At 39.8% G+C, this 72,089-nt stretch overlaps 1 long non-coding RNA gene across 9 annotated transcripts; it reads right to left on the reverse strand.

Moving 5' to 3' along the window:
• Positions 1-5,269: 5,269 nt before the first annotated feature.
• On the reverse strand, positions 5,270-54,200 carry LOC140502050 (uncharacterized). 9 transcript variants are annotated; one of them, XR_011966502.1, is made up of 9 exons: positions 53,945-54,200; positions 48,500-48,598; positions 47,044-47,158; positions 36,511-36,591; positions 34,251-34,344; positions 34,079-34,162; positions 30,006-30,305; positions 28,903-29,053; positions 5,270-5,828 (listed from the first exon to the last, which is right to left on the reverse strand). It is a non-coding gene; the product is annotated as an uncharacterized lncRNA (long non-coding RNA). The 9 variants fall into 9 exon arrangements; XR_011966500.1 differs by lacking the exon at positions 36,511-36,591 and adding an exon at positions 47,548-47,685; XR_011966499.1 differs by having other exon boundaries at positions 48,267-48,598.
• Between the last annotated feature and the right edge of the window lie 17,889 nt (positions 54,201-72,089).

Raw genomic sequence — 72,089 nt, forward strand, 5'->3', positions numbered from 1 at the left:
GTGCTTCTCAGGGATCTGGCTGAAAACTGGAGCAGAGGCCAGGAAACACACACACACACACACACACACACACACACACGCATATCCCTTTTGATCCTGGTTGGGACAGAATGAGTTGTGCAGGAACAGCACATGTGGATGGATTGTGATCCTCATGGAAAATTTCATTGCATCATCTTTCCTCAGAATCCCTTCCTTATAATCTTTCCTGGTTCTATTAAGGGCAACACCATCCTTGCTGTCACCCAGGTTCACAATCTCAGTGTGGGTCACACATGGGGTGACAGAGAGTTGAATATGACTAAACAACATCTAAATAATTTATAAGTAAGGAAATAACAGAATGGGGAGTCAAACCCATTTTACTACTAGATGTGTGTGCGTGTGTTAAAAAAAAGTTTGGAGACCACCACTTAAAGCCAGATCTTGCCTCCTTTAGGTGCATTGGGATCACTTAGAAAAGGGAGCATTTGCTCCCAAGTCTCGCTGGAGGGCCCCTTCCCTTGTAGACTTTTATAAATTGTAAAACAGAAGCAGAGATCTTGGCTGGGATCATGTAGCCTGTCAGTAAGTAGAAATTGAACCTCAGCGCCCTCCCTGGTATCCCCTTTCCTCTTAGACTAAAGCCTCGTCTTTCCTAGCAGGACCTTGCAAGGCCAGTGGGTCTCCACCAGACAGAGATTACTGACACATGGAGATTCTTATCCTACAATTCCAAATGCTTTTCATAGACCTAGGGGAGAGTGGTGATCACATCCCGCTTCCTAGAGCAGCCAAATGGATGTTGAGGGAAGGAGCAGTGAAGAGGAAGACAGGGTTCTTAGAATGATATTTATTGATGGAAAAGGCATCACTCCTGTCAAGGCTGGGGGAAAAGTGGTTCAGATATAATCCAAGGTGAAATCTGACCCGAATGTTCCAATCGAATCATCAGCCTTCTGAGTGGATGTGGGGTTTTCTAACTTCAGTGCTTCCATTGATGATTTGTTTTCTTTCTTGGCATTCTAAACATCCCCTTACCCCCTCCCCACACACCTTTGAAATTAGATTTCAGCCTTGTCATTTTTGAAAGCCTTCCCTTCAGGTCCTGATGGGATATTGATGTTGTTAATTCAGTTCAATTCAACAAACACTTTGAAGTGTTTGCTGCGTACCAGGCTGTTGTTAAGTCATTTTTCAGTCATATCCGGCTTTCTGCGACCCCATTTGGGGTTTTCTTGGGAGAGATACTGGAGTGCTTTGCCATTTCCTTCTCCACCTCATTTTACAGATGAGGAAACTGAGGCAAACAAGATTAAATGACTTGCCCAGGGTCATACAACTAGGACGTGTCTGAGACCAGATCTGAACTCAGGAAGAGGAGTCTCTCTGACTCCAGGCCTGGCACTCTAGTCACTGTGCCACCTAGTTGCTGTAAGCCTGGGGAATACAACAGCAACTGCCTCACCCCAGATAAATAGTCCCTGACCTCAGTGAGTTTGTACTCCAGGCTTTACATCTTCAGGTTCCCTTTGCCTGCCACAAAAAGGTGAATGATGGGGTGAATTTAAAGCAGAGTGGCTGAGTATACAGAAGTCTGGACCTGGAATGGGAAAGGCTTGGGTTCAAATCTCACCTTAGACATTTATTAGCTTATGTGCCCTGGAACATGTTTGAGTCTCACTGTCCTCACCTATAAAAAGGATAAACAAAGCAGCATTCCACAGAGTTGTGAAGATCAAATTAGATAATGAATAGTAACTATGAACATATATATCACAATATTTTATGTATATATACATATAGCCTACTATTATTGTAACATGCTGTCTTTGTAACCCACAACAGGCTTATAATACAGCGTCAAGGTCACAGAAATAGCACATATCAGAGGTGAGATTTGAACTCACATCCTTTGACTCCAGTTTATTTTCCATCGTACTCTTCAGTTGTTTCAATTTGTTCTATGACTAGACAGGATAGCAAATTAATCAGAATCTGGTATATTCTTAGAGGGTGAGCCTAACCATGTAGTCAAAAACATTTTAACATTGCCCTATAAGTAACCCTGGGGCAGTTAGGTGATGCAGTGGATAGAATGCCAAGCCTAGCGTCAGGAAGACTTGAGTTCAAATCCAACCACAGACACTTCCTAGCTATGTGACCCTGGGCAAATCATTTCACTCTGTTTGCCTCAGTTTCCTCATCTGTAAAATGAGCTGGAGAAGGAAATGGCCAAGGATTTCCATATCTTTGCCAAGGAAACCCCAAATAGGGTCACAAAGAATTGGACACATGAGAAACAAATGAACAACAGGTATATAGCAGAGACCTGTGCTTACCGGTCCTTGCTTCTTACACTATCATAGAAATGTGATACGAAGGTTATGTGACTTTGAGCAAGTCACTTAACCTCTGAACCTCAGCTTCTTCCTCTGCAAAATTAGGGGGTTAAACTGGATGACCTCTAAGGGCTCTCCACTCCAAATCAGTAATTTTATGATCTGGCTGTTATTCAGTTGTAACCTTAAACCTTTACAAGGTGCCCATAATTATTTCTTGGTTGCCTTCCCAAAAGCCTTTGCAACAAAGGTACTATCTGACAAAGATTTTTATTGCAATCATTATTTTATCATAAATCTTTTGTGGATCTTTTCCTAGCTATTATGTAACCCAAGTCTGCTCAGATGGCAGGCTAAGTGTAGGCAGCGTAAGTATTTTGGCAAGGTAAGACATGCAATTTCCTGTTAGCAGGAGCAAAGACTCTTAGTATTTAGAGTCCATACACACAAGTACACATATATACAAGCCATGTAGACAACTATGTTTACACTGTAGGAAAACATCCCTTAACACTACAAACACGAGCCAGGTCTTTCCTATGCTTAAAAAATCTCTACTTAACCCTGTGTGAACATTTTTCAATCATATCCAATTCTTTGTGACCCCTTTCAGGGTTTTCTTAGCAGAGATATTGGAGTAGTTTGCCATTTCCTTTTTCAGCTCATTTTACAGTTGAGGAAACTGAGGAAAGCAGGGTGAACTGACTTGCCCAGGGTCACACAGCTAGTAAGTGTCTGAGGCTGAATTTGAACTCATGAAGATGAGTCTTCTTCACTCTATCCACTAAGGTGATGCCTCCTACTCCCCCTACACCCAGCACTTGACCCTATAGCCGCAGGCTATCATTTGACTATTCTTCCTTTCACTGTCAGACTCCTTGACACGGTTACCTGCAGGATCATGTACTTCCTCGCTACCCTGGCTTGAGGTGTTCTACCCAGGAAAAGGTGCAGTTCTATGGCCAAAAGCTGCCTTTTTTCCTTTGGGATTACTGGCTAGATTTCTTGCTCAAAGACCAAGTCTTAAACCCAATTCACTCTGGAGTTCATAGTTTGGACAACAGGTCCCCTCCAGCCTAGTGAATGTAAGTACTAACTAGTAACTGTTTCTCTTTTATCCAGGAATCCTGAGGATCTTCTCTCAGTTTGATCTTTTTTTTTTTTTTTTTTTTGATTAAAGGGGCCATCCCTTGAAAGCGAGGCTGGTGACCTTGCACAGCCCTCCCTTACTCAAATCAAAGTCAACTGCAAGTCATTGGTCCTCTTCAAGAAAGAAGGACAAACACAATTTCCTTCATCTCTTCCTCACTTCTCAGCTCCTTGGAATTTGTTATTTGATTCATTCTCTGTTGGATATCTCCCCTTGGATATCCCATAGCTACCTCAAACTCAATATGGTCAAAAGGAAACTTGCCCCCAAACCTGTTCCTCCTTCAAATTCCTCTGTTTCCACTGAGATTACTGTCATCTTTTCAGTTACCCAGCTTCGAACTTAGTAGTCAGAGGTGGCACTGATAGGTCCTTGCTTTTTATGCCACTATATGGTGTAGAAAGGAGAATCCCTACTCTCCCTCACCAGTCATGTGATTGATCAGATGCCAAATCTTGACAGTACTCCCCCTACAACATTTCCTATACCAATCTCCTTTTCCCTCTTCACAAAGTCTCTCCAAGGTGGAATAATAATGTTTATAATACCTACCTCCCAGGACTGTCGTGGGGAACATACTTTGCAATCATTAAAAAACTGCAAAAATCTGATTATTTCATTTTAATTCTAGTAATAATTCTGCGAGGCTTGAACCTCTGCCTTCTGAAGTTTTGGGGGGTGAGAGGGATTTCCTTCCATTCCAATTTGCCATCCTTGCATGAAAGTTCATGCAAGATCAAAGTCATGACCAGCAGCTAAGCCAGAGAAGAACCCGAGCCTTCTCACCTGAAGATACCTTATAAAAAAAGGTTTCAGGTTACTCTCAAAAGCACCACTATGGGCATTAAGCCAATCCAAAGTATCTGCTCCCAACTGGCAACATAAAAGGATTGGAAGTGCTGTGAGATCCTGCCCACTTTCTGCCCTGTCTTTTTCCCACACTGTTTTCTCCCAACCTTCTCTTAGATGTTTCATTTCCACTCCTACAGCACCTCCTGTTCAGAGTTACTCCTTTTAGGCAATGAGTCAGGTAGCCAAAAAAAAAAGCCCCTGAGTCATCGGTGCCTGTTTGCTAGGAAACCTGAAGCCACATGAAACTTGACAGGATTCAAGACTGGTTCCAACCCAGGCCTTGGCTCAGGAAGTACTGAGGGTTTCACTGAGATCTGGGAACCTTCCTCTTATACTTCATCTCCAGTATCCACTGAGGAGGGAGGGAGAGGGGGAGGGGGAAGGAAATCTCAGCCCATTAAGTTTGGACTCTCTTTTTCTCATGATCTTAGGCATCATCAAGAATTAGTTTCTAAGTCCACGAGTGGTTCACTGGATGTCACTCGCTATAGGCAAATCTTTGGGCATTTGGAAACATTGCAGTTGGATGCTGTACTCTTGTTTGAAAGGGATGCGGGTTAATGGAGGAGTTGGGGGGGAAGAATTTGTATAAGGAGAGACCAGTATGTTCTCCTTTAAAAGTATTGATTTTTCAGCATCAGAGAATACTATTCAACTTCACTCATACTTCTCCATTAAGATCTTGTCTGATCAAGGTCTCACTTGTAAACATCATAGGTATTATAAACACATCAACTTCAAGTGCAATGTGTAATAGTTTGTATTAATAGAACAATATAGGTGTAATACTTACGTCACAGGTTTCCTCTTGACAAAAAGGGTACAAATACACTGAGAAAGTCTCATTTCTCTGGCTCCTAGGTAGCTTGGCAATTTCATTATTGCACATTCTCCTGAAGGTAGCTACTACTCCTACAAACATGTTCAGGATCATAGGGCTCAAAATATGAGAGAGTTTTATTTATAAATTAATAGACACACATTGAACTCATATCTGTACTCTTGCAGATTCAAGCTTCATGGTGGTTGAGTCCTGTATGATTTCCACTACTGCCTTGGGTGGGGCTCAAGCAAGAGGGAAAGTTGGATGCTTCCCTCTTGGACCCAGTGATCTATGATTACTTTTCTCCCAGCACTTCTCTCTACTCACGATCATTTTCCACTCTCTTCTCCCTTCATTTGCTTTCACTCCCACAACATGGTGGTCATATCTGGCAGGGCCCACTTGCTGTCCTCCATAGCTCTTTCTCCTGTAGGTCAGCTTCCAGCTCTGCTGTATTTACATCTTCTCTAGTTTAGGTTCTTTGCCAGCTTCTGAAATTTTTCTACTCTCCAGTAGATGGCATTTGTCACCCTCCCCAGGGAATCAGCTCTCCAGCAGCTGTCTCCTGTGGAAAACATACTTTGGAGTCACTCTCTGTCTCAGCTGAACTTCTTATATGTCAGAAATCCACATGTGTTTGATGATGGACCCAGTATATGGAGAGAATATATTTGGGAGAGAGCTGTACTAGATCAAAACAAGGATAAGTGTCAGATAGCACCCTTAGCATATCCAATACTTTTGTTAGACTTCTTTTTTCTTTCCCTCTAAATTTCTACCACTAACCCTTTCTAGATATCTTTGAGAAGAAAAAGTTGAATTAATATAGTGTTTTATCTATATCGTATCATTTGGACCTCATCATATCCTTGTCAGCTAAATGGGATAGCCATTATTATCTCCATCATGTGATTTGACCACAGCCATTCCTGACTATAAGCCCAACATATTTTACCTTATACCATATTTTGAGATGATAGGCCCATTTTTGAAGCAATAGAGACAATGTATCTTCCCTTTGTTAAGATTTTTAACTTTTCCCTTCCCATGAGAAATGAACTTGAAAAAGATGGTCTCAATTTAAGAAATAATAGAATTATCACTGTGAAATAAGCTCACAAATGTTGAAGTATCAGTCTCAAAAAATAATAATCATTGGAACAAGGTCAATTCAAGGAAAAGTCCTAAGAGATGGATTTCACTTGTCCTTAATCAGAAATTAGGATATTAGAACTGAGGCTGTTTGAAAATGACATCAAAATTAGGTAGGTTGTCCAAAATCTATCAAATGGGGGAAATAACCAAAAAGAAACTGAATGTTATTTAAGAGGTACAAATGTATTACTGTACCCACTTCAATCTCTGTGCCTTCCCATAGGGTAGAAGGCTAGAATTGTTCCATGCCTAGAATGTTCTCTCTCCTCACCTTCATTTCTTTTTGGGGGCTAATGGGGAGAGAGGAATGTTTCCATTTTATATATTTCTCAATTACAAGTGAAAAACAATTTTTAACATTTCTTTTAGTGTTTGAATTTCAAATTCTTTTCCTTCCTCCTTGAGAAGGAAAGAACTTTGACATAGATTATACATGTACAATCATAGAAAATACATCTCCATATTAGCCATGTTGTCAAAGAGAACACAGACCAAAGAAAGAAAGAAAACAGAAAAACAAGAAAAATAAAAGGAAGTTTTAAAAAAAGGTATGCTTCAATCTGCTTTTAGACCCTATCAGTTCTTTCTCTGGAGGTAGATAGCATTGTTCATCATAACTCCTTTGGAATTGTCTTGGATCATTGTATTGATCAGAATAGCTAAGCTGATCATCATGCAATAAAGCTCTTAACTCTGTGTAGTGATCTCCTGGCTCTCCTCATTTGACTTTGCCTCAATTCATGAGTCTTCCCAGCTTCTTCTGAAACCACCCTGCTCATCATTTCTTACAGCACAATAGTATTCCTATTCCATCACAACCATATGCCATAACTTTTTCAGTCATTTACCCACTGATCAGCATCTCTTCAATTTCCAATTCTTTACCACCACAAAAAAAGCTGCTATAAATATTTTTGTACAAATAAGACCTTTTCTTTTTTCTCTAATCTCTTTGGGATACAGAATTGGTAATGGTCCATATCTTGGGTCAAAGGGCATGTACAATTTTATAGCCCTTTGGTCATAGTTCCAAATTGCTCTCCAAAATGGTTGAATCAGTTCACAACTCCATCAACAGAGTATTAGTGTCCCAATTTTTCCATATCCCCTCTAGCATTTGTTGTTTTCCTTTTCTGTCATGTTAGCCAATCTGATAGGTGTGAGATGGTGCCTCAGAGGTGTTTTAATTTACATTTCTCTAGTCAACAGTGATTTACAGCATTTTTTCATATGACTATTGGTAGCTTTGATTCTTCTGAAAACTGCCTCTTCATATCCTTTGACCATTTATCAATTGGAGAGTGACTTGTATTCTTACAAATTTGACTTATTTGTCTATATATCTAAGAAATTAGGCCTTTATCAGAGAAACTTGCTGTGAAGTCCCCTCCCCCCCGCCCAGTTTCCTGATTTCCTTCTAATTTTGACTACATTGGTTTTGTTTGTACAAAACCTTTTTAATATAATGCAATCAAAATTATTCATTTTCTATCCCATAATCTTCTCTGTTTCTTGTTTGGTTAAACACTCACCTTCATTTCCATGAGCCCCAAGTGGATGGGTCATGGGATCATAGGACTGGGGTAAAAGCTAGCTCAGGCTCAAAACAAGTACGACTTCTTACAAGAAGCCTTATTTGGGTCCCTTAGTTTTTAGGACTCTCCCCTCCTCAAAATCATTTTGTAGTTATTTTGCATACAGCATATTTTATATTTGCTTCCTGGTGTAAACTTCTCTTTAGTACCTTGTGAGTTCCTTGAGGACAGGGTCTTTTTTCCATCTTTGTTTTTGTAGCCCTAGCATCTTTTCTGGCACATGGGCTGACAGATTAAGGGCTAGAAGGAACTTACAACACCAACTCATCCAACTTCTCAGTTTTATAGATGCAGAAACTGAGACCTGGGGAGTTTAAGTGATTTTTTTAAAGTGCTCACATCTGCCAAGTGTTATAGACAGGATTCAAACCTGGATCTATCAGGATCCTAGCTCTATTGTTTATCCATTGGCCCATCCTACCTCATTCAGTAGACACCTCAAAAATCCTTGTTGATTGGGTTCAGCTTGAATCAGGAAAGAATAAACTGCCCCAAAGCAAGGTAAGGAGTGACAAGTTCTGTTCCAATAAGGACAAAAGTTATCTAGCATTCAGTGAGCCAGGACTGAACATAAATGAGTTAATTGCTATGTAGCACAATTAGCAATATAAGGAAATTGATATAACGTATGACCAGAGAAGACTGATTTCATAGGGAAACCCGATTTCCCCCCTTCTCTAAACAATCCTTAGCAAGCCCAGGCTCTAGACAGATTTGGATGGATCTTTTGATTTTTGCCTTTCAATTTTCCTTGTGTGTATCTCCATGTTTTCCATTATTCTTCTATGATGGACCTAGATTCAAGTGTTCTTTTCACCATTAAATATCTGGGTGACCTCTGAGACTCCATTTTCTCCCTTGTAAAATGAAGCAGTCATGCTAGATCATCTCTAAGGTCACTTCTAGACCTAATATTCTATGGTTTCATGACTCGGTGAGCACTCTCTTGTCCTTTCCCCCCATCTCCTGTAGGATATTTACTTTCCAGGTAATTAGCATAAGCTATGTCATAAACAATGACTTTTGTCACTTGACACAAACATATGTCTCTCATATCTCCTGCCACCCACATGTCCCTGTTGTTTCTCTTCTCACAGTTACCCACATGAAGAATGTCTTCCAGTCTGCAAAACTTTCAAAAACTTCTATGCAAGTACAAGGTTTGAATGAAGGTTCTAGCTTTCTTTTTGGTAGTCCTATGTTCCATGCTTGACCCTACACTTGGTCAGCGCCTTTCATTGTTCCTCTCTCTCTCCTCTCTCTCTCTCTCTCTCTCTCTCTCTCTCTCTCTCTCTCTCTCTCTCTCTCTCTCTCTCTCTCTCTCTCTCTCTCTCTCTCTCTCCCTCTCCCTCTCTCTTCATTCTTTCTTCCCCCTCCCTCCTCTCTCTTCTCTACTCTCTACTTCCTCTTCCCTGTCTCACTCATTCTCCTCTCTCTCTCTCTTTTCCCTCTGACTCTTTCTTTTCCCTTCTCTCTCTCCTCTTCTTTTTCTCTTTCCTCTTCTTCCTTCTTTGTCTCTCCTTCTTCCTTTCTATCTCTGTCTCTCTCTTTCTTATTCTATCTCTCATTTCATCACCCCCACAAACACCAATCACCATTGCATCTCCAAATGAGGAAGTCCTTCACATCCAGCCACTGGCCAGCTTCATTCCAACGTCTTACTCAGCAGATGCCTCTTATTGCGTAACTATCTCGACTGTGTATGGCAATTCCTAACTTCCCTCAATTGCACAGCTCACTCCTATATGAGGTATCTCTTCATGTCCCAACAAATCATACTCCTTTACTCTTGAAATTATTTGCTCCCCTTTCCACTTCTTTACTTGTATCATGCTCTTCACCTGCTAAGATGCCAGCTCCTTGTGGGTTGGTTCTGTCCTGGTTTGTCCCTGTATCCACAGAACCAGCACAGTGCCTTGGGTGCAGAACATCCTTAATATTTGTCTCATTGCATCGAGGCTGAATAGAAATCTCAGCCACAGAGAAGCCAGAACTGGATAATGGTAGGTCATAGGTAAAAGGGGATACCTGCATCCATAGACTCCTAACTACAGGTATCACAGATAGAAAGGCCTTTGGAGATGATTTAGACTAGCCCTCTCAGTTGTCTGATGATGTAACCGAGGCTCAGAATGATTAAGGGAACTGCTTAAGGCCGTATAATATTCAGGGACAGAGATGGCCTCAAAAATCCTCTAAGACGACTGCCTTGTTTTATTGCTCAGGAAACAGGCCCAGAGAGACGTGTCCCCACAATGACTAACATTTGTTTAGTAATTTAAGTTTTGCAAAGTGCTTTTTAAAAAAATCCCATTGAATCTTCATAATATCCCTTCACAACTGGGACTACAGGTAGTCTCGTCCCCAATTTATGGGTGAGGAACCTGGTGATGGGAGAGGCTGAACCAGAGGCAGGATTTGAACTCATCTTCCTGATTTCAAATCCAGGACTTTCTCCACAAAGAAACTATGTCCCTGAGGGCCACGCTGGCTGAAGGATGATAGAACCAGGGCGACAGCTCCTCAAAGCCTTATGTTCCCTTTGCTGTAGCCCCCGCATCCTCCTCCCCCATCATCTGGTTCTCCAGTCTCCGTGTAACCACGCTGATTCTTGGAGGGGGGAAGTGTGTTGCTGCCTGATATAGGACCCTGTCAGATACTTCAGCACCATCAACTTCAATCTCAAAGCATTGTTCTGTTATTTTACGTTCCCCACCCATATGTTTGGAGAGTGAATTAGCTGAAGATGTAGCGGAATCATAAAACTTTAGAAATCACTTTTTAGACCAAATCCTCTTATTTTTTTAGCTCAGGAAGTTAAGACCCCAAAAGGTTAGGTTGTTTGCCAAGGTCACATAGATAGGGGCAAAGCTGGGAATCTGAAGACAGTCTGGAACTATGAATCAAAAATACAAGATGGATCTTAAAAATCAAGTCTCATTTTTCCAATGAGTGAACTGAGGCCCAGTGAAGTGACTTGCCCTAGGTCATATAGGTTGTGTGTGTGTAGGAGGGAGGGAGAATTTGAACTCAGGTCCCCTTATTCCTGCTTCCTTTCCTGCTACCCTTCATCTTGCCACTCTAATATATTTTTAATATTGTCCAATCTAATTCAAACTGGCTATGTTTTTGTGATAGACCTCTCACTCAATTAAAAACATGAGAGAGAAGACAGTGGATCCTTGCCCATAGTGCTTCCCATCACTCTCTCAATTATGCTATCCCTGGTTTCTGATTCATCAACATTCAACTCAGAGTGGGAGGTTCATGGTTTAGAAAGCCCACATGCAGAAATATTCCAACTTGCAAACATCCAGAAACATCCACAAATAGCAAGGTAGATTCTACCCAAGTCCAAGGACTTATGTAAAATATGTTGAAAGTCAGCTAATGAGTGGGTGAGCTTTTATTGGGTAACTTTCAAGTTACACAATAAGAAAAGAAAAATAAAGCAAATGATGTTCATTAGACTCAAAGGTATCCTGGAGACCCTGAATCAGTCTCTGTAAGCTTGATTTTTATAGAGGGAGAAGAAGTAGTTTTCAATTGGGCTTCTGATTGTTAATTCTGTTTATCTCAAGTCACAGGTCCCTGTGATTTGGACTGATTTTCAATTGTCCCTCAGTTTTGGCCCTGCTGAGCCAGACACTTAAAACTTCACCTTTCTGACAACTCCATGTTCTGATTCTAAGGTTCTATGATTTTGTTACGTGAGCTCTTACTGCAAATATATGAGCCATGCAATTGTCATCTGCTTGCCAAATGTAAGCAAATGATCTCTCTCTGATAGCCCATAAAGGCTGCAATAAACCAAGGGGACTTTCATTCATGTAAACAAATGATCACAGTTGACAGCAAAGGTATAAAAATGTCCTGAATTAAGTAACTTTCCAATAGTTGATTCTTCCATGCAGATGTAAGTCCAAGATGTGGGCACTTAACATAAATTCAAAGGCATGCAGGGAGCATGGGACAGGTGTGCCAGCATACCCTGGAGAGAGAATGACTAATAGCTTTTCTGTACTCTATGTACTTGCACACATATATTACATAGTGCCAAAGAATAGTATAGTCAAAGTATATGTAACCCCTGGTCTACTTGTTCCATTTATATGCACTCTACTTGTGTGGGAAGGGAGGGATTAAGATTGCCCTTGGCATGGGTAGATCATGACTTGCACCATGAAAGGGAAATAGAGAGACTGAGTAACAGGCACACACATCAGGACAGAAATTATGCTCATCACAGCTCTTATCCTAGACTGGACATGGGTACAAAGTACAGTAAAAGAATAGCAGTAATTCTATGTTGTGCTAATGGGATAATCCTGCTGGGGCAGAAGAAATAGTTAAAAGACTCCATAAAGTTGCAGTCTCCAAAGTGAGGGGTATGTGATCCACCAATGGGAGGGTGGGTCACATTCTACACTCCCTACAACAAACAATCAAGGGCTTGTCTCCAAAATAATTTGCTATTGTACAGTCTTTGTGACCTCATTTTTTTTTTTGCCAAAGATACTAGAGCAATTGGCCATTTCTTTCTCCATCTCATTTTACAGATAAGGAAACTGAGGCAAACAGGATTAAGTAATTTGCCCACAGTCACACATCTAGGAAGTATCTGAGGCTGGATTTGAGCTCAGGTTTTCCTGACTCCAGGCTCAGTGCTCTATTCTGAACTGAGTCCATTGGCTATCTCTACAAAATAACTACACCATTATGACTCAAAACTCCTGCCTCTCTCCCCCTCCCCATTCCCTTCTACCACTGATCTCCCATGGATACCCTTAAATCAGTCCTTTAGCATAGATATAGTGACCTAGGTAACCCCAAGGGCTGCAGTAAATATGCTCTGCCTCTCCCAGTAACCCCACACCTTACACCCCACAAAGATTACCTGGTAGCTTCCACAGTCATTCCTCTGACAGGAGTTATGCTGAGCTCAGCACTGTGACCGTAAGTATGATCACCATCAGTCATGTAAAGGATGCTTAGGCATGACTGGGTTATGATCTGCATTGCCGATCCCATCACGGCATCTTCCCCCTAACCCACTTCTCTTCTGAAATTTACTAACTCTGTGGAAGAGCCCACCATCCTACCAGTCTTTCTCCCACCTTCTCAACCTTTTCCTTACCTTTGGCTCTTCATTCAGCCCTCTCTGGATTGCTGCAAAATATGCGTGTCACCAATAAACACTCTCCAAACACTTAAAAAAATGTTGAAGCAGAATTTTCCGATCTGTTTAAAAATCTTCCAAATGAAAAATTTCAATGGCTTTTGAACCCATTTGTTAAAAATATAATAAAATGCAACAGCTTTCAATTACTTTGCAAGAACAACGGATCGGCATCAGAAATGAAAGAAATGTACCAGCTAAATTTACATAATTGGTAGATGGGATTGAAAAATCAATCTCACGATTTAATAAGCACAGTCAACAATGTGCCTCTTTCGCTTATGACTGTATCTTTGAGAAGCATCTTTTTTCAACTACAAAAGCCACTAAAATCAAGTATTGAAACTATTGGAACTGGAACTACATTGGGCTGATATTGTAATTGGAACGAGACTTTTTCATCACTGTATCACAAAGTTTTTAATCAAGATTTGCAGAAATAATGAAGCATATTTAATTGCTTTTACTAAAAATCTTATTATTGTTAATATACTATATTATATTAGTATATTATATTTTATTACATAATATTTTAGTGTTATATTAACAATATATTATATTATATATCATATATATTGACAATATTTTAGTGAGAGTGAAAGGGGTATATGCTATTATCAAATAAAAAAGTTTTCAAAATATTTCATCTTTACCTGATCCTTTTAAATGTTTCATGTAAGTCTTATAATGTACATTATTATTAATGTAGTTATATGTATTGTGAATAAGTAAATAGCCACCTCTTGGGGATGCATGCTCAATTTTTCTTTTACTGCTAAGGGGTACCCAGTCAAAATTCCTTAGATACCATTGACCTAAAGTACAGCCTAAAACAATATAGTGTAACACAGCTCATTTTATCTCCTCCTCCTCTCTCCAGTTCTCTAAAGGGCAGCCATGTGAGGTAGGAGTTTTGTGAAACAAAAGATTTTGCTCTAACTTCAGTCTAAGAGGCAAGGATTCCATTACCAACCAATTCTTTGGATAGTAGCCACAGATGTGAACTAAAGGGCAAATTTCATGTGTGCATGATGGAGAGAAGGGTGCTGCTTTTCCATTGGCCTTTTCAGACATGTCAACACATGGCATGATCATTTCTATGTTGTGAACAGCACTGCTAATGCCATAGAGACCCAGGTTTTCAAACCACTGGTACACAGATCATAGCAAAATCTGATTGGCTTATAACATTTCTCCTACTGATGATTCCTACTGCTCAAAACTTAAGAAATAAAAGACTGAGTCTTATTATTCCTTCTTCCTCTATTTTCATCCTGCTCAGCCCAGAGTTCAGTTCCCAGCCCTCACCTGATGAGCTGGAAAGGGCCATCTTGAGGCTATGGATGATACTGGAGTTCACAGGAAAGATTTTGGATATTTTAGTCATCTAGTATACAATCTAGGTTGTGGAACACTAATAAAAAAATATATTGACTACAATTAGAAATCTGGTTTGGGAAATTATGCAGTGATATTCTCACAGACAGACCTGGGCAGATGTTACAAAATGGAAGCAAAAAAATCACATCTCCCCTCTCCTTGTCTGGAGATCAAAGTGCTGATCCAGGAGAATACACGTGAGAATTTAGGGCCAGATCAAGTCTACGTTCGTAGGGTCTTCTGCCCCTGCTTAAAGGCTCTCTTCTGAACCCTCCTGGCTTCAGAGTGATTATCAATAATAATTGTTGCTGTTTTCCTCCCAGCCTAATGTCTTTCTCTTCTTTGCCTTATTAAAGGGGCCATGCCCTGACTACTTCTTGTAAACAACCCTATTCAAGGGGTCTTCCAGTGCATCCAGTGCATCCAGTCATCTCTAGTCATCCTGAGGAATAGCAGGTCACTGGATTCAGATGGCTCTGGAGGAGAAGTGAGGCTGGTGACCTGCACAGCCCTCCCTCACTCAAAACAAAGTCAAGTGCAAGTCATGTCATCATTTCTCTGATGGCATGGTCATCTTCGGCAATGAAGGATGAACACAACAACACTTAATTATACTATCTTTGCTAGATATCATCCTATATCTTCCCATTTCCTTGCTGAATTCCTCAAGAAAACCAGCTAAAATCAGTGACCCCATTCCTTCCCTCTTCCTCTTTCCTTAACTTTCTGTAGTCTGACTTCCTTTATCATTCAGCTGAAACTATCTCCAACGTTACCAGCATCTCTTAAAGGCCATATCTAAGATTCTTTTCTCAATCTTCATCCTTCTTGACCTCTCTATAGACTTTGACAATGGACCAGTGCCTTTGGTGTGATGGCTACCGAGCCTTTCTCAGGGCTCTTTCCACCTTTGGTGTTCACCTGTTACACCCAACTCTCACCTGTGGCTCCAAGAAGCTGCAGCATGCACAGCAGCCACACCCAGGTAAATTGTTTGGGCAGACAGATCAAACCAGGTTGAGGGTAACCAAAGGTTCTCAAACCCATTGGTGAGTTAGACGGGTGTCTACCCCAAGCACGTAAAGACTTTACTCTGGTGGAATGGGCAGATAAGAACAATTTGTTCCAATGGCCATGAAGGCAGCTGAAGCAGGCAATGTGGAGCACTTAGAGTTTGGTTAGACACAGAAGACAACAAGGTCATTTACTGCATCCTGAGCCATCGCCTGTCTTCTTGACTCTGTCCCGCCACTGGACTATGATGGCTCTGGAGGAGAGAGTGAGACTGACAACTTCGTGCAACTCTGCCTCACTTAAATCCAATGTATGAATGAATCAAAAAACATCACCCATACCATTTTACTATTATCCTTCAAAGTACTGTGGCAACAGACAAGTGATGAACAGCAGGTGTGGATACACTGGGAGCTATAGTCACAACTCTTCACACAGGCAACCCAGGTCATAGGGTTGTTTCTCACTAGAAGCGGCAGTGGGACTCAGCAGCCCCCTGGGTGTCTGAGAGGCCTTTTAAGGATCATACTGCTCACTTCCTAGTGTGAGCAAGAGGGCTAGAAAAGGTGCCCTAAACATTGCCTGCTTACCCCCAAAAAATGTACAAAATGTACAAAAACATCTGCAAAGATGACTCCACTCACCATCAGCACATGGTAGGTGTGCACACTTATAGACAACCCAAAATCCAGCAGACCTGAAAGATGAACTCCTCTTGTTGCATGAGAATTCAACAGGGATTGCATCCAAATAGCAGCCTTGAGTGAAACAAGGCTGGCAAAATGAAAGTCAGTTTACTGAAGTTGGAACTGGATGCACATTTCTCTGGAGTGGCTGCAGTGAAGAGAATCGCCGTGAAACTGGCGTGGGTTTTGCAATCAAAACCAATCTAATCAGCAAGCTGGTATGCCTGCCAAAAGGAGTGAATGACAGGCTCATGACAATGCAACTGCCACTCACAGGAAAATGCCATGCCATCATCATCAGTGCCTATGCTCCCACCTTGACGAACCCTGATGAGGTCAAAGAAAAATTTTATGAAGACTTAGAGACCCTTATCGTCAATGTGCCAAAAGAGGACAAACTTATAATTCTGGTTGACTTTAATGCTAGAATAGATTCAGACTACTAGACTTGACAGGGAGTCCTAGGGAGGAATGGAGTTGGAAACAACAACAGCAATGGTCATTTACTGCTGAAGACTTGTGCATCACATGACTTTTACGTCACCAATACTGTTTTCCATTTACCTATGCGCAATAAAACTTAATGGATGCACCCTCGCAGCAGACAGTGGTATCTAATAGACTACGTGATTGTAAGGAGAAGAGGCAAACAAGATGTGAGAGTAACAAAGGCAATGTGTGGTGCAGAGTGCTGGACTGATCATAGATTTATCCTTTCCAAGCTAAATATTTGCATTCATCAAAAATGCCACCACCAAGGCAAAATTACTACCAGAAGAATTAATGTCAACAAATTTGAGCTCTTCTCTGAGCATGAATAGTTTGTTGCTGACTTGGAGGGAAAGTTGAGCCAGCACATGGCTGGCAACAGTGGAGCAGAAAAGGAGGGATAGCTTTCAGAGATTTGGTGTACAGCACTGCGTTTGTTCATCTGGGTCAGAACACTTGTTTGATGAAAATGATGGGGAAATCCAGAAGCTGCTAAATGAAAAACAAGAACTCCACAGGATTTACCAGCAGGATAGTTCATTCACCTCTAAGAAGGCAGCATTTAATTCCATCCAACATAAAGTACAAGCAAAGCTTAGAGAGATGCAGGATTCCTGGCTCAGTAAGAAGGCAGATGAAATTCAGTTTTATGCTGATAGTAACAATCCAAAGTTCTCTTCTGATTCCCTGAAAGCTATTTATGGCCCAAAAACCTATAGTGCATCACAACCACTCATTGCTGATGGAGCCACATTGATTAGTGACAAGGACATGATCCTAGAGAGATGGGCTGAATACTTAGTGTTCTCAACAGACCACCAGCAATCAATGCTGAAACCATTGACTGTTTACCTCAGGTTGAAGTCAATCCTTCCCTAGCTGAACTTCCAACAGAAGAAGGGGTTTTGAGGGTCATTAGTCTCCTTTCATGTGGCAAAGCACCTGGTGCTGATTTTATTCCAGCTGAGATTTACAAGGTAGGGGGACCATTGTTCGTATAAAAGCTGATTGAAATTTTCCAGTTTATATGACAAAAGGAGGCTATGCCTCCAGTGTCCATCTCTATAAAGGTAAAGGGAATAGATTGTCCTATGACAATTGTAGGAGGATCTCTCTCAGTCATTGCTGGCAAGATTCTGCCAGAGTCCTCTTTAATAGGTTGATCCTTCATCTGGAAGATGGTCAATTACCTGAGAGCCAGTGTGGCTTCAGAAAGGGCCAAGGAATAGTCAATATGGTTTTTGCGGCCCAACAACTCCAGGAGAAATGCCAGAAGCAGAACAGAGGTCTGTACATAACATTTGTAGATCGGACCAAGGCCTTTGACACTGTTGGTCGTGAGGGCTTATGGAAAATTATGTCAAAATTTGGTTTTCCAGAGAAGTTCATCAGCATTGTATGTCAATTTCATGATGACATGTTTGCCCGGGTTCTGGATAGTGGACAATGTTCTTGTGCCTTCCCAGTCACCAATGTAGTGAAACAGGGCTGTGTCCTTGCTCCCATGCTTTTTAGCATGATGTTTTCAGCCATGTTGATAAATGCTTTCAGTGAGGATGAACACAGCATAAAGGTCAATTACTGTACTGATGGTAAGTTCTTCAATTTGAAAAGGCTACAAGCCAAGACCAAGGTGGAGAGAGTGTTGGTGCATGATTTTCTGTTTTCAGATGATTGTACACTCAAGTCAGCCTCTGAAGTTGAGATGCAACAAAGTATGGATCAATTCTCTGCTGCCTGTGCTAATTTTGGCCTAATAATTAACACCAAGAAAACACATGTGCTCCATCAGCCACCACCATACCATTCATTCATGGAACCATTGGTTACAACAAATGGAGGAATTTTGAATGCTATGGATAAGTTCACTTACCTTGGCAGAGTATTTTCCAGGGATGTACACATTGATAATGAGGTTGATGCACACATTGCCAGAGATAGCTCAGTGTTGAGGGGTTCTGAAGGCAAGTAGGGAGGAAAGAAGTATTAGACTGACCAAACTGAAGGTACAGAGCCGTTGAGCTGACCTCATTGTTGTATGCCTGTGAAACCTGGACAGTCTACCAGCATCATGCCAGGAAACTGAATCATTTCCATTTGAACTGTCTTGGAAGATTCTGAGGATCATCTGGAAGGATAAGGTACCAGACACTGAAGTCCCTACTCAAACTAAACTGCCAAGCATTCAAACTATGCTTCAGATAGCAGAACTCTGATGGGCTAGCCCTGTTGTTCGAATTCAAAATGTATGCTTGCCAAAAAACTGTTTTATGGAGAACTCACACAGGGCAAATGTTCACATGGTAGTCAAAAGAATTGATACAAGGACAGTCTCAAGGTCTCTCTCAAGAACTTTGGATTTGACTGTGTGACATGGGAGACACTGGCACAGGAGCGCTTATAAGGACTGCCCACATCAGAAAGGGTGCTGTGCTCTATGAGCAAAGCAGAATTGAGACAGCACAAAGTAAACATGGGATGTGTAAATTTGGAGTAACCACCCCAAATGTTCACATGGGCTATCTGTGTCCAATCTGAGGTAGTGTTGATAGAGCTCATATTGGTCTGATCTGCCACAGTTGTATACATTGAAACTTCACTTTATCATGGTGATGTCATTTTTGTCCTCTAGAATGAAGGACAACAGCCACCACCACTGCTTCTCTAGGTTTTTAGGATGCTGCTCTTTCCTGGTTCTCTTCTTATCTCTCTGTCTTAGACATTCTTCAGTCTCCTTTACAGGATCTTTATCAATGTCACACCCATTAATGATGGGTGTTTCCCATGGCTCTGTCCAAGCCCTTTTCTCTCCCTCCATACTATTCAGCTTGGTGATCTCCACAGCTCCCAAGGATTCAATTGTCATCTCTTCGTAGATGTTTCTATTTGGCTTTTGACTCTCCTAACCTCCAATTTCATATCCCCAGGCATCTACTGGGCATCTCAAATTAGATGTCCTATAAACATCTCAAACCAACACATGCAAAACCAAGTTCATTATCTTTTCCCACCAAACCTACCCACCTTCCTAACTTCCCTCTTTACTCTCAATGGCACCAGCATCTTTCCAGTCACCCAGGCTCACAACCCAGAAGTCATCACTCTTTCTTACCCTTGATTTCCAATCTGTTGTGAAAGCCTGTCAATTCTATCATCACTACATCTCTCTTATATGCTCCCTTCTCTTATCTCACACTGCTACTACCATAATGCAGGCTCTCTTTATCTCATTCCTGAGCTATTGCAATAAACTTCTGGTTGTCACCCTGCCTCAAGCCTCTCCTCACTCCAATTCATCCTAAACTCAGCTATAAAAGCAATTTTTCCTAAAGTGTAAATCTGACCATGGCACCCTTGCCCAACCCTTCCTCCAGCACCACCACCACTGAATAAGCTGCAGCAGGTCCTTATTGCTGCCATGATCAAATATAAAATCCTCATGACTTTCATAAAATTTTTTTGACTTTTAAAGCTGTTTGCAATCTGGTTCCCTCCTACCTTTCCAATCTTTCCTCATCTTCTTTACACACTCTTTGATCCATTGATACAGACTTACTTGCTGTTCTCATACATAACTCTCACCTCTCAAATCCAAGCTTCTTCACTCTGTCTCCCATTTCCGGAATGTTCTCTTTTCTTGTCTCCTCATCCTGGATTCCTTAGCTTCCTCCAAGTTAATATCTGACTTTCTGAAAGAAGTCTTTCCCAGACCCTCTCCATGTTAGTGTCTTCCCTCTAAGATTACTGAACCATAGCTCCAGAGGAGAAAATGAGGCTGGTGACTTTGCACAGCATTCCCTCACTTAAATCCAATTCACTTGCATGTCATGACATCACCTCCCTGACATCATGGTCCTCTTTGAGAATGAAGAACAAACTACAGCCACCTCCAATTTATCTGTTACATGTCTTATTCATGTTCCTAGGGCTTAGCACGGTGCTTGGCACATAGTAAGAGCTTAGTAAAAACTTGTTGCATGCTTGCTTGCTTGTTTTTGGACTAGACCAGTGAACAATTGAGGTATGGAGCTCTCTGCACTAACACAAGTTGGAATCTGCTTTAGAAATTATTGGCTTAGTGAGCTGCCCAGGTCCTGAAAGCTTAAGTGCTTTGCCCAAGGCCATACAGAAATGTGTTAGAACCCAGGTCTTCCTGACCCCAAAGGTAGCTTTCTATCCACCTAGCCTTTGTGGGAGTGTTGCTGTGAATCAAATAGTACCAGAAACCTTTGGTTAATCAAAGAGCACTATGAATTAGTGAGACATAATAAGATTATAGTCTGTCAGTGGCACAGATTAGGTACGTACTTTCCTCCCCCTACAAAAAGAAAAAAACCCAAAGCAAAAAACTGAACTAGTATTCAGTTCAGTCCAGTTCAGTCTAGTGTTCAATAAATATAAAGATCCCAACTGATGGGTAAATGACCCAGTATTTGACAAACAGAGCTGAAAAAGCTGGAAAGCAATCTGGTAGAAAAGGGATGTAGAACAATATCTCATACCATAAATCAACATAAGCTCCAAATGGATATGTGACTTAAACATAAGGAGTAATATTACCAGAAGACAAAAAAAGTAGAAGAAAATGGAAGAAATTAGCATTCAGAATCACAGCTAGGGGACTAATTCATGACCACACAAAGAACAGAGAGAATCACAGAAGATAAAATGGGCAATTTGATTACATAAAAAGTTTTTGTTCTTATGAAACAAATGCAGCTAAAATTAAAAGGAAAGTCCCAAAATGACTTAAAAATAACTTTGCAGCAAATTTCTTTCCCAAAGGTCTTGGTTCCAAAATATATGAGGAACTGATTCAATTTTATAAGAATAAGAAACATTCCACAATTGATATATGATCAAAAGACATGAACATACAAGTCTCTTGGAAGGAAATTTAAGTTATCAATAGCCATAAGAAAAAAGGCAGCACAAAAATCATCAGATATTTAGGGAAATGCCAATTAAACTAATTTGGAGGTTCCACTTCACATCCATCAAATTGGCAAAGTTGTCAAAAAAGGGAAGTGATGAATGTTAGAGGGGTGGGGGTGGGGGTTAAAGGAATATTAATGTACTATTGCTGGAACAGTAAATTGTTGCAGCCATTATGAAAAGCAATTTAGAACTATAGACTCAAATTCATTAAATTGTATATAATCCCTGACCCAGAGATACTATTAGTAGACATATTCTCCAAAGACATCAAAGAAAGAGGAAAAGGAGTCATGTGTATGAAAGTGTTTATCACAGTTCTTTTTGTGGTGACGAATGACTAGAACATAAAGGAGTATTCATCAATTGGAGAATGACAAATTATATGAATGTATTGTACATCTCTTATGTCTGTCTCCCTCTCTTTCCCTCACACTGCCACCATTCTGGTAGAGGCCTTCTTCACTTCTTGCTAGATTACGGCAGCATTCCTTTACTTGATCTCCTTGCCTCAAGTGTCGGCCCACTCCAATCAGTCCTTCACATTTGCCACCAAAATTGTTTTTCTAAAGTTCACAGCTAACCATGTCACTCCACAATAATCTCCAGTAGCTCCCTATCAACTTTAGGATGAAGGATCATTTCATTTTTGTCTCAAACATTTTTAATTTCTATATTATAGATGTTTCTAATGTATGTAATGATTAGAGAAGTAAATTATATGAATTATAAATAAATTTAATAGACTAGAGAAATCTCTTTCCTCCTGAGCAGTTGCTCAAATATATATACACATAACTGTAAGTGCAAGTGACTTCTCCTTACTTCTGGAGCTATCATTCTCACCATTCAGTTCCCTCAAGATATCCTATGAAGTCTCTTCTCAATAATTCCTATTATTTTATTCACCAGATAAAGTTTAAAACTGTTCCATTAAGAAAGAAGTCCTCTCCATCCTTTTTCTCTTTATCCTTTCCAACTTCTTTCTAGCTATTATTTTCAAAAGACTGTAAAGGGATGGTGACAAACATTATTCCCCCAGTATTCCATTTGGCTTTAACTTACAGATAAAACTTCAGTATCAGTAGTCTCTCTGGAAAAGTCGTGAAAAAGTTATTATATAAATGAATATACTCTATGGTATTTACCACCTATGTGACCTTGAGCAAGTTACTTAAGCCATTAATTGGTCTTGGATCAGGAAAACCGGGGTCCAAATCCTGTTTCTGACTTATATTGACTACAACCCTGGGAAATTTGCTCCTCCTAAATAACTCAGACAACTCACGAGTGCTAGAAGTTGCTTCCAAAGTTGCTGATATGTATCAATGCAGGAGTTTCCATATGGGAACACCTACATGGATGAAATCACAGGTCTAGGTTTCCCACTCCCTAAAAATTACTAGTTCTGTTTCACAGATGGGGATACTAGGGCACAAGGAAATCCCAATAAATTATACAAATGAAGATAAATAAAGATCCCAATAAAGATTACAGTAAAAGAAGTATTCCGATCCCAGGCGTATCAACTGCTGCCAAAAATTTTATTATAATTTTGCTTTGAAAAGAAAATTTTCATTGTGTCTCTATTTTCTTTGCTTTATGGATAAAAAAAAAATTGACTCAGCTTGGTCATTCAAGGTATTTTTATCCGTCTTTTAAATTTCAAGCACAGTATTCCATTTGGTAGAATTAATTTGTTTATGCCTTCAGATATAAGAGTTGAGTCGACAATAGTTTTTGCATATTCAAAAGGACTATTCCCATAGCACCCAGCTCCAGGGCTACAGTGCAACAAGCTGTCAAAACTATCTCAAATTTCCTCCTTAAAGCACAGTTAATACCAATATAAATATTAATGAAATGTAAAATGTTTACTGGAAAGCAGTGATCAATAATGCAGCTTTTTATGAGTGAGTAGTCATAAATAATATTTTTACTAGTAGTAAAAGATGGTTGGGTTTGTTTTTTTTTTTTTTACTATTGAAATGTATTAAAAGCATGACTTGCACACTTTGGAATGCTATTAAAAAATATCTGCCTATTTTTACAATTTAGTAGAGTTGTTCTACACAACCCATGTGCACATGTTAGAACACACACATTGATTTTCTATGGCCAACCAGTCATAGGTATTTTTCTTTTTGTTTCTATCCAGTCTCTCACACACAGCAGATCTTTAATAAATGTTTGGCAACTGATTTCTCTAATGACATTGAAGATGCTATCCAACGTCCTCTCGTTTTTGTTATGAGTTACCTGTTCTACTTGCATCCCTCACCCAAGTCAACCATAGTACTGTCAACTGGTGTTGGCAAGTCTAGCCATGAAGATATACTGAGGTCATTAAAGGAAAGATGGTAACCACTTGTTGACACATTTTGCTAAGTGTTTCACATGCATCTTCTCTTTGGCTCTTCCCAATAGCACTGGGGGTAGGAAATCTGAGCATCCAGTTTGGAGGTGAGGGAGCTGAGGCCCAGAAAGAGAGAGAAAGGAACACGCCCAATGTCTCACAATGTGTTAGCCACTATAGCACCATGACAATATTCACTGCACAAATGGTGACCATGAATATGCTGGCATAAATCTGAATTGTGAAATACAACCTACTTTCCATATGGAAGACAGAACCAAAACATTTATTCAAACACCAGAAAGCTGAATCCATCATAGCAACAAAGATATCTATACACAGTAACAATGCAGGGGGCAACACCAGTCCCAAGCCTTCTCTCTCTGTTAGGTTTCCACAAACTAACTCAATTACACAAATCACAAACAAGCTCTCCCACTCACAGCCAGCTGCCTACTTCCTCTGTCCTTCCCAGCTCTGACTAGTCTGACCAACTCCTTTCAGCTCTGCTCCAGCTCTGCCTCTTCCTGCTCCACCCATTCAGCAAGTTCCTCTAACCACAGACTGATGAGGAGTTACATCAATGGGATGCAATTTCCCAAACTTGTAGGGACATACATATGCCTGATGACACAGTTGCTCTTTCTCTAGCACCAACTGCAACCGTTCAGACTGTGGTCACCTGATGCTAACACAACCACTGGAAAAATTTTAAAAGAATCAATCAACGAATTTTGTCCCTACACCACCCAAATATGGGTTTTATTAGTTTTTCTTGTGGTTTTATTCTTCACTGCTTTTTAGATCCCTTTTACATGTTGTCTTCTCCAATTAGTATAGAAGCTTCACGAGGGCAGGGACTGTCTTTCTTCTTGTATTTATATTCCCTGTGCCAGCATGAAGTTGACTTGACTTGATTATTGCACTGTGTAGTCACAATAAACCCATTCTCCTTTCAGGATGAAGCAGGGATAGCCAAACTATTGACTCAATTTCTCCATCAGGCAGGCAGATAAACCATTGTATTATGGGGTCTTTCCAGGGAATAGAATAATGTTCTAGGTGTTTGGGAAGACCTGGTTAAAAAGCAAATTGATCAATGCCTAAATAGAGCTACAACAAACTACGAGGAAGAATGCAAATGCCTCAGCTCATCATTAGATCTGGGAAGGTCTAAAGCTTTTAGACATGCATCTCTGATTACCAGTGATAGAAATGACCCCTGAAAAACTAGCCAAATAACTGCTTAGCTTCAAAAACTATGTTTTGGGAAATGGTTGTATTCAGAAACACAAACCGTATTCTCAAAGCTACATTGAGAAAGGAACCTTAATTCAAATCATTTCCAAATGTGGGATCTGTGAACCATGCATAGGAACAAAGTTTCTCTCATTTACCTTGAAGGCAGAGATGCATGAGACCTTTCAAGTTTCTTGACATCCTTCTTGCAGGGCAGCCATCTGACCACAGGCAAAGACTAAGGGCACTTCAAGCACCATGTTGGCTCTCTTTCTTCTCAGAGATTCTGCCTTCTATGGAGTTTGTTCTGAAACAAGAACATTCTTGAAAAATGGAGCCCTGGGCCGTTCTGAGACCCCATGAAATGGCTGGCTATGTTGGACCATCTCTCTTAAGCAATATTGTTAGTGGCATGGGATCGATCTTACAACATGCAGCCTTGTATCTTTCCTTCTTTGCATCTCCAGAATCATCTCCTACCACAAAGAATTTCTAGGTTTTTTGGAGAACACAAAGATTGAGACTATGAGTGAGAGCTGAAGATCGCGTGAGTGAAGAGCAAAGTTCTGTTCTAGCCTTAAGCAAAAAGGCGCAACTCTCCTTTCAGCAGAAGCTGATCATTTCTTCTTTCTTCTCCTTAAGTTGATACACTCTGTGCTGACAGTATTGGGATCAAGAACAGGAGCCCTTGTAGAAAGCTACACACATTTCCATAACTCTATCCGAAAGGCAGATTCTGTTGAACTGCCCTCTCATTTCATGCATAGCAAGTTATTCATGAGGCCACTTAGCCAAGGAGCAATTAGAGCAGGATAAATGGGGCTTTGCCCCCAGGATATCCCCAAATATTGCAAGCTTGAAGCCAGTGTTGTATGTAGCTGCTGCAATAGATCAACATTTATACCTACAAACAACATGTATGATTTCCTCATCATCTTATCCTCTCTGATGGAGGGGAGGGGGATGTTCTAATAGGACCACTAGCACTCTCTCTTACTCTACTGGCTCTTGATACCAGAGATGCTGATACAGGTTAGTTTCTGGGCATAAACATTAACCTGCCACCAATGGGGAGTCTGTATTTCCATCTACCAAGTATGACAGTCATTATTTTACTGGCTTCAAGGCTGAATCATTTGAAAAAAAAATCCTCTTCATGGGTGAAATTTTAACTCAAGGCAGTGGGTTTACATGAAGGGCAGGGTGGGTGCTAGAGCTTTGGAGAGGATAGATATCCATCTTCTTTCTTGCTTTAAGTGAGCATATACATGGTTCTAGATTCTCTTAAGGGGGAGACATATGGAGGGAAAAAAAGACTTTAGAGGACAGATGTATAGGATAAAACTGACTTCTCATACTGTCACCTGTCAATCTGTCCAGTTTGCCTCCCTAGAGACTTTGGGGGAATTTCCCCTTGAGTGAGATCAAGGCTGAGTACCCTCACATACGCTCGCGCATGCTCAGGTGTGTGTGTGTGTGTGTGTGTGTGTGTGTGTGTGTGTGTGTGTGTGTGTATTTGTCTATCTGTCTCTCTCTGTCCTTCTCTCTCTTTCTTTTTCTTTCTCTGTCTCTCTCTCTTTGTTTCTGTCTATTTGTCTCTCTCTGTCTCTCTTTTCTGGAAGTTTCTTATTCCCAGTAAAAGAGCTCATACACTCTGTATAATATATGGAATGTTCCCACCTATGTAACTCCTCTGATTTCTATTTGCTATCTGCTTGGATAAATTTGCTCTCTATTCACTATTTGTGAATACTGTGATGGTCTTTTATGTAATAAGAATTTTGTGGAAAGGGGTCAAGTGTTCAAATTTATGCTATACCTCTTCCTCTGTAACCAGGAAATGTAGCTTGAATCTAAGGGAAAAAAATCATTGCTCTAAAGTAGTATTAGTTAATGGGGCTGCCAGTCCAATGGCCCCTTCTCCTGTCCCCATCCAGGGAGAAATCAGTCTCTTTTGGAGAGAGGTAGGCAAGATTCCAGAGATATCTACTCACGCTTCCCTATGAACCATGGTTACACCACCCACATGGGTATATATAAAACATACACATGAGAAGCACATGCAATTACCAGACTGATAGGGAGAAATAAAGCCTCCACTTTGGTGCAAGTATGAGTGCTCATTCATCCACACAGGGGCCATTTCAGCAGCCTCCTTATTGGCCTCCTTGCCTCAAGTCTCTCCCTTCTCCAATCTATACTCTACTTAGCTATAAAAGTTATAACACACAGACCTGGCCAATGCACCCCTCTACTCAATCACCTTCAATGACTCCATGTTACCTGCAGTTCTCAGTTTGGCATTAAAGCCTCCACAATCCTATACCTTCCTCCCTTCCACATATTCTATGATCCAGGAACACTTGTCTCCCTACTATTGTTCTTCGCACATTACACTCTCTCCCCCAACTCGATGCATTTCCATGGTTTTTTGCCTTTCTTTATATTTCTAATGCTTGACACCTTGTCTGTCATATATTGTGTTTAATATATACTTCTTGATCGACTTACTTGACAATGAAGGTCTCTCTGATCCATCCAGGAGAGACCAAATAGACACACAAGAAACTGAAGAGGACCATTTTATCCAAGTTCATAGTAGTGAGAAAGAGCTGCAGACCCTCAGAGATTGAGAGAACTTCTAGTAAAACTCTTAACAGATGTTTAGGTTTGTTCTAAAACATCCTGTGTACTTCTGTGTGCCTCGAAGTAACAAGTACCTCGAAGGTACTATATAAAGAGCAGAGAAGAAACTATGTTGGGACCATCCACTAATAGAAGGACACTATGGTGCCTTCTATTTTCCAAATAGCCATGAAGGCTGTTGACATCAATAGCAGGCATGCTATTGTTCTTTTCCACATAGGTACCTTATAATGTGTTCCAAGTAAGAGTTACTCCAGAAAGACTGACCATCACACCCACCGTAAGACATAACAGAACTAGAAGTCCAGAGAAACATAATTAAAATGATTAAAGAGGTGATCAAACATTAGTGTGATGTGTAATCAGAGGCTAAACAAACTCCTCACTTCAATCTGGATGAAGGCCGGAAGAGGATGTGAAGAGTGTATATCACCATGCAGAATGTGGAAAGAGTGAGCACGGATTTATGGGATCTCTATCTTTCATGTCTTAGGCCAGGGGTGGGAACCCTGTTGCCTTGAGGCCAAATGTGATCCTCTAGGTACTCAAGTACAGCTCTTTGATTGAATCGAAACTTTACAGGACAAATCCCCTTAATAAAAGAATTTGTTAGGTAAAAATATGGACTCAGTCAAAAGGCCACACCCACAGACCTAGAAGGCAGCATATGGCCTAGAGGCTGCAGGTTCCCCATCCCTGTTTTAGTTTTTCTCAGTTTCCTCATTTGTAAAATGAGAGTGTTGGACTAGTTGGGCTCTGAGGGTCTTTTTGATTCTAAATCTGCTAGTACACCTAGGTCGTAAAACCCATGAAATAATCATAGTATTCTAATTTGTACTATTTCAAGCTGTGAAATATACATGTATATGCGTATACATATACAAATATGTACGTATTATATATAAAATGTGGTAAATGGTTCCAGCCCAATGGGAATAAGTAGTATGAATTAAAATAGTAAGATCACTTAATAGGTTTCGTTATTTTCATTAATTGGCATCTAACTATAATAGGAAGTATCTTATGGAGTTTAAAAGACATATATTTGGGTCAAATAAAATGTCTAGTGGTAATGAAGTTACCTCTTGGGAACTTGTTAGGCAAAAAGCAATGAGAACACCTGACTTCCATAAGGTTTCTTTTACAGTTGTCAAATGAGTTTCATGGACAGGACTTCACTTGGTTCTCATAACATAAACATGATGTAATTAGGGTTACTTTTCCCATCTTGACCTATATGTGATAAAACAGAAAGATACAGGAAATTCCCTCAGATCTTAAGTGTTGAAGGGAAAGGACCAAATTCCAAACCTTTCCCCATCCCTAGTGAAATTTTTTTTCTTGAAGATAAAAACTGCTTATTTTTGTCTTTTTAGCTATAGTTTCTACCACAATGACTTGCACAGAGTAAGTGCTCAATAAATCTTTGATGAATTGAGTTGCATTGCATTATCCCACTACAGTTCTCTATAAATAGATCCAGGATTGGTATAGATAAGCTGACACATAGAGAATCAGCTTGGATTTGGGAGAAGAGGGTGGAAGGTAGAATTCTAATCTTCTAGGTTAAGAGTCATAGAGCATAACCTAATGTGCCATGACACATGCTTGGATGTACCTGGGATCTGACCTAAGCCAGAATTTTTTCTCTTTTTATGTTGGGCTATAAGCACATATCACTGCTTCCAGAATCTACATTTTATTTACTCTGCATATTTCTCATACACAGATGCACATTCCTTGAAACTCCCCTGCACACATTAAAGGAGATGGCTCTAAGTCAGCTACCACATAACTGATTTAGGATGGTAATATATTCACTGTGATAGATTTTTTTAAAGTCACTTGAGAAAAGAAACAGGAGAGATAAGGAAGCTGGGTGGGATGATCTATAGTTCTCATATTTTATGCTTCCATGATATATGTATAATTTTTTATCAGTGAAAGTGGTTAGACAAAAACCTATTAAATGCTAGATTTTGGGTGTCTTGGCTACTAAAGTTCACTAGGACTCTAGATCATGCCCTGAAGCCTCTATGATTAATGTTGGGAGAAATGAGAATTCATTGTTCACCCAACTGTGCCCTCAAAACCAGAGTCACAGCAGAAATCTCAACCCAGAAATCAGGATGGCAGTCAACCTAGCAGCCAGTTCAGATTCAGCTCCAGAGATGTGAGGCCTGACCTGGTACACAGATTCTCCCAGCTGCTCTGTAGGTACATTGTTCACCTATATTTGTCCTACCACAAGTCAGTGCTGTATGAAGCCAGGGTGCAGGAGTTTGTCCAAATGGTTGGCTTTCATTGTATGCAAGAACCCTGGTATCCCATTTGGTGACATTGGATTAAAGAGGACAGCAGTGGAACCAAGTGATCACCACGGGCTCCTGCTCATCCTTGGAGAAGAATCAATGTTCCATCTTCTTGTTGAAAGCCAACAAGGCCAACAATTTCTTCAACATAGCTTTCACTCCCTAGATATCACCTGCAAGGAGAGGGAGAAAGAGGGGGAGGGGGGGGCAGAGAAGGAGGGGGAGAGAGAAGTGAGTTGTATCCTGTGCACTAAATGTGCTGTCCCTTTCAAATGGAATATTTAAACTCAGGTGGTCCAGATCAGAAGGAAGCAGTCACTGACACATGAGGCATCAAACAAATCCTTAGCCCATCTATTGTTGGTACAAAGATAGGAAGAAACTCAACTAGAGCAGGGACAATTCATGGTACACTTGGGATTAGCAAATCTAACTCCAGGCTGTAATAGGAAGGGGGAAATCAATCACTCTATAAGCATCTATTAGCCATCCACTATGTGCCAGGTGCTGTCCTAGGTACTGAGGTGACAAATGCAAAGAGTGAAACAATCTTTACTCTCAAAAAAATTTACAATCCAATTAAGAGAGATAACATGTACGTATAGATGACTATATGCAAAATCAATGCAGAATAAGATGCTGAAGAATATATCTGTGGGGCATAGAATGTGGAAGGATTAGGCAAAAGGAAAGCTAAATATGAAAAGTAGTATGTAGTCTTGCCATCTGGTATGTGAGCTCTCAAGGAAAGGTACTGTTTTCTCCCATCTCCCCTTGTCACTATTACCCCAGACATGTCTCCTGAGGCCTGCTTCCTGAGTCAGTCTCCACTCTGATGCCCAGAGTGTGTGGAGTAAGCCACTGGTTTTCAGTGTCCCAATCTGACTGATGCAGCTTTGAGGACGGTCAGGGTCCAGTCCCTACAATGTTAACCTTCTATTTCTCATAAGGTCAGGATGCCAGTACCTAGCAACCCAACTCACCCAAAGTGCTTTCCTGTGCTTGCAGTGGACAGACCTTCCATTCCGAGGAGCTGCCAGGGGATGGTGTCAGTTTGTATTTTGTATTTAAAAAAAAGACTGGAGAATTTCCCTTCCTCAGACTGTAGGATGCCTCAGTCCTTGACCCTGATCTAGTCCACAACAGTTTCCCAAATCTCTATAGGCCTCAACCTCCAATTAGCTGAGGAGGATCTGACCTGCTGGATGCTCCGATAGCCTGACCACAGAGGCTCCTATGGGCAACTTAAAGCCAGGACTAAGAACACAAGGCATTTCCAGAAGCATTCCCCTCCTTTGATCCTAGATTAGCTATGCAGATGAAAGACAAGGAAGGTTTAATGGAGTCAGCTAATGCATCAGACTGGAATCATAAGACTTAGATTCTCTCCCTGGCTCAAGTTGTGAGACTATGAGCAAGTCACATCTCATCTCAAGACTTTTCTCCCCTAATATCTTATCTAGCTCCGACATTCCTCAGAAGGTAAACTTCTTGAGGGTTGCTATTATTTTAATTTTGTCTTTGTATCCCCAGTGCTTATCACAGTGCCTGGTCCAAGGTAAGTGTTTAATAAATATTTTTTAACTCAGCTAAATTAAGAATGATTTTAAGAGCTCTCTCTCCCTCTTTTTCTTTTGTTTGTTTGTCTGTCTCTGTCTTTTTTTCTGACTCTCTCTTTCTCTGTTCCCCCCTCCCTCCCTCCCTCCGTCCCTCCGTCCCTCCCTCCCTTCTTCTCTCTCTCTCTCTCTCTCTCTCTCTCTCTCTCTCTCTCTCTCTCTCTCTCTCTCTTTCCCTCTCTTGTTCTCAGACACACACATTCTCCCTCCATCTCTCCTTCTGTCTCTATTTGTCTCACACACACTTTCTCTCCCTCCCTCTCTCCCTCCCTATGTCTCTCTCTCTGTCTCTCTGTCTGTCTCGCTGTCTCTCTGTCTCTGTCTCTGTCTCTCTCTCTCTCTCTCTCACACACACACATACACACACACACACACACGCACACACACATCTGGAATCAGAGGATCTGAACCAAGATATCTATGTGTGAAGTAAATGGTAGAGTTTGTAGAATTCCAATGAGATATGGCCATAGGTAACTTGGAAAGAGGCTGTTTTTGACAGAAGCCACCTCTATTTATCCTCTCTCCAAAAGAGACCCTCTGATCTCCCACACACAGTGTTTGTTCCTCTTGAGTATTGCTTCTCAAGAGAGCTTTTAACTAAGAGAATGATGTTCCAAGGATATAGAATTTATCTTTTCCCTGATACAGCAAAAGAAAAAAAAAAACAAGGCTTTAGTGAGGGAATGCAGATTTATGTGGTTAAAGAAGAGTTTTCAGGGAGAGAGATAGCCAGCTCTCTTTTATACTCTGCCAAGATGAACGAGAACATCTCTCTTACCCCTGCCAGAATCCGCTATGGGAAGACCCCCCTGTAAGTCACTAGTGGCTAGCATATGGATAGATGGCAGGAGCTGGCCTGTGATTTGATACAATATCCCGAAGCACATTTTCCATCTTACTTAGGGAGAGGGAAAGGAAGATGCACAAGAAGGAGAATTCAAATCCAAGTGTTTCTTAATTCTAGATTCAGCACCAAGTACTGCAGTGGGTAGAGCTGTCCCACCTAGAGTCAGAAAGACTTGAGTTTAAAAATAGCCTCAGACACTTACTAGCTATGTGACCATGGGTAAATCCCTTAAGCACCGCTTGCCTCAGCTTCTTCAGTTGTAAAATGAGGACAAAGATAGCACCTTCCTCCCAGGATAGTTGTGTGGTGCCAATAAGATAACATATGTGAAGTGCTGAACATAGTGCCTGGCACATAGTAGGCACTCAGTAAATACTTCCTCCTTTCCCTCTCTTACCCTTCTTTCCACCATACCACATTGTCTCCCATAAGAGGAAGTAACAGTTTGCTATCTGGCTCATGTCCCGTTCTTGCTACATTATAGACTAGAGAAGTTTGGTCTTCATTTTCCAGTGATTGTAACTTCAGAGACATTCTTCCTAGACTCTAGTCAGAAATACTGAAGAGAGAAGGGGAAAGGGAACAATTAACCATAATGGTCACATGGTGGAATGTACCCCAGATGAAACAGCTGAATCTTTCATCTGATGAACAATGGGACAATAGGTTTACACAGAGAATGGGAAACTTTATTCTACTTTTCAGAGCTTTAATTTATGGGTTAGTTATTACTTGGCCAAACTCAGGCTATTTCAAGAATCCCTTTGGTGAAGGATACTGCTGTTAATTATTTTGATTTTGGTTATTTGGGTTTCTGCTACTGTCACTCTCAGTTTCTTGGTTTCGCAGACATGAAAAGAGATGCCGCTTCTCTGGAAATCACTTCAGTATCCTGTCCTGGAAATCATTCTCTTTTTCTCCCTCTGAGACCAAATGAGATAATGTTTATAAATATACTTAACACAATGCCCAGCATATAGTACATTTAATAAAAGTTTAACAGATCCTTGTTCTCTTCCCTTTCCCTCTGCATCTTTCTCTCTTCCTTTATCGGAGCCAAATATTTGTAATAAGGTAAGGAGGTGATCCTATGGGCAGCTCAGTGGCTCATGGACATAAGGAATAAAGTGCTGGGCCTGGACTCAGGAAAACTCATTTTCCTGAGTTCAAATCTGGCCTCAGACACTTTCTAGCTATGTGACTTTGAGCAAATCACTTAATTTTGTTTGCCTCAGTTTCCTCATCTGCAGTATAAGCTAGAGAAGGAAATGGCAAGCTGCTGCAGCATTTTTTTCCAAGAAAACCTCAAATGGGATCACAAAGAATCTGACTGGACTGAAAAATGACTGAATAACAATGATGAAGGTGACCTAAGCTGTCTTTCCATTAAATTCAATAAACATTCATTAAGCATTTACTGTGTGTCAGGTCCTGTCCAAGGTGCTGCGGATGGAGAAGCAAATAATCAAATGGTCCTTACCCTTAGGGAGTTGCTCTTCTATTGGAGGGATGGCCACTCTGCCAAGAAAAGAAGTAAAGCTTCTAGCCTGTGCTTTGGTCATCTCTGGGGGAACAACATGGGCATAGGTAAATAAATGTAAAATATATAAAAGTAAATGAGCCAAATTATAGGAAGGAGAAAGCATTATCACCTGGGGAGATAAGAAAAGACTCTATGATGGAATCTGAGCTGAGCATCTAGGAATTCTATGAGGTAAAGGTGAGGAAGAAGGCATCGAGGATAGCCTGTGAAAAGTCATAAAGAAAGAAAAAAAAGGAAATTCTGAGCTCTTTTATCATATATGTATAGTCAAGCACTGGACAGAGGGCTGGGCCTGGAGTCAGGAAGACCAGAGTTCAAATACAGCCTCCAACACTTCCCAGTGCGATGTCACTTCGGTTGTTTACCTCATTTTCCTCATCTGTCAAGCAGGGATAATAACAGCACCCACTACCCAAAGTTTTTGTGAGAATCAGATGAGATAATAGTTGTAAAACTTAGCACAATGTCTAGTTCATAATAAGCTCTATATAAATGTCAGCTATATCTATTTTATAAAATAATGTATTTCTCATTCTGCATATGAATTCATCACCACTCCATTATGAGACTGGGGTGGGGGCACTCTCCATCATCAGTCCTCTGATATCATGGCTGACCATGGCACTGGTCATTATTGTTTATCACAGTTGTTTGTTTTTACATTGGATATTGTAGTATAAATAATTTTCCTGGTAAAAGCCAAATGCTTGAAAAATACATATATGTGTATATGGCTGTTGTTCGTCCTTCGCTGTCAAAGAAAACCAAGGTCTCAGGAGGGTTTGTCTTAACTTGTAAATGAATAGGATTTGAGTGAAGCAGGTTCTGCAAAGTGGTCAGGCTCACTCTGTCCTCCAGTGTCTAGTGACAGGACATAGGCCAGGAAGACTTGTGACAGCCTTGGATGCAGTAGGAGACCTTGGTCTTTTTAAGTTAGGTCTTTCCCAATTGTTTGTGCACATATATCTAAATGCACATATGTATTTACATGTCTATTTTTAATTGTCTGCCACTGTGATTTTCCCCTTCGTTTATTCTTTCTCCTTCTTTCTGTTCTTTATGACTAATGCTATTTTTAGTCATTACTTAATGATCCTGGTGACCTTTAAGGCTCTAATTCTCTATTTCTTTCAAACTTAATCCTCCTCTACCCATACCTACCCTGTTATGCATAACATCCAGGGACCTACATGCCCTCTGGAACAAATGATCAGGCCCCATTCGAAACAGACAATATTGATAGAATATAGCTGAATATAAGCTCCTCTTCACCTCTGCTATTTAGTTAATATATGATACATATGTATAAAAATAATGTTATCTATGTGTACATGTATTTATGTGTCTTGTACAAAAATATAGATCTATCTAGATAAATCTGGCTGCAAACCTATCTAGAGAGATCTCATTCCCATCTTTCTTTATCATCTCTATATCTATCTACCATTTCTATCTATCTATCTACCATTTCTATCTATCTATCTATCTATCTATCTATCTATCTATCTATCTATCTATCTATCTGTCTGTCTGTCTGTCTGTCTGTCTGTCTGTCTGTCTGTCTGTCTGTCTGTCTGTCTGCCTGCCTGTCTGTCTGTCTGTCTGTCTGTCTGTCTGTCTGTCTGTCTATCTGTCTGTCTGTCTGTCTGTCTATCTATCTGTCTATCTATCTGTCTGTCTGTCTGTCTGTTTATCTATCTTAGTATAGACACATAAAGTATGAAGAATAGTTTATTAGCCAGTGACTGAAACAGAGAGTGTATGAAGGAGATTAAAAAGAAAATAAGCCTGGAAAAATAACTGGGAAATAAATCATGGAAGGTTCGAAATTCCAGGCAGAGGAGCTTGTATTGTAACCTAGAGGCAAGAAGGAACCACTGAGGACTTCTGAGTAAGGGAATGACATAGGGCAATGTTGGGTTTTTGTTTTTTAGAACATTAATTTGGCAACTGTGTGGCAGATGGGTTGAGAAGCAAAGATAGCATTTTCCACTTGTCAGATTTTAAACACCATCTTCACATTTTCAACACAGAAAAACTAAATTCTTCAATTTTCAGTAAGCTTATGAAGACCTGTTTTGCACATATGCCTGCCTACAAAGTTGAGAATATGCAAACATGACACATGAATTTGCAAGCCCAACTACATGTAACAATGTATTTGCTGAACTACGTGGTATCTTGATGTCTTCTAGTTTAACCCGATGGCTAAGGCAGAAATTATCTCTATCACATCCCAGACAAATGATCATTCCACTTCAAATGGACATCCAGCCTCAATTTTTCCCATGATAGAGAGCTTTACATAATTATGTGTGAAGTTACTCACAGACAGGGGAATGTTATTACACATATCTATGCATACATACAGTTGTGCACTCTTAGCAGTCCTGGTAAGAGTATGTCTTTGTGTAAGGAGATGAGTAGATGTAAAAAAAAGTCTTCATATTCTGGTTCAAAACAGAGTGAAAAGAAAGTCTTTAGATACAAGGACCTTACAAAATAGACAACTGTAATCTTTGTTTCCTTTGTCTTTTTGAATATTTTATTGATGTATTTTGGTTTTGTATCACTTTATTTCTGAATATATTCCTCCTCCTCTCTTGCCCAGGGAATCATCCCTTGTAACAAAGACTGAAAAATTAGACAGAGGGGAAAGCATTTCTACAAACCAAATCAACACATCAATTGTCTGAGAGTATATATAATTTTTCATATCCATATTCCCCAGCCTCTGCCAAGAATGAAAGGAGGTCCATTGTCTCATCTCTTCTCTGAGACCAAGTGTGGTTATTTTAATTACAGAGGGTTCAATTTCATTTTATTGTTTTCTTCTATTTACATTGTTGCAGTCAATGCATTTGTTGTTTTCCTTGTTCTGCTTGCTTCCTTCTGCACCAACTCATAAAGTTTTCTCCTTTTCTCATTTTTCATATTCATCACTTTTACAGCACAGTATATTCATGTACATTTATAGTACATTCATTCATCACAACCTGTTTAGCCACTCCCCGATACATAGACATCTCCTTAGTTTTCTGTTCTTTGCTACCACAATAATACATTGTTATAAATATTTTGGTAAATATCTCCCTATATCCTTTCTATTAATTATTTTACATTTTGGAACTTTCTACAAATCACTTTTTAGTTCTTTTATAAATATGAATTTGGGAAGTTACCAGGTGAATAAGTTTAGAAACCTTAAGAATATTAAAAGAAGAAAAAACTTTGAAAGGAAGAGATAATGTTGCCTTCTTGTACTTTCCCCTCTTTCCATTCAACAACTCATCATCTGGAGACAGTCGACCCTGCCTAGGGTTGTTCCATATTAAAGAAGAGTTGAGTATAGAGAGACATCTTTCATCCTTCCTGACCTACTGCACCCTCCCTGCTCATACATATGGATGCCAGTCCACACAGCAGATCAGATAGGACTGGCAAACAGGAACACATGCAAATGAACACTCGCGATCCCTGATCTGAACAAAACCTATTACCAATAAAAGAATAGGATTCTGAGGAAGGAAAGAAAACCTCTGTCTTGGAAGGATAATGATAATCATTGCTTTTACAAGTCAATCTCCCAGTCTTGACATATCTTGATGCATCTTAATAACAAAATCGCCAAACAGAAGAAAAGATCGATGCCTGTGAGAGGTAGTTCCCAAATGCTAGTTACTTATGGGTTTCGGGTTGGTTACAGCATAGTCTGAGGTCATGAAGCCTTACTCAGCATGAGCAGAATACCAAGTCTGAAGTAGTGGAGAGGAGAAAAAACATGTCCTAGGGTTTATGCATTCTTCATCCAGAGAAAGAACTGGTAAACTGAAGTATGAACAGAATAATTTTACACACACACACACACACACACACACACACACACACACACACACACACACACAGAGTTGTTGTTGTGTTCATCCTTCATTGCCAAAGAAGACCATGCCATCAGAGAAATGTTGACATGATTTGCACTTGACTTTGTTTTGGGTGAGGGAGGGCTAAATATATACATAAATACATGCATACATATATATATGTGTGTGTGTGTATGTGTGTGTGTGTATACATATATGTGTGTGTGAGTCTAATGGGGGCAATCTCTACAGTAGGGTGGAGGTAGGGGAGGGAAAAGGAAAAAAAGAAATTTCCGTGATAACTGTTGTATTTTTAAAGGATTAACAAGTTGTACATAGTAGACTTGCAGTTTCATGTGCAATCATCTTTTTTATTATAGCATGTTATGAAAATGTTTGTTTTACTTCACAAATTACAAATAAAATAACGTTTATGCATTGAGGGAAAGTGTCTGTCTATTTGACAAGAGCTCATGTGCACACAGGATTTTATTCTGTCTTCACAGTGACCCTGGGTTCTAGGTAGCACCTGACTCCAGAAAGGAGGATCAGTTTTCCAATTTCACTCTCCAGCTCATTATCATTGCCCTATAGTAACTGCAAGGAGGTAGTTAGAACAAAGCTCAGGAAGCACTCATGCCTAGGGGCTCCCACAAATGTGGGCAATAGGGTCCCTTCTAGAAAAGAGACTCAGTATGGATATCAGGCATAGGATTGTTGCTTATATCTTCCTCCACAGAAAATATTCAAGATTCAAAAGACTAGTGGGGAATCCATTAACGCAGACAGAAAACATTCTGAGGAGCTCATTCCACTTGTTATACTCACTCTAAAGAGGAGAGGCTCTTTGTGGGACTTCTGAATACATATTGCTCTTTCACCTCAGACCTGAGCTAACTTTCCCAGGAGGAGTTCCACAATGCAGGCAATAAACAATGTCAGTCAATAGACATTTCTTAACTGTCTACTATGTGCAAGATCAAGTGCTGACCCTGGAGTCAGTAGGACTGAGTTCAAATGTGGCCTCAAACACTGACTAGCTGTATGACCCTAGGCAAGTCACTTCACCCCATTTGTCTCAGTTCTTTACCTGTAAAATGAGCTGGAAAAGTGGCAAACCATTCCAGTATCTCTGCTAAGAAAACCCCAAATGGAACCATGAAGAGTTGGACATGATTGAAATGACTCAACAACAACTATACGTAAAGGCACAGTGCTAAACTCTAAAGATACAAATATGAAAGAGAGAGACAGCGCCCCCCCCCCAAGAATCTTATAATCTTTAGAGGTGAGATCTCTCTCTCTCTCTCTCTCTCTCTGTCTCTCTGTCTCTCTGTCTCTCTCTCTCTCTCTCTCTCTCTCTCTCTGTCACGCACACATACACACACACACACACACACATGCACACACACACAATGCTGCAAAGGGAAGGGCAGACGGTACCCAGGTCAGAGATGTAATAGAGAAATCCAAAGGAGAGCAGTTAGGTAGGAAATGGAGAGATCACTGGCCTAAAGCCCCTTCTTAAATGAAAGTTTTAGAGAGGAGCTCTTTCTTCCACCCTCCAATCACAGGGCAGAGGGTACTGATGAGGTATGACTAACAAGGCTGACAAGATCTTGGATGATGAGCTTCCTAATGATGAGGCTCCTGGGGACATGATGGAGAAAGCCAAAGGACTCAGACTTCCAAGGTCCATCTCTCCTAGTCAGCCAGGCTGTGATTCAGGCTTTCTTTTAGTCAATCAACTACTAGATGATTTGGGAGCAGTCATCTCTCTTCTCCTTTTGATCAGATAGCACCCAACTCTAGAAGTCTTGACCCTGATTACTGCCAAGGTCAAAGAGGTTCATTTCAAAAGATTATTAGTCTCAGACCTGGGTTTAGGAAATAAAATAGCAAAGGAAAAGAAAGTCCCCAGGGACTCAACCTCACCTAGGCAAGCATGTTTTTACTAAACACATGCTTTTAACCACCAGTACTGAAAAGAGAAATTCCCCCTTTCCTCCTTACCAGTAATCCAAGGGAGAGAAAGTGCTAACAATGAAACCCAACTGAGAAGGACCCCGGAAGAGCAGCTGATAGTAAACCCTCTATTTATAGACCACCACAGTTCCTGAATAATAGTTTGTCCCGCAGACAATCAGTCGGTGAATATTCACTATGTGCCAGATACTCTGCTACATGCTGGGGATACAATTCATAAAAGGAAAGACAGTCCCTGTCCCCAAGGAATTTATGATCTAATGGAAGAAGACAATACATAAAGGGAACTGAAAAAGGAGGATGTAGTAGCAGAGGGGGAAGCATGATGGAGTCCAGTTCAAGGAATACAAGCTGGTACGAAATAAAGTGAAAGTTGGCCTGAAGGTCCTCTCTAAATAGAGGCTTTGGAAAGAGTTCTTTACTTTTACATGGATGAGGTGTGAGCACCAAAGCTGGGCAAACTCCCAGCATGATGAGCTTCCTGGTAATGAGGCTTCCACCTCATCATTATGACTCCATATCATGATAGAGCCCAGTCCAAGAAGAGGCACTAGGGAGAAATGAATTCAGTAGCCAATTACTTTTAGATCTAAACAAGAATTGCTGTGCACCCCGATGAGGGGCTAAATGCTCATGTCCCACTCCATGGTAGCTTAACAAATGAGAGATCCCTCTGATTAACAGATCAAAGGTATGGTCAGAGATGGGAAGTGATTTGTCCGGGGCCACACAGGGTGCAAAGGACAGCCAGGGATTTGGACTTTGGGTATAACTTCCAGCTCATGTATCAGTTTCCTCATTTTTAAATTGAGACTGGGGTAGATAACCTCTGGTCATGTCAAGCTCCAATTCTATGTATGATCCTCTGAGTCTGCATGTTGTGAGATGAAGATGGAGGCTTATGCTTTACAGTCAGCCGGATCACAACTGAGAAGGGGAAGGAAACCAAGATGTTGCTCACCAAGAATATTGTCTTGTAGTTAGAGGGAAAGTTGATTTCAACCTACATATATTCTACAAGCCTATTACCGGTGGCTTTTTTCTATTTAAAAGAAGTTTTATTAAAACATTTTTCTTCTAACATGATTGTTATTGCCCAGTACCACCATACCCAAGAAAAGTAACAAAGTTGGTGGTTGTCCTTCATGATCAAAGAACACCAAAATGACATCACCATATTATAGTCAAGTATCTGACTGGACTAATACAAGCTTGGAATTCTCTACCACAGATCAGGCACAAATAGTTCATGTTAACATTTTTTGAAAAAATATTCCCTTTCTGGGAATTGAACCCAGTAGTGAAAGCACTGGATTCTAACCACTAGATCACCAGGAGTATAGGGTGTGTCCAAGAAAGACTAGTACCTCTGGGGTGAGCACTGCTTTCCATTTTTGGTGTATACCTGTTCCACCTAACTCTCACCTGCAACTCCAAGAAGGAACAACGTACAATTAAGCCAAACAAACCAACAAACAGGCCATGTTTGATAGTATAAGTCTCATCACACACCTGTAGCGCACTACCTCCTTATGAAGAATTGAGGAGTAGATTTCTCCCACAGATTTTTAGCTGATGCTATGTGGACCCCCAAAAGTTCTTACATAAATTCAGATATCCTCTGCTATTCCCAACCCTATGACTGAAGAGTGGATGGAGAAGCAACATCTCTTGGTATTAATCAGTGGTTCATCTTCCTCCTGATACTCCCCAACTGGGAGTACCAGAACTATCTCCTCAATACTCTCATCTTTTTTTCTGTACTCTTTCCCTTGTCCATATCTCCCACTCTTGCAGCTTCTTATGATAATAAAATACCTCTGTACAAATGATTTCCATATCCCTATATCCAGCCCAAATCTTTCTCTTGAGTTCAACTCTCACACCCCCAACTATTTGCTGGATATTTCCACCTAGATACTTAGATAATATATTATTATGTTTTATATTATATAATTTATTGCATTATATTATTATACCTATGATAATAAACTACCTCTATGCAAATGATTTCCATATTCCTATGTCTAGCCCCAGTCTCTCTCCTGAGCTCAACTCTCACATCTCTAGCTTTTTGTTGGATAGTTCCACCATTAAAGTCAAACTGATGTCTGAAACTAAATTCATCTTACCTACTTCCCTCCAAATCTTTTGTTGTTGCTATTTGGTCATGTTTTTCAGTTGTGTCTGATTTTTCATGACCCCATCTGGGGTTTTCTTGGCAAAGATACTGGAGTGATTTGCCATTTCTTTCTCTAGCTCATTTTACAGATGAGAAAACTGAGGCAAACAAGGTGAAGTGACTTGCCCATGGTCACACAGTCTGAGGTCAGATTTGAATTTATGAAAATGAGTTTACCTGACTCCAGGCCCAACCTCCGTTGACCGTGCCACCTAGTTACCCTACACCTTACCCTCCTCTCAACTATCCTGTTTATTGATGTCACTACCATTGTCCGAGTAAGGTTCAAAACGTCATGTTCATCTTTGACTCTTTCTTCTTCCTCACTTCCCAATGCTGCCAAAGTCCATCAAGCACCCCTGCAAAACTGATCTCCTATGCATCCTTTCATCTCCACATACATTATCAGCACCCAAGTTCCTTTCCTCATCTTGTCTTGGCTTGATGAGTATAATAGGTTGGTCATCTTGCTTTTATATTCTCCTGTAGTCAATTGTAATCAAAGTAAAGCATAGTATATACAAGAATGCAGGGCTACCTGTTTATAAGAATCAACTAATGAATTTTTTTTTCTCAGATTTTATCACTGTTGGGAGCTTCTAGCAAGGAAATCATTTTACCTGGGCAGATTGGTATTTGCTCTGACAATTATACTCTTAGAGGTAGCTGCATGGCACAGCAGTTAGAGCTTTGGGCATGGAGTCAGAAATACCTGAGTTTAAATACAGTCTCAGACACTTACTACTTGTGTGTCTCTGGGCAAGTTACCCAACATCTGCCTGCCTCAGTTTCCTCAACTGTAAAATGGGGATAATGATCACCCCTAACTCTCAGATTATTGTAAGGATCAAATTATATAATATTTATAAAGTATTTAGTATAGTGCCTAGTACACAGTAGGTGCTTAATAAATGCTTGTTTCCTTCCTTAGAAAGCTGGCTGGGTCACTGGAAGACTGAGTGATTTGCTCAGGCTCAGAGTAGGCAATTAATGAATCATGCCAGTGTGTGCCAGAAGTGCTATATGAACATATATCTTCCTTACTCTTAAGGTCAGTTCTCTACCCACTATGTCATATAATCTCATTTTTATCGGTACTTCTCTTATTACTCTTTGCCTCATCATTTGTACTAGAAAATAATATCTAAATTTGACATTCAGAAATATTAATTAAATAAAAATTCATTCCAGCAAAAATTACAAGAAAAGGAGAGAAGATACCTTTCATAGGAGTTATTAGGGTTTATAGGAGTAGCTAGGGGAGAAATCTTAACCAAACAAAGGATGGAAGCATAACATATAATGTGTGTGAGTGTGTGTGTATGTGTGTGTGTGTGTGCGTGTGTGTGTGTATGTGTGTGTGTGTGTAATTTTAAATTCATGAAACTGCAAAGCTTTTGCAAGGACAAAACCAGTAGCAAAGAAAAGAAAGGAAAGAGCCAAATAGGGAGACATTTGCATCAAATATCTCTCATAATGATTTAATATTCAGGTTAGTTAGGGAATTAACACAAATATATAAGATCAAAAGCTTTTCCCAAATGGATGAGTAGTCAAAGGACATGAAAAATTATAAAAAGAATAGAAAACTATTAACAGCCATAGAAAATTGCTTCAAATCACTAATAGTAAGAGAGAGAGAAGCAAAACAATTCCAAGGTTTTCCTCATACACAAAGAGCACAAAAGATAGAAGTAGTTGGTGTTAGGAGAACTGCAACATGTAGGTGCTTGAAACTAATAATGGGGGAAAGAATCTGGAAAGCAATTTGGAATTATGTTTTAAAAGTGTCTAAAATATCTGTACCCTTTGACCTAGAGATCCCACAGAGAAATCCTATAAACACCAAAATATTCATAACAATACTTTTTTTTTTAGTATCTAAGAACTGGAAACAAAGGGGAATTGATCATTGGGAATGGTTAAACAAATTGTGGTACATGAATGGAATGGAATGTTACTGTGCTATAAAAAATGATAAATAGGAAGAATTCAGGAAATCATAGGGAAATTCATGAGGCTGAAGTAAGTCGAACCAGGAAAGCAACAAATACAATGGCTGCAACAATGTAGGTAGTGCAGTGGATAGTGCAGAGTCAGGAAGACTCATCTTCATGAGTTCAAATCTAGTCCCGGACACTTACTACCTGGGGAATATTTCATGTTGTTTGCCTCAGTTTCTTCATCTGCAAAATGAGCTAGAGAAGGAAATAGCCAACCACTCCAATATCTTTGCCAAGAAAACCCCAAAGAGGACCACAAAGAATCAGGTGTGACTAAAATGACTCAGTGATAACAACACAAACCAATATACGTAGAAAAAAAAATTTTTTTAAGTTGAATGCTGCATAATCACATTGATAATACTCAACTTCAGAAAGAATTAACACAATGATTTTATTCTCCCTTCTCTGCGGAGGAGGAGAAGCATGGGGGTGGAAAATTACATAAACTCTCATGCTCTGTGGATCTGCTGGTGGGTTTTTGTAACTATTTTTTACCACCTTTCTTTTGTATTCACTATTACAGTGGGGTGTCTAACTAAATAGAAAACAGAAAAGAGATACCATTAGAAATGAGAGTCATATATTAAAAATGTCAATAAAAACAGGTTTTGGTTTTTTTTAATAGTCCAGCACGAAAATTCAGGAGACATCATAGGAAAAAATTTGTACTGATGAGAAGACGAAATTTTGTTGTGAAGGAAAAGTTTCAGTGCTTTATTTTGTCTACCCCTTTTTCTTGTGTTTTTTCAAGGTTTAATCCATTCACATTTGCAGTTATAAGAGGACGGTTTATATTTTTCTCCATCTGCCTCTAAAAATTCTTTAAGTTATCATTCCCCTCTCCTCTTCTGCTGTAAACACATTATTGTATTTCTTCCGTAACTGTAATCTTTTTTTTCGGGTGGTCCTATTCCTACTGCCTCTCCTCCCTTTACTCATGATCCTCTTTTCTTTTTTGCCATCCCTTTCTTTCCTTTTAGAGTATTTTTTATTAGTTTATCTCTCCTGCTTTTATCTGGTTATCTATTTCATCCCCTTCCTTTTCCTTTATCCTCTGTTAGTCAAGTAGATTGTCCCTTCCTCTCCTCTCAGCTAATCCTAATTAGTTTAAATTTCATTTTTTTTTGTTCCTCTTTGCAAAAAGGATTTCTCTCAATCTCTTCATTATCTATCTTCTCCTTGTGCTTACTCAAGATCCTTGTTTTGTGATTCATGACTCCCGTAATCATCTGGTCTCTCGCTGCTATGTTCTTCATACCATCAAAGCTTCCGAGGCATTCTTTCTAGACTTTGCCCTCCAGGAGCTTTCTGCCTCTCCTTTGTAAAGTTTACCCCATCAATTCGCCTTTTCCATTGTGCCTCACTTCCAGAACAATATCAGCTATTACAAGTGTCAGAAAGGACACTGTCCCATGGTAGAGACTTTCTTCCACTCACCACCACCCCCTCACTGATCATTTACTCCCTAAATTTGCCTAGGAATCTCCCTCCTATGTTCACACTCTTTCACTCTGTCAGGTGCCAGTTGTACCCAGGCCTTAACCTTTTTAAGGTCATCGTCTCCCTTCACCCACAGAAATAGTCATCGATAGAACTCCCCCCCATTCCCAAAACATTTCCAAACTAAAGTCTCCTTCCTTCCTTCCCCCTCCATTTTCAATCTGTCTCCTTCCTCTGTAGGTTCTTCTCTTTCTGAGACCACAGAGATCACTTTCCTTTCATTGTCGGCCCTTGATTTGACCCTGGTGCATCACACACTCCTTTCTATCCCCCTGCTCCCCTCTTCTGTTTCATGTCCTCTCTCATGTTGTAGTGAAGTCCTACAAAACAAGCATTCACACATACGCAGGGTGTAGCCTTGTCTCCTCTCTGCTTCTCCACTGCTACCTCTAACAGATTTCCACTTTTATCCCTGTCTCCTTGTGAACATTTAGAAAGAAGGTTGTGGAAGGCAGAGTTTTTATCATTTGTTTATGTTTACATTTCCAGTTCCTAGCACAATGCTTCGTACATAGTATGTACTCATTAAATAGTTGTAGTACAGAATTAAATTAATGTACATTCTTTGAGGGGGAAAAGGGATAAAGTCCTCCCATATTACTTTCCCATATTACTATCCAAATAATTTCTTGGGAAGTGGAGATGGGAAAGGGCCCAAAGGGATATATAATCCCAGCTAAGTGTTGGAGGACAACAGTTAGGTCATTTATTTTAGCAGTAGTCTGTGATTTTATCATTATGAGTATTCCTTCCTCTGCCTGATACAACTTCCTCTAATGGCAGCTTTCTTTCCAGCCTGGGAGAGGGGCTTCAGGGATAGACATGGCCAATAATTTATTCATCAGCTTAGTGGCCAAACTTTACTTGGCTGGTCATGGGACAACAGACCCAATCTGTCACCAAGCCAATATTGGAAGCCTTTCTAGACTGGTAATATGAACCACACTTTGGGTTTCACTAGCATAGCCTGTGAGAACCCAGAGGCACTGCCTCATGTCACGATGATGAATCAGAGTCAAACTTGAGTGGAGGATCAGGTAGAAAGTTAAGAATAATGGTCCGTGAATTAAGCTGTTGAGAAATATGCTTGTGTACTACTTACGATTGGAATCGTCTTTCTTCCAGGCGTATGTTCGGCCAAACATGATGTATCTGCTGATTGATTGGCTGAACTCCATGAACCCTAATTTCTGATTTCTGCCCCCCCACCCAAGATAGAAAGGATCCCTTCTTTTCTAATGCCTTATGTTTCTCTGTTTGACTTCATCCACATAATTACAGCACTCTAACTTGGACTGGAACTGCATACATCCCTCCCTCACCCCTTTTAATTAAATTGTAAACTCTTCACCTTTGTATTCCTAGTACCTGAGAGGACTGGTCTTGGAGGAAGGAAGGCTTGCATTCAAATCGTGCTTCCAACGTATAGTGGCTGAGTGACCCAGAGCAAGTCACTTCAGTGCCCAGCATCCTGTCTTTAAGACTAAAAGTTGCATGTGAGTTTTATTGGTAGAGTTTCTATAGCAGAATTGCGATCATAGGTCCAAACCCCTTCCACCCCACGTCCCACCCTGCTCAAGCACCCAACAAGCAAGATGCCTTATACATATCAGGCAATAAGTGTTTGTTGAGCTGAATTAAATTGAGTTGTTTAATTGAACCATTTCGACCCATGCCTAGAAAGACTTCATCTCCTGTATGATATTTCTCATCAAGAGGTCAGAGTATTTGGAAAGGAAAGAGAGAGAGAGAGGAGGTGCTAAATAGAAGGGAAAGAAGAGAGTCCTACCTAGCCAGTAAAAGCAGAGACAAGACAAGCAGGCAGTACGAGCCACTATATAATATAATAAGTACTTAGAAAATGTTACGCACTCAAAATGATCTCTGGGTCCAGATGGAAAATTGTCAATGATTTATACCCCAGGGCTATAATGACTCTAAATCTTTGGAAATGAACATGAGGCTGTGCTGAAACTCTATCTACAGCTTGGGGTGATTTTGGAAATTGGGCTGCCAAGTGAAATTAGGAGGACATTACTTGTTCGTCTTTCACATTAGTTGACACCTTGCCCTGACTGTATTTATGCCGAATTTTCCTAATACTCTTCCATTTTCTGCAGAAATCTTGCCTTACTGACAGAGTAGATGAGGTCTTTACATTCCCCTGAATATGAATTTGCTTCCTACATACCTACAGGAAGGACTGGGCCTCAGCCCAGACTAAGAAGGCAAAGGCTGGCTTGGGCATCTTCCTGCCTCAGATTGCTGCCCTTGACTGCACCCACCTGCTCCTCCCACCCCTGATCTTCAACCTGGGTGCTAGACCCCCACCCTGGCTGGAGACCTGCCTTAAATATCTTCTGCCCCATTACTTCCAGGCCTCATTTAAGGGCTAGAGGCAATCTGATAAGTTAATTCATGCTATGGTGTTGATGATGGAGAGTGCCTTCATGTGTTACCTCTCCAGGGATATTTGCATTTTAAGGAGGAAATGTAATACTGACTCAACCCCAAGGAATGAATCTTTAATTTCACTCAGTGGCAGTTAGAAAAGCAGAAAAATTCATGAAGACAATGGGGCCTCCTAGTACCTCTCAAGTCACATCACATGGTACCATCTGAGACATTAACATCAACCCTGTGAAGAGGGAAGATCCTCACACCACAGTAGGCAGCACTGGAATCTGGGCTCTGCTGTATATTACTGGGAGGCCTTTGAGCAACAGCCTTAACATAGAGCCTTAGCTTCCTCATCTGTAAAAGGAGGAACTCTATAATCCCTTCCAACTCTAGATCTATGAACCAGAACTAGAAGGCAATTGACAATTTATCTCATTTGATGAGCTCCTGCTGGTTCCAAAGATGATGTCATCTAGTCCAACGATCCTCCAACATGGAAATCTCGTCTATAGCGGTGATCTGCCTAGGATTGCAAGAAATGTTCTATTGAGGAGCAAGAAGAAAATATTAAAACTGTGGATAAGAAATGCTATTTCTTCTCTACAAAAGTAAAGAAATTAAACTTTCCTAATATATAGTACAGGGATTGATACTGGCAGTCTCATTGGTTCCATAGGTCTCAGTGAAATGCCATGTATAGAGAGTGTGGTACCTGAGATACCTCAAAGGAAGAGTGCACAGGTGTTGATGCTGGACCTCCCACTCATTCTTTTGCTTTAAGTATATTGCAAAAAAAATTTGCATTATAGGCATGACGAAGTGGATTTATAGATTCTATTATTTCATTTTAACCAAACTCACCCTCAGAAAATGGAAGTGTGGCTTCCTGAAAAGGAACTGAGACCTGAAGATAATGCTAATGATTTGAGCCTAAGTGAACAGCAAGAAAATGGCTGATTCTTCTCCTATTTCTTATTTGAACTCTGGATATTCTAAGGTAAAAACTGTCAATCAGATGCCATAAGACGTTGGCCAAAGAAATTCAAATTTTTCAAGAAGAACATTTGAAATATGGGCTTACATCCAATAACATTAATAATAAACCTCATCTTAAGTGGACATTGTGCCTGCTAAACATTGTGAATGTTATTAGTGTGAGGTCAATAATTAGCATGACATTTAAAAACTAGGCTTTTGTTGCTGCAGACAGTGGAGGTTACCCATAAAACTCTCATGTCTGCATATCCATAAAATTTGGGGACAATTTTCTAACTCCTCTAAAAATCTTGTGAACAAAAAGTTTCAGTAGATCTTGAATTCATTAGTCAAACATATTGAAATGCTAACTTCTTCTCATTAGTTTTCAAGAGCAACATTAGGGAAGTTGGGAATTGCTAGTTGAATCTCAACCCAAAAAATGCTTGTATAATTGCTGTATGGGATTGAAATATGAGTATCATGTTATAGTAAGCACTGCCAGTGATAGATTTCTTTAATTTGGACCTATGTATGTTTGTGGGGTGTCCTTTTTAGCAATGACAACCACTGAAATCAAAAAATGGAATAAATCAAACTAGGAACCAAACCTGCAGATCTGTTGTAGCTCAAGTGCTAATACATAATTTTCACAATTAATGAAGCACATTCAATCCCATTGCTCTCATTAAAATATTGTGATTAGTGGATTTAGTGAGAGCAAAAAAAAGTTTTGTACTCTTAAAGAAATAAAATAAAAATCATTATAAAAATATTTAGTTTATATTTTTGATCTTTTAGTTTCTATTTTTGTATACACCTTATACTGTACAGATGTAGTAGTATTGGCATATCATTACATGATGGAAGCTATCATAATCTCCTGATACATGAACATACACACACACACACACACACACACACACACACACACACACACTGATACACACCAATGCTCTTGCTAGGGTACTTTCTGTAGAACTGAGTATGTGCCCTGACCATTTCCACTTAGACATGTGCTCTAGCTGGGGCATTTCCTATGGAGTTGAGCATGCATTCCTCTTGGTCACATCATTATTGGTTATTTCCAGTGACATATGTTCCCAGGCCCCTTGCTGAAAAACATGCACAAAGGCTTCAGATTGGTCCTTAAGGTCAGGCAAAGGGTAGAGAATGTGCCAGAAGATTGGTAACTGGTAACTGAGAAGAAAAAGGTCTGCACTCAGTAGACTTTCAAAGAATATACAACTGCCTCTATCACTCTCATCCTATCTGCCAAATATGTATATATGTATATATAGAGAGAGAAATGGAGATTTATATCTATAGATATAAAACATATCTATAAATATATCTCTAATAAAATAGTAAATAATATTAGTATCAAAGAAAGAATATTGATAGATATATAAATTATACAAATAACTATGTATAGCGATATCTACCTATATCTCTATATAAAATGTATGTGTCCCAATGTTTTTTAAACTGATATGGGTGTACCATTTTAAAAATCTGGAAATCCCTGCTCTACAACAAAGAACTTATATGTGTGTGTGTGTGTGTGTATGTGTGTGTGTGCGTGTGTGTGTGTGTGTGTGTGTATGCTCAGTGAATTGAGATTCAGGGTGCTATTGCTTAAAACTAGGGGTTCTCAAGCTTTTTCATCTTAGGACCCCTTTACACTCTCAAAAATATTAAGAACCTCAAAGGCCTTTTGTTCATGTGGATTCTAGCTATCAATATTTTCCATATTAGACTTTACAACTGATAAAATTTTAATAGCTTATTAGTTAATTTTAAAATAACAATAATAAATTCATTACATGTTAGCATAAATGAAATTTTTGTGAAAGAAATGACTATATCTTCCAAAAAATTAATGAGAAGAATGGTACTATTTGTGAGCTTATAAAATTACCCAACCTAAGTAAAACAAATTGAGGCAGAGTTCTGAGCCAACAACTTATTAGCAAAGGATCTATGGTTCTCTCTAATGAAGTGGATTTCAGATCCTTGTCATGATCTGAGATGACCCCTTCCTCCAGGGCCTTAGTTACTCAGGTGCTTGATACCCAGACAATACAGATAGAACAAACCAAATATAGAATCTTATTGGTTCATAGATCTTGCCCTTGACCCTACACAAAACACAGAATCCCATTGATTGACAAATGGTCTAATTAGCAGACCTTGAGGAATTCATGTTGACCTTCCAGGAAATCCTACCAAGACAATGAACACACCCATGAGTTCAGCTGATAAATAGATGTCAAAACATCTACCTGAGCTGATGGACTGGTAGAAAAGCAGGCCTCAGACCTGCAACCAGAATCAGTCATTGGCCAAGGGCTTGTGGTCATCTCCCTATGTTGGGCAATAGAGGGATGATAAGGGACAGAAGAGAAACAAAAATAACCAGACTTGATCACCATAACAAGGAAAAACAAGGGTGGAGGTCCTTTAGTTAACTTCCTATGATTAAGCCAATGTGCTTATAATCTGCAGTTCACTGCTCTGAGGTCTTCTATCAGAACTTATCCACCAATGTGGAATCCTATCAAACTGATTAATACTGATTGGAATAAAACAGGGGTGTAATTAATCATCTATCACAATTTTACATATTATTTTTTCAAATTTCTTTAATGCATGGCTTAAAAGAAGATAGCTGGATTCTCAAAGCTGCTTTTGCATTCAATTTTATTTCAACATTCTATTTTGGTGAAACTATAGGAAGAAAACCCAGTCTCATGGCGGTATTTTGTTAGAGAAAAAGGGAGTATTTTAATAGGCAAATAACATCTTAGCATTATTATGAACATAATTTTGACCTTGAGGACCCCAAGGATCCTCAGACCACAACCTGAGAATCACTTCTCTAGGCAGTAAGAGAGACAAAAAATAAATAAGAAACTACTTCTGCCATCACAGATCTCAAGGTCTAGTCAGTCAGTCCGTCAATAAGCATTTATTAAGCTCTTACTATGTGCTAGGGCTAGGTAAGCAGAAAGGCCATTTCTGCCCCCAAAGAGCTTATATTCTCATAGTGAAAGACATCACAGTATGGTACCATGGTACTTAAATAACCATAGTATGAAATTTAAATATGTGAGGATCAAAGAGCTTTGTGAAGCTTACTCCTTCTGAGGAAGGATCCTCTCAGCCCGGCGTGGTTAGGAAAAGCTTCTTAGTAAAGTTAATATTCAAACTAGGCCTTCAAGGATTGATGCAGTTATTATTTCTACTTTAATACCAGACTCTTGCAATACAAAGACAAAAGTGAAGCAGTCCCTTTCCTAAAAGAGCTAGGGGTAAATGATGTACTGGGGAACAGTGACCAGGGAAGGGAACCTTGGTTTCAGCAGTTACAAGGATTTGGAGCAGAGCCAATGGGCATCCAATCAGTATACCAAGGATAGTAATGATTTGATGACTGTTCTTTGAGCAAACTATGGAAAGGAGATGGGGTGGATGGGGGGAAGAGAGAGGTCTCATGTGTGATGAATCCCTCCTGACCATGCCCTGGTGGCCTGGTGGATGGCTGGCTAGGACGAAACATGATCTGGGACCAGTTACAGAACAGCAAGGGACTTAACTAAGTAGCTCCTAAAGGAGGAAATAAGTTAGGAAAAGGAGCACAAAAACTGGAGATTCTGAAAAGGAGGATTTATGGGTCAATTATCCTCCCTTGCTATGGCTTATCCGGTCAATTGCCTGGGGAATGCAACCTCCTCCTGTGACATGGTTCAGCTTTCTGAAACCACCTCCCCTACACAAAGTCCCAGAAACACATTCAATCAACACACACTTTGACATTCGCCGCTCAACACCCTACCATAAAATATTTCTGAAGACTGAGAAGTTCTCTCCCTTGCCATTTGTCAATAAAAGTGTCTGTGCTTTCAAACATTTAGTTCAGAATGGCTCCAGGACAGTCTCACTTGGCATGAAAGAGAATGTAGGACCTAAGAGGGATGGGGATATCTGACACTTAGTAGTAATAAAAAATAACACCTTTGAATTTGCCAAGTTCTATATCTACCTTATCTTCTTTGATCCTGACTTTGATCCTATGAAGTCAGCACTATTATTATTCCCATTTTACAGATGAAGAAACTGAGACTCAGAGATGATTAAGTAATTTGTCAAAGATCACACAGGTCAGATGTATCTAAGGCAGGATTGAAGCCTAGATCTTCCTAACTCTTGAGAAGGAAATAACAAAACACTCCAGTATTTTTGCCAAGAAAACCCCATGGACATTATGGTTTATGGGGTCACAAAGAGTCAGACATGACTAAATGACTGAACAATACCTTCCTGACTCTAAGTTCAGCCTTGCCTCTCTGGCAGAATAAAATGGAGTAAATATCCACGTTCTTCACATCTCTAGTTTAGACCAAAATTTGGGGATATTAGATTGAGGGGCAGGAATTTATGACATTCAGACTTAAAGTAGCCCTTCTAGGTACTATTTGATGCCAAGTTATACCTAGTTAAAATGTCCCTAAGAAGACTGAGTCACTTTAACTGAGGATTGTTCAGGGATACTCCTAATAAGCTTGATGATTCCCACCAATCAACTTGGTAAGAGTATAGGCTGTGAACCTTTGTGAAGAGAGATGACCTGTCACAGGGCTACACATGAGGCCTCATCCCTTGATGAAAGGATACCAGGAAGTCCTCTGATTGATCCATTGGTCCTCAGCAAATAGGATTGTTTCTTGATGATCAATTGACTGAGGTACAAGAGAACAGATTCTTCTTGGAGGAGCCATCCCTTCTGCTCTAAGAATGACCCACTCCTTTTAACCTTCTGTTTTCCTGCTATTCTTTTCCTTGAATTGACATTCCAAACTATAACAAAGTAGGAGAGTGGAGTATTTCTTACCTTAAGGTTACCTTGTAGGTAATTCTGAATTTGAAAGTTCTTGAGTATGAATGCCAGACATTATCTTCCCAAATGGAGGTTTCCTTTACATGTGCTTCCTGGAGAAGCTTATCACAGATAGGATAGCTCTGTAGCCATGGAATGAAGGACCAGGAGACTTAGACTTTACTTAACCTCCATTATACTGCTAGGATTTGTTCAGATGGTGTCAGTCAGAGGTGAATGGAGAATATTTGTTTTGTTATCTCTCAAAGTTTCTTAATTTGGGGGGAGGGGCCAGGGTGATGACAGGAAGAATTTTGTCATTGTTCAGTCATTTCAGTCATATCTGACTCTTTGTGACCCCATTTAGGGTTTTCTTGGCACAGATACTGGAAGTTTGCCATTTTCTTCTCCAGTTCATTTTAAAGATGAGGAAACTAAGATAAACAGGGTTAAGTGGCTTGCTCAGAGTCACACAGCTAGCAAGTAAGTGTCTGAGGCTGGATTTGAAATCCGGAAGATAAGTCCTCCTGACTTCAGACCTGGCTCCCTTAAATGGGCTATTTGAATATTTTAGGATTCCGGTATTTGTTCCTGCTTGCTTGAGGCTTTTGTATATTAAGCAGCTATAGGCCTCTCCTCTCATCCTTACCTTTAAAAAATCCTAACTCTTATACCTTCATTCCTGACTTTTGACTCTGGGGGAATTAATCCAGTTGTACTTGACCTTGGTGTTTACTTAGTTTTGAGACAGATCCTGGCAGAGGATTGCCCTGACTTTGAAGGTTCATGAACTTTTCATCATTCACATTGCCAATAAAAGTTGTTTTATCTCTGAATCTCATATTGTGTATTGAGTACCTTTGAAGGAAGGAATTCTATTATCCATGTTTGGAAAGACTATACTTAAGCTGTAGTTTAAATATTGTCAGGAGGAGACAAAAAAAGAGCCTGATCTCTTAGGGTCAAAGCCCTAGGATTCATCTTGTTCTGTATAAACTCAGAGTCTCTGGTGGGGGAAGGGGAGGGAACAGGTTCCAGAGTCACGGGAGTACATAAGTAACACCTGGAGGCTGGAATTGTGTGTTGTTGCTTAGTCATTCAGTCATGTCCAACTCTTTGTGGCCCCATTTCAGGTTTTCTTGGCAAAATTATTGGAATAATTTCCTTTTCCAGCTCATTTTGCAGATGAGGACACTGAGGCAAACAGGGTTAAATGACTCAACCAGGGTTCCATGGCTAGTAAGTGTCTGAGGTTGAATTTAAACTCCGGTCTTCTTGACTCCAGGCCCAGCACTTTATCCAGCATACTACCTACCTGCCCTACCTCTGTGTACCAAAACCAATAACAAGGTACTACAAATTTAAAAAAAAAAATGAGTAGGCAAATGAGAAAGAGCCAAACCATAGAAAATTATGGGAGTAGAGAGACAGTATCAGAAGAGGATACTGAAGAAAAAAAACTCTCCTACTCCAAAGAGTAACATCAAATGGTCACCTGCCTAAAAAAGAATTGATAGAAGAACTTTTAAAAAGACTTTAAAAATCAAATGAGAGAGACTGAGGAATTTTTTTAAATTACAACCAATCCAAGAAAAGCAAGAAGGTTTTAAAATGAAAGTTAACCAACTGGGAAAGGATATCCAGAATCATAAGAAAGAAAATGACTCCTTAAAAATTATTTTTGGGCAAAAGGAAACCAGCAAAGTTAAAAGAGACCAAGAAATAATAAAACTAAATATAAAGAACAAAAAATTAGAAGAGAATGGAAACATCTTATAAGAAAAACAACTGGAGAACATAGCAAAAAGAGAAAAATATAAAAATAATCAGACTACTTGAAAGTCTCAATCAAAAAAAGAATCTTGATACAATAATAAAAGAAATAACTAAAGAAAGTCTACCAGGAGTATTAGGACAAGAGGAGAAAGTACAAAAAGGAAAAAAATACACTGATTACCACTTGAAAAAGATCCTACAAGGAAACCCTACAGGAATATCAGAGTCAAATTCTGAAACCCCCAGCCCAAGAAGAAAATATTATGAGAAACAAGAAAAAAAAATTGAAACATAGTACAGCCACAACTAGAATCACACAACAACTAGCCCTAGCTACACTCAAAGATCACAGATCTTTGAACACTATATATATCGAAGAGCAAAAGAACTGGGGTTCAGGGTAGAGCCAAAATGACAGAATAGAAGTATGGACCTGCTCTAGCTCTCCCTCTGTACCCCATAAAATAACTGCAAAAAATGACTCTAAACAAATTCTAGAGCAGCAGAAGCTACAAAATGATAGAGTGAAAGAAATTTCTAGTCCAAGAAAGCCTGGAAGACCAACAGGAAAGGTCTATCACACCTGGAGAGCAGCCCAGCCTTGGTTGCACTGCCCAGCTTGGACAGGACTGGAACAGGCTTAAGGGCAAGGAATCATGGGCAGCAGCTGCAGTTCCTATATTTCTCAACCCACAAACACCAAAGACAGCTTCAAAGGTCAGTGAGAAAGTTCTTTCACCTGGGTGAGAAGGGAGCAGGGTCTGACCCTATCCCTAGGCCCAGGGCAGCAGCAGCCACTGCAGCACAGTGGCACAGCATCCATTTTTTGAATCCTTGACCTAAAGACCCTGGAGGAATTGAGCAGCTGATCTGGATCTCAGTCCTGAGTGGTGGGGGGGGCAAAAGGAGAAGACTGGTGTGGTGGAGCTGGTGGAGGCTTTGAAGAGGGAAACCTACTCACAGATCCTGGGCAGAAAAGTTTGTGATTGCTTCCAGACCAGAGCATAGGCCAGGAGAGGAAGAACTCCTCTCCCTTGATTGTGCCACCTTGGAGGCACTGAGAACTTACAGGTGCCTAAAGTATACCTTCCACCTGACAAAAGACTCAAAAGTCAAGTAACAGGCTGGGAAAATGCACAAAAAAGGGAAAAAAATAAAACTATGGAACTTGTGAACAGGTATTTTCTTCCATCCTTTCAGATGAGGAAGAACAACGCTTACCATCAGAGGAAGACATAAAAGTCAAGGCTTCTACATCCAAAACCTCCAAAAATATATGCAATGGTCTCAGGCCATGGAATGGCTCAAAAAGGATTTTGAAAATCAAGTAAGAGAGGTGGTGGAAAATTTGGGAAGAGAAATGAGAGCAATGCAAGAAAATCATGAAAAGTGAGTCAACAGCTTGCTAAAGGAGACCCAAAAAAATGCTGAAGAAAATAACAGCTTTAAAAATAGACTAAGCCAAATGGCAAAAGAGACCAAAAAAGCCAACAGAAGAATACTTTAAAAAGCAAAATTAACCAAATTAAAAAGGAGGTCCAAAAGGTCACTGAGGAAAATAGTTCTTTAAAGATTAGCATGGAGCAGATAGAAGCTAATGATTTTATGAGAAACCAAGAAATTACAAAACAAGACTGAAAGAATGAAAACATAGAAGACAATGTGAAATATCTCATTGGAAAAACAACTGACTTGGAAAAAAGATCCAGAAGAGACAATTTTAAAATGATGGGATTACCTGAAAGCCATGGTCAAAAAAAGAGCCTCCACATCATCTTTCATGAAATCATCAAGGAAAATTGCCCTGATATTCTAGAACCAGAGGGCAAAATAAATATTGAAAGAATCTATCGATCACCTCCTGAAAGAGATCCAAAAAGAAAAACTCCTAGGAATATTGTAGTCAAATTCCAGAGTTCCCAGGTTAAGGAGAAAATATTGCAAGCAGTCAGAAAGAAACAATTAGAGTATTGTGGAAATACAATCAGGATAATACAAGACCTAGCAACTTCTAAATTAAGGGATCAATGGGCTTGGAATGTGATATTCCAGAAGTCAAAGGAACTAGGATTAAAACCAAGAATCACCTACCCGCCAAAACTGAGTATAATATTTCAAGGAAAAAAAAAAGTCATTCAATGAAATAGAATACTTTTGAGCATTCCTGATGCAAAGACCAGAGCTGAATAGAAAATTTGACTTTCAAACACAAGAATCAAGAGAAGCATGAAAAGGTAAACAAGAAAGAGAAATCATGAGGGACTTACTAAAGTTGAGCTGTTTATATTCCCACGTGAAAAGATAACATTTGTAACTCTTGAAACTTTTCTCAGTATTTGGTTAGTTGGAAGGATTACATACTTACATATATATATGTATATATATATATATATTTAAAGAGGGCACAGGGTGAGATGAATAGGAAGGGATGATATCTAAAAAAAATAACATTAAGGGGTGAGAGAAAAATATATTGGGAGGAGAAAGGTAGAAATGGAATGGGACAAATTATCTTTCATAAAAGAGGCAAGAAATACCTTTTTCAATTGAGGGGAAAAGGGGGGAGGTGAGAGGGAAAAAGTAAAGCTTACTCTCTTCACATTTGGCTTAAGGAGGGAATAACATGCACACTCAATTTGGTATGAAAATCTATCTTACACTACAGGAAAGTAGGGGAGAAGGGGATAAGTGAGGTGGGGGGAGATGATAGAAGGGAGAGTAAATGGTAGGAGGGAATAATTAGAAGTCAACATTTTGGGGGAGAGACAAGGTCAAAAAAGAGAATAGAATAAATTGGGGGCAGGATAGGATGGAGGGAAATATAGTTAGTCTTTTACAACATGACTATTATGGAAGTCTTTTGCATAACTACACATGGATAGCCTATATTGAATTGCTTGCCTTCTCAGTGGGGATGGGTGGGGAGGGAGGAAGGGAGAGAAGTTGGAACTCAAAGTTTTAGGAACGAATGTTGAGAATTGTTTTTGCATGCAACTGAGAAATAAGAAATAAAGGTAATGGGGTATAGAACTCTATCTTTCTCTACAAGAAAAGAGAGAAGATAGTGATAAAGGAAGAGAGGCATCGGATAGGAGGGAGGGTAGACTGGAGGAAAGGGTAATCAGAATGCACAGTGTCTTAGGGTGGGGGGAAAAGAGATGGGGAGAAAATTTATAACTCAAAATCTTGTGGAAATGAATGTTGAAAACTAAAAATAAATTAATTAATTAAAAAATTTTTAAAAAGAACTGGAGTTGTGGCTGAAAAAATCATGCCCAGCAAAGTTAAGTATAATCTTGAATGAAAAAAATGGACATTCAATGAATTGCCAGACTTTCAGGATTTTGTTACAAAAAGAAGTGAACTTCATAGAAAATTTGACATACAAGATCCAGGAGAAATGTAAGGTAAACATTAGAGGCTAATTACAAGGGACTCAATAAGGACAGACTGTTTACTCCTTAAACAAGGAAATGTAAACTGTATGTCTAAGACTATAATTAATAATTGGGTAGTTTCAAAGAAAGATTGAGGTAGAGCTAGTATGGTGTGATTCCAGAAAGTAATGCCATCTAGAAAAAAGGTGAAAAGAGTAATTATCTTATACAAATGAGGTGCAAGAGGAGGAACTGACACAAAGGAATTAGGTGGGCGTAGAGGGCTGGTAGTTCTGAACCTATTCTCATTGGGAATGAATTAAAGAAGGAACAATACATACATACATACACACAAAAAAAACACAAACACACACATATAAAGGCATGAGTCTTCTAAATTCATAAGACTAAGGGGATAGGGACAGGGGAGGGATTTTTACAGGGAACTCTACTGACATCAGATCTGGGTTAAAGAGAGAACAATATATACATTTAGAAGGGAATAAAAGTCTTCTAAATTTATAAAGAAATAAGAGGGTGAGGGAATGGGATGGTACAGGTATAAAAGTGTGTCTAGATTAATGGGGACTGGACAAAGAGGAAAGAGCATACATATATATATATTTATATATTTGGAAGGCTATAAAAGTCTTCTAAATTTAGATAGAAACAAGAGGGCAAGGGAAAAAGTGGGGGGGGGAAGAATTTTTGGTGGGGGAGTAGGTTAAGTAATAGAAAGGCAAGGTAGTAGACAGAAGTAAAGTAGAGGAGTCAGAAGGGTTAGGAATTAAGAGATACAGACAAACACAAAATAAAGAATATGAGTAGAATTTATTAGTGAAAAAGCAGGGGTTATAAATCATGATCTCAGAAAAAGTTAAAGCTAAACTAGATTTAATTGAAAGAGAAATATAGGGAAACTATACCACATGTCAGCCACGCTAATCAATACTGTTTTAGACTACTTAAAATAACTAGATAGCATAAAGTTGGAACATTGCTGTGGTGTAGGAGATGATGATTTTGATGGGGATTACAAAAATATGGAATGACTTGGTAGGGCTTATGAAGGAAGAGGTTATCCACCCTCAGAGAAACAGAGGGCAAACAAGTATAATACTATCTTACATAGATGCATGTGAATGTATATACATACATATGTGTGTAGGATTATAGATACCTATGTATATGTATGTTAGTGCATATATGTATGCCTATATGTGTGTATATGTGTACACATACATGAATATGTATGTGTGTGTATATATATGAATTAAGGGTGTGTATATATGCATATATATATACATATATATGTACACACATCCTTAATTATAGCCTTCTTAGAGGAGGGGGGAAGGAAGGGGGAAAAAAGAACAAAGTAAAAAGTGCACAGAAGACAACAAAATAAAACCCATAAGAAAGTAAAGAAAAAATGGACAGCTCTGAATACATTGTATGGTATTTATTATATAAACTTTCTTGAAAAGAGAAATTTATTGATTTGTATTTTGAATCCTCTCTTATGTTCCGCTGCTGCACATGCAGTGAGTGTTTTTTTGTATTTAAATTTTAATATTTAAGTTTGTTTATTTTTTGTTTTGTGTTTAAGATTTTAAAAAATAAAATAAAATAATTCATGTTACTTGGTTCAATAGGGTTATTTCTGGGTGGCTAATGGCAGAGGGCTCAAGCAGAAGACACATTCCCAAACTTCTCAGGGCCCCTCAGTACTCCCAGGGGAAATGGAGCCTGCCTCACTCTGAGACAGTGAGACCTGAGCATACAGTACACATTTTATTTTCTGCATTTAAAAACATTATTCTGAAAGGAATTCCATAGGCCTCACTACCCTGCACAGGGGTCCATGACATAAAAAAGATTAAGAACTCCAGTCTGAGAAAGCACTGGAGAAGTCACTAGGCCTTTTTAGACACAACTAAGGCATAGCAATTATGATTTGAAATGCAGGTCTCTTCTGATTTCTGAAGCCAGATCCTGGGATCCATTACATCAGAGGTATCAAACACACTGCCAGCATGCAGCCCTACAACATTGCCAAGCATGGCCCAAACCAGATTAAAATATAACTAGGAAATATTTAACAAAATAAATAAAAACCTAGATAACATTCTATTTGAAAACTAAGTCAACATGCCTCTTGCACGGATGCTTTTGCACTGTTCAGGCTCCCTCATGTCTATTTGAGCTCAATATTTCTGCATTACAATATGACATCTTTCACTGCAACAAATTTGTTTTAAAAAATTAAATAAGTCACATTTTATTTCTACTAAGCTAACTTCCAAAAGTACTATTAAAAAAAATCAGCAAATAAACAAATTCCTTGACTTTTGACTAGGAGAAAGTTCACCAACAATCAGACCTTCCCCATCCTTTGGTCACAGCTATCCTATCTTTCCTAGCGGTCAAAGATGAAGACCCTAGCCTCTGTATTCCCTCTTCCTGTAGTAGGAAGGATCACTTCTTCCCTAGCCACCCTTGCTAATCCACCTGCTGTAGCTCACCCCTCCCCAGAGACCCTTCTTCACCAGTAAAAAATCTTTATTTCTCCAAGTTTCACATCTGAGAGACTCCCCAACCTTCTTTCAAGTAAAGAGAAGAAATCTCTGATTCCTTCAAATTCTACCTCCCAAAATTCCCATGTAGCCAGACTCTTATCTAAAATAAATAAAGTGTAGAAGTCTGCTACATATACAAAGAAAATACAAATTCAAACTTTTTATTTCTGAGTGAACAGCTCAGATCCCTTTTTGATTCATCTTTCCCCAATCAACTAATATTTGTTAAGTACCTACCATGTGTCAGGTACTGGGTTAAGGGCTGGGGCTATGTCACTGCTTTCAAATGGAAGGGATGTGAATAACTCCAGAGGAAGGACCTCGCATCTCCTGACCTGGCCTATGTTCTGAAGTTTCTCATTGCTGACCTGTGAGCCCAGGATGCTGTTACTGCCCTGAGGACAGGGAGGGGGCTCTTCCTTCTGCAGGTGTTCCTGGGGAAGGCAGCAGCTCAAGAAAGAAAGATCTTTGTGCCTTGCTGCCTTTCTTACCGAGAAGCCCATGCAAGTCAAATTATTATTAAAACTAATTAACTGATATTCCGTTACGGGATCCTGGTCAGTGCAATGACTAAGCCCTGGTGGCAGTGGAAAACCATATGGCCTGGGAACCTGCAGACACCTGCACGGCAAACAGCCACGCTCCTTTTCAGTGTGCTGAGAACAGTCATCAATTCTAGGGAAAGTCATAAAGCTGGGATTTGCTTCATGGCATTTGCTAATTAGCTTCAGGCTGAGTTTTCTCCACTTCCCTATAAAGACCTATACCCCACCCCTCCCTTCGCCCTACCTCATTCTTCATGACACCTGGTCCATGTAATGCATTTGCGATGGAGGGAGAGGAAGGGAGTCCATACCCAGCCCTGTACCCAGGGCCTTCTGCCCACCTGAGGCAAGGCAGGGAGGAAAGGAATGTTTCCCCTCTGATTTAAGAAAATAATATGGTTTCAGTGGAAAGTACTGCTCCTAATGTCCAACCAAATGAAGGGAGCCTGCAGTTTTTAAAAGATGAAGACTTCATCTGCACCAAATATGGGATGGGAAGGGAAGGGAAGGGAAGAGGAAAGAAAAAAAGGGAGGAAAGGGGAGAAGAGGAGAGAAGGGAAAGGAAAAGAGGAGAGGAGAGAAGAGAAGGGAAGAGGAGGAGAGAAGTGGGAAGGGGAGGGGAAGAGAGGAAAGGGGAGGGGAAGAGAGGAGAGGAAAGAAGAGGAGAGGAGAGGAGAGAGGAGGGGAGGGGAGGGGAGGAGAGGAGAGGAGAGGGGAGGGGAGGGGAGGGGAGGGGAGAGGAGGGGAGAGGGAGGAATTCTTTCTTGGAAAGAAGTAAAGGTTTCCATGGGTTTCTTTCTAAAGCCAACTGACAATCCAGCTCTGAGGAATTTCAAGTCATTGATTGGCAAAAACTCCTGCCAGATCACAGACAGACCCACCGTTTAATACCTCTTTGGTAGGAGGTTGTCAGAACCATAAACGTCGGACCAGAAATAACCACGATACTTGAGCTTGTGGACCTGGATGTGTCCCAGCAGCTGCACTGAGAATAATGGAGGGATAGATTTGAAAAATTCCCAGAAAGAAGGACCTCTGTTTTCTGGGTCCAGCCCACCCTGATCTCATTGGGAAAGACCCCCAATCCTTCCTCCCCACCCCGCCCATTCCCTGCTGGAAAACTTGGCAATTAGCCGCCTCCTAACATAACAGCAGGGCTGGCTGGTGCCAGGGTCACATCCCACGCTGCGCTTAGTGAGAGGAAATGCAGAGTATTTTATAAGGACTGAAAACTTTACAGCTATGGTGGTCAATTACAATACACATTTTTGTTGTCTCTGTGCGCGTTGTCATCCGAGTCCTCTTCCATGAACTCCTGTTAGAAACCTTTAAGAATAAACAAATGTCTTGTGTTTAATATTCAAGAGAGAAGAATGAAGACAGGATAAATAATCTAGGTTCCATTTTCACTTTTGATCCCTCTAGGCATAAGCAGGAGAGTGGGACCCAAAGGGAGTGATTAGACATTGGGAAGAGGAGGCTGGAAGTTCGTGGGGAGGGTCAGACCTGTCTCAGACTTACCTACCGCCTAGGAGGTAGATTTGCAAAATTCCCAAATTCCATCCTCCCGAAAGGAGGCAATTTCTCAGGATAGCATTTCCAGTTGCAGGAAATGCATTCATCTTATTCAATTTTTAAAAATGCATTGCTTTCTTTTGTTTCTGTATCACCTACATTTCTGAATAAAGCCTTCTCCGATCAAGGAGCCTATTCCTTGTTAAATAAATAAAATGTAAAAATAAAGAAGCTATAAAAGACCAAAAAGAATGTTAGTTCAGCAAAAGTAACTGACTATTAACTGGGCCTGACTACACACACACACACACACACACACACACACACACACACACACACACGCACGCACACACACGCGCACACACACACACGCGCACACACACGCGCGCGCACACACACGCACATACACATTTCACAACCATCACATCCGCCTCTCCAATGAAAGAGAGGGAAGTACATTTTCTCACTTCCTCCAGGTCAAGGTTGGTCGTTATAATGGTACAGTATTCAGTTTCAGGAAGCGCCATAATTTTAAAGAATTAACATGAAGACCATCAGACGCAGACTTTCCCATTGCAACAAGCTAATAGGGTAGCATTGTGGATAAAGGGCTCATCTCTCCGACACATGATGGCGATGTGCCCCTGGACAAGTCACTTAATCTTTCAGATCCCAGGCAATCCTCTGAGACAGTATGGAGCAGTGAGCTGATTTGTCTCCATGCCAGGAACAATACACACTGATGAAATCCCAGATCTGGACCAATAACCTAATGAGAGGAAACATGAAGAGCCTAGAATCTAGCCTACTAGCAACTGGGCATGGAGAGTCAAGCCAGATGCCAAGACAAAAGAATTGTTTTAAAAGTCTGAATTTCAGACTTTTAAATCATAGCTTTAAAAGCATAGCTTTGGTAGCTGAGAACACTCAGTGTCCTATGAGGCAACTAACTGGAATCTATAAACGTAAATATATATGTATATGATACATAGTATATAGGTATATATATATATATATATATATATATATATATATATATATATATATATATATATATATATATATACACATACGTATATGCACATAGAAACTTGTTTGTTTTGTAAACTTTTGCTCAATTCTTTAACTATATGCACTTGGATATCATTTTACTATTCATCTTACAAATCTAGCCTTTTGGTACCCCATAGATGATTCAGAGACTAACAAAATAGTTTTGTTTTGTTTTTTTTACCAGTTGTTACTTCCTTACTGCCCAAGGGTAGTGTTAAATTTAGGAGTAGTTAACATTCCATCCCATAATAAATCTGAGGGATAAATGTCTTTTGAAGTCTTTTGAGATTCTCTGCTTTCAAACTGGTAGATTATTCGAAAGAAAAACAAATCCCTGTCTTTTCTTTTTTGTGGCATTTGTCTCTTCATTGTAGGCAACAGATGGAACATCTTTACAGTGAATTCCACTACAGATAAAAAAGGGAAAAATTATTGATTTCCAAAATGTAATGTTCTTTTCCAACCCTCATCAGCTAAATCCTCCAGAATTACCACCTTCTATAAATGAGTAACTTGGGAATAACATGGAATTGGGAAAGGAGCAGGGACTAGGAAAGTAAAAACTCACAGAGCAGATATTATCATTGAGTCATTTAGCATTTATTGGCCATTCATTGTGTCTAAAGAATCATACTAGACAGTATTTGTTCGAGGGCAGGAAAGGAATGGGGCAGCTAAGTGGCACCCTCAACAGAGCACTACTTCTGAAGACAAGAAGATCCATCCTCATAAATTCAAATCTCACCTCAGGTACTTACTAGTTGTGTGACCCTGGGCAAGTCACTTAAATCTGCCTCCATTTCCTCATCTGTAAAATGAGCTAGAGAAGGAGATGACTAAACCACTCCAGTATCTCTGCCAAGAAAACCTCAAATGGGGTCATGGAGAGTTGGAGGTGACTGAAATGACTCAACCACAGGGAAAGGAATAGATAATACTCCTTTAGTTCAGGGAAGTTACAAACTAGTTAATAAGGACACAGTAGCAAGTAGGAAAAAGGAGCAGAAGAAGGAGGAAAAGGGAATAGCAAACCATTCCACTGTCTTTGGCCAAACAATTTCCATAGATAGCACAGTCCACAAGGTTCCAAAAAGTCAGACACGACCAAATGACCAAACAACACTACTTCTAGACTGTAAGTTTCATAAGGGAAGAGAGCATGTGTTATCCATCTTTACATCTCCCACAGCAACAAGCACGGTGTCATGACCTGAGAGAAATTCAATAAATAAATAGTTCTGGATTAAATAAATACAAATGAGTAAAAAAACAAAAAACTAAACTCTGCCAACAGAAGACATAAATGGAGAGGATAACGAGAAAAGGAGTGATCAGTAAAGGCATCTAAAAGAGGTGAATGTTAAGCAGAATTGGAGTAGGAGGGTAACACAGGTGAGGAGGAAGGGGAGAAAAAGAAGATCTTCTAGGGGAATTGTTTTTGGTTGGGGCAACATAGTTTGTGCAAAGACAGACGATAGAGTGCAAAATGAATGCACCATTTTTATTGCCATCAAGTTTTCCTTTGCATTCAGGAAGTTATGTATCTTCTAGAGGCAGGAACAAAAGGCTCTCTTGACTCTGTTTTCATATTCTCCAGGGAAACTAAATTTATGCTGTGTTAGGCTGGAGAATCAATTTATCCTTCTTCCCTGATGTGAGTTTCATTTTTCAGCTGTGTCCAATTCCTTATAACACCAATTGGGGTTTTGTTGGCAAGGGAATGGTTTGTCATTTCCTTCTCCAGCTCATTTTACAGATGAGGAAACGGAGGCAAACTAGATTAAGTGACTTTCCCAGGGTCACAAAGGTAGTAAGTGTCTGAGGCCAGATTTAAACTCAGAATAATATCTTCTGACTTCAGGCTGGGAGCTCTATCCACTGTGCCACCTAGCTGTGCCATCCTTCCCTATCCACTCTTAAAGTATACATCTTTACACTTGTAATGCTCCATTCCTCATTCTACCTTGAAGGACTACACACTTCCAGAAATACTTCAGGGCCAGATTATACCTTCTCCTCAAGCTTCACATGAGCCTCATCTCCAAGGATTCTCAAAGACAATATATTGCCCTATCTCCCACTCTCTGCTCCACCTCATCCTCACTCCTGGTCACCCTTGTGTCAAGCAAGAGCATCAGAGTGGAACGGACATTGGACCAAAAATTGGTCCTGATACTACCTCTGTCACTCTCTACCTAGGTGACCTTGAGCAACTCTTCTTACCCTCTTTGTCCTCACTTTTTCTCTTCTATAAAATAAAGGGAGTTATAGACTGTGATATTAGTGGAACGATCACTGGATTTGATGTTGGAGGACCTGAACTGAAAAATCAGCTTTGCCCCACTCCCTGTTTGACCTTGAGTAAATCACTTTGGGCCAGAGTTTCTTCATCCATGAAATAAGGTGAGGCTGGACAAGACCATTTCTAAGGTCCTTTCAAGGTCTAAGATTCTATAGGGTTCCTGAATAAATTAGCAGGGGACACAATGCAGATGTTTAAATGAAGATTAACAACAGACAGCTCTCATAGTGTCCCCCTTCGGTCCTCTGACACCATCTCCCTGGTGCAAGCCTTCATTACTGCCTGCCTGGATTGTTACAGTAGCCTGGTGGTTGGTCTCCCTGCTTCAAATTGAACTTCACTGCACATCATTCTCTATTCGAGTTACCAAAGTGATCTTCCGAAAGTCCACATCTGATCATGTCAACCCTTCCCTCCCTAATTCAACAAACCCCAGTGGTTCTCTCTCCATTACCTCCAGGTCAAATGTTAAATCTTCTGTTTGGCCTTTAAATCTCTCCCTAATCTAGCTACCCCACCCCCACTACCTTTCTAGTCTTCTTGCCTCTGACACCACAACCCCTACGGGCTCTTCATTCTAATGGCATGGCCTCTTTGTTATTCCTCCAACAAGACATTCCATCTTTCTGACTTGGTGTATTTTCACTGTCTCATGCTTGTAATACTCTCCCTCTTCATCCCTTACTCCTGTATTTCCTGACTTCCTTCAAGTCTCAGATGAAATCCCACCTGCTACAAGAAACCTTCCCTGATCTCCCTTAATGTGTTTTCCTTCTATTAATTCTGCTGATTATCTACAGGTTATCCTGTATATATCTTGTTTGTCCATAACTGTTTGCATATTATCTCTCCCATTAGATTATGAGCTCCTCAAGAGCAAGGACTGGATTCCCCCCCTTTTCTTTTTTATTTTTTCTCTTTCTCCTCCTCCTTCTCCTCTTTCTCCTTCTCCTTCTTGCTTTCTCTATATCCTCAGTACTTGAGTGCTTGACAGAGTAGACATTTAATAAAAGTTTGTCCAATTTTTAATTTGTGACACACATTGAAATGGATATACTATTGTCTATGTCAGTCAGTCAGTCAAGAAGCTTTGGCTTAAGATCTTGAACCTCTACTTGTGAGAGTTATACACAGTGATGAAAGACCTGAGAGGGAACAGTCAGGAAGGCCTGGATTTAGGTCAGATCTCTGACACATGTTGACTGTGTGAGCTCAAGCAAATCTCTTAATTTCTCAGGACCCCCCACCAACAGTTCTCTAAATCCGTAAGTATCCAAATGAGTGCTAATATGCATTTACTATGGTATTCTTTATATGGAGAAAATCATGCAAATGAAAGGCTTTTGCTTTATGTATTACAAGTCTATCTGGTTCTTTATGTGACTCTAAATCTCCCATTTATTAAGTTTCAAAATTATTATTACCCTATTAATTAATTAAGGGATAACTATCTTTAAATTTCCTTGTCCCATAATTATTGTTAATTTATCAATTAAGGGATAGCTATTTTTATATTTCCTTGTTTTTTTCTCCTGTGTCTGTCTCTATTTCTGTCTGTCTCTCTGTCTTTGTTTCTATTTCTTGCTTTGTCTGTCTCTTTTATGTTGAAATGGTGCTTTATGAAAGAAAACTGAATCATGAGTAAAGTATCTAGATTATTTTCCATAGATTACAGTGAAATTGATATAAAGCTGCCGACCAAATGCCAGGTTATTGGCACAGACATGGAAGGTAGAAAGAGAGATGCCAGAATATCCAGTCAGATGGGAGGAAGGCTCAAAAGCACTCCCCTTTTTTCTTCTTCCTCTTCAATATGGTGCTGTGCTAGCTATCAGAACAAACAAACAACATGGCGGTAATGAATACCAAGCTGCAACCAAGAAATCAAAGTCAAATCTGAGCTGATATTACTGAAAAAGCCAATTCGCTAATATCAGTAAACAAAAAAAATTGGCCTCCAGGTTTTGTTTCCTAGAGTTTAAATTTCGTATTCTCCATCCATACTGGAAACCAGGACTTTTTTCCAGTTTCTAGTTCCTTCAATGATCCCCGACTTAACCCACCCCACCTCATATTTCCACATAAAAAATTGGGGGCTACATAATAAGACATGAAGTCAAACAGAAGATTCTGCCATATTTATAGTCTGCAAAGAGCTTCAGGGTCGATAAGTTGAAAAGTTCTATATGATTACAAATTGTCATTATAATAAAAACCTTTCTGGTTAAACAAGTCCTAGTTGAAGTTGGATTCCCTCCCCCCAAACCCTATTCTCTTTCATTAATCAAGTCCATGTTTCATAATTTCCAAGCTTCCTGGCATGTTCACACAGCAGCATATGTATCCCATCTGGAACATATAGCCAGAGTATGTGAGGAGGCAATGAAGCTGTGGATTCCAATTCTGACTCTGTATCTGGCCAGCTGTGTGACTGTGGTCAAGTCAACGGACATCTGTCAACCTTTGTTTTTGCACTGAATATTTTCTTATGTTGTTATAAGAGTCAAGTTGAAATCACTTTGAAGAAGAGAAAAAGGTGGGAGGGGGGGAGGTTAGGGGAATGTAGGGAAATGACATTGAGAGCAAGCGTGTTAGATAGTATTTCATCCTAAGATTCCCTTATGAGAAGCTACAATATATGCATGTTGCATGTTAGCCATTGGCCAATGGTTGTGTTGCCTTCTCATCTCCTTTAGAAGGATACAGATACTTCATTTAAACAAAAAGGAACAACGGAGAGATGTTCAAGATGATTTCCTGCAACAGTTTCCTCAGTTTCTTTCATCGCACTCTGTTCCATTTCAGAGTCTCCCATGCACATTATATTCCACATAATGACATAATCACCACCATCTCAATCAGGAATACCAACAAATGGATGTTGAGCACCTACTGAGTACTAGACTCTGGGAACTGAATGTGGTACATACACCACACAAGGTGTACCTAGATGGTTCAATGCACAGAGCACTGGACCTGGAGTTAGGAAGACTGGAGTTCAAATCTGACCTCAGATACTTAATAGCTGTGTGCCCCTGGAGAAGTCATTTGACCTCTAATTGTCTTAATGCATTGGAGAAGGAAATGGCAAACTACTCCAGTATCTTTGCCAAGAAAAACTACATGGACGATATTGGTGTGCTATGGTCTACAGGGTCACAAAGAGTCAGATGTGATTGAGTGACTGAACAACAAAAAATGCATCATACAACCCCTATCCTCAAGTGATTTATAATCTGTATGGGGAGATGTGACACATTTGTGAAGTATGGCTAAGAGTCATGGAAAGCCTCAGTTGCTGAAGAACGAAAGTTGAGGTCGCCCAAAGAGCACTGGAGAAGTGCACGGTGTGTGAGCAGCTATGACATGTGACCAACAAAGAATTGTACAAGTGAATATCGCGTAAAGGATGTTATCAGAGAGATGCTTGACTGAGGGGAAAAAAGATGAGCCAGATACTTATGTATGTAGAAATCCCACTGTTTGGCATGTGTGTGTGTTTATATAAACATGCATGTATGTATGTATACATTTGTATATATGTGAATATAAGTGTATCTATTCATAGACATACACATGTGTGTTAATACATAGTGCAAATATGCATAAATTCATTGATTGTTTGCATTTATATACATGTATTTGCACATGTTGTATATACATATACACACATGTGAGGGTAATATATTCATAACTTGCATGTGTGCATGTATGTTTTTGCATTTGTACATATACATATGAACTACAATGTGGTCAAAAATAGGAAGATTCTGTATAGCGAACTACTGATAGTAGGAAAGAATTGAAAACAAATGGGTGACAATCAATTGGGAAATGGATAAATAAATTGTAGAAAAATGCAATGAAATATTATTCTGCCACAAGAAATTATTACTGTGAGGAATGCAGAGAAGCATGAAAAGACTGATAGGGACTAATATGTAGGAAAGTAGCAGAACCAGTAAAATAATATATGCATAAGGGCTACAACAATATAAGTGGCAAGACCATTAAGCGAAACCGAAGGCTGTGTCATTACAATGACCAATCTAGAGATGAGATGAAGCAGAATATTCCCCACTGTCAAATGTGGTCAGTGTGACAGCTGGATTGGCGGTGGGATGTTTTGCTGTTTAAGAGTGTAAGGGAAACCTGCCAGGGTAGTGTGGTGAGGGATATGTTTGGAAATGAACATGAAGTTAAAAACAAAAGACATCAATAAAAAAGTGTTTAAGAATTAAAAGAAACTGAAAACACAAGAAAAATGTAATCTGATTAAATAACAAGAGTGAGGGTTAAACCTTGAAAAGTCCATTTTCTCTATTGGTATCCACATGTTGTCAAGAAATCTACAGGAAAGTGCCCAGCATACCAGAAGGGTCTCTTCATGGAGGATCTATGGGAAGGCACAGACAAGAGTCACACAGGATGTGCAGTCATGGATGGGTTATGATCTACAGCATTAGAGAGCATATTCACATAGGTGATACCCACATAAAGCAAATATTCAAGTATCCTAGATGCCAAATGAAGGGAGGAAAAATGGGTGATAAATGCCACCAGATTTCAAAGAAGGCAGTCATCACTCAAGGCTGTGAGCAGCCCAACAAGATCTCTCACAGAGGATGCCAAACTTTAGGAAGCCTTTGAAGTAGACTTTAGACTTTGAGAGACCACAGTGTACAGCAAGAAGGACTCTGGATTGGGAGGCAAAAGATCTGAGTTTCAATACTAGCTTACACCCTGTATAATCTTAGGCAAGTCATTTCATCTCTGGAATGCAGCTTCTTCACGCCTAAAATATGGATGTTGGATTACATGGCCACTAAGGCCTTTCTTCATCTATATTTCTTTGATCCTCTTACTATGTGAGAAAAGAGGAAAATTCCAAGCAGAGAAAACAGCATGAGTAAAGCTTCAGAGGCATGATTTGGCATGAATGTAAATGAGTTCAGCAGTTTAAGTTCAGGGTAGAGAGTTGGCCAATGAAATGAATGTGGGGTTTAGAGTTAG

The sequence above is a fragment of the Notamacropus eugenii genome, chromosome 4, assembly GCF_028372415.1.
Source record: "Notamacropus eugenii isolate mMacEug1 chromosome 4, mMacEug1.pri_v2, whole genome shotgun sequence".
Classification (NCBI taxonomy): Eukaryota; Metazoa; Chordata; class Mammalia; order Diprotodontia; family Macropodidae; genus Notamacropus; species Notamacropus eugenii.